The 58,113-nt window shown below is 44.0% G+C and overlaps 2 protein-coding genes across 7 annotated transcripts; one reads left to right on the top strand and one right to left on the bottom strand.

Annotated features, from left to right (window-relative positions):
- Positions 1 to 11,954: 11,954 nt before the first annotated feature.
- LOC143267333 (disks large homolog 5-like) lies at positions 11,955 to 20,848 on the bottom strand. Its single transcript, XM_076544776.1, has 6 exons — positions 20,595 to 20,848; positions 19,388 to 19,547; positions 17,907 to 18,038; positions 15,467 to 15,650; positions 14,364 to 14,479; positions 11,955 to 13,255 (listed from the first exon to the last, which is right to left on the bottom strand). Exons 1-6 carry the CDS (start codon positions 20,725 to 20,727, stop codon positions 13,096 to 13,098), a joined length of 885 nt encoding a protein of 294 aa, XP_076400891.1. The 5' UTR covers positions 20,728 to 20,848; the 3' UTR covers positions 11,955 to 13,095.
- A 4,912-nt stretch (positions 20,849 to 25,760) lies between these two features.
- LOC143267337 (DNA-directed RNA polymerase III subunit RPC1-like) lies at positions 25,761 to 51,772 on the top strand. Of its 6 annotated transcripts, XM_076544791.1 has the most exons (12): positions 25,761 to 32,117; positions 35,436 to 35,532; positions 35,650 to 35,812; positions 39,232 to 39,372; positions 42,596 to 42,665; positions 43,031 to 43,140; positions 43,441 to 43,476; positions 44,036 to 44,154; positions 46,442 to 46,630; positions 47,781 to 47,894; positions 49,454 to 49,559; positions 51,647 to 51,772. In XM_076544791.1, exons 4-7 carry the CDS (start codon positions 39,313 to 39,315, stop codon positions 43,444 to 43,446), a joined length of 246 nt encoding a protein of 81 aa, XP_076400906.1. In that variant the 5' UTR covers positions 25,761 to 32,117; positions 35,436 to 35,532; positions 35,650 to 35,812; positions 39,232 to 39,312; the 3' UTR covers positions 43,447 to 43,476; positions 44,036 to 44,154; positions 46,442 to 46,630; positions 47,781 to 47,894; positions 49,454 to 49,559; positions 51,647 to 51,772. The 6 variants fall into 6 exon arrangements, 4 of the variants coding, with proteins under 4 accessions (XP_076400906.1, XP_076400905.1, XP_076400904.1 ...); XR_013042336.1 differs by having other exon boundaries at positions 46,242 to 46,630; positions 49,454 to 51,759; XM_076544790.1 differs by having other exon boundaries at positions 44,059 to 44,154; positions 49,454 to 51,759.
- Positions 51,773 to 58,113: the final 6,341 nt, after the last annotated feature.

Below are 58,113 nucleotides of genomic sequence, written 5' to 3'. Positions count from 1 at the left end.
TTCTGGGCACGCCCAGTACTATATTAAACCTGCTTTTGCACACTGTCAAAGTTATCAGTAGGACTCCAGTGAGCCAGGACCCAATGAAGTCCTTCTATGAAATGTCAAAGTTGCTTATTACTGCTTGCATGTGACCTAGGAGAGCATCCCCCTACTTATATCTCAGGCTTTCATATGCAGACACCCAGCAACTGTCTCAAAGGCCTTGGCTCTGATGGTTGGCAAGGGAGAGTTCTGCCTGATGCAAGAAATCCAGGCTTGTCTGTCAAACAGAACAGACTTTCACCTCCCCAACTGCTACGACCTCTGGGAGCAAAGACCTGAGAGCACACAGGGCTAAGTCAGGCCATGTTTCCACAGATTGCTCTGTCAACTCTCTCTCCACTGTGAAGACAGGCTCTTCTTCATTTTATTTATATTATTGTCTGAGATAGGGGCTCAGGTAGCCCAGGCTTGCCTCAGACTGGTGATCCTTCTGCCACTACTTCCCTGGAGCTGGGATCAGTGGCATGTCAGCACAACCCCAGGCATGGTATCTCATTGGATGTTCCCTTCAGTGGCACCCCTTCATACCTGGTGACAATTTAGGAACCTCCCATAATTGGCAGCTGAATGACCTGTTAAGGGCAGGTGAAGACATACTGTTAACAGCAAACAGTAATCCAAACAAAATGCAGGAGGTGCTAAATGGTAGTGGAATGTGCCACAGCTGGCAGGGAGTGAAGGGGAAAGACATTGTCTCCCCTCTACTGTCCCATCATTGTCAAATCTACCTCCTTTCTGGTCTCTGTCCATTCAGAAAACATCAGAGATGGGTGGGTCTCTTGTCATACACAGATCCAAGTCTCCCTCCTTCCTTTGTGTGCAATAATCCTGCCTGAACCTCCAAAGTCTTTGATGTCCCCTCCCAAGCATCATTTTGGCCGCCTCTTCTTCTTTCATCCCTTTGTACAGAACTTGGAGGGAAATTTGATTTTCTTTCATCATTTGACTATAAAAGTGTTTGTCATTTTACTATAGAGAGTTGAGAGTTGGCTGGGGTGGAATTATGTTTTCAAAATTTTTATCACATTTATTTTTCTGTGTACTTGTGTGTATGGGCACAAATGTGAAAGAGCATGGTGGTGGATCAGAGGACAACGTGGAGTCATTTAGCTCTCTTCTTCCAACATGTTAATCCCAGGGTCATATTCAGGAGTTCTTACTCTGTGAATCCCTTGTCTCTGGCTGGGATATAGACTGCTCACATCTAAGGGGAATGTGCAAGAGAGCAGAAGGCAGTGTGGGTTACCTGGACCAATTCTGAATCATCCAGAACATGTCATGCTCATTTAGGAGGCTCTTAGCTCCAGTGAAGCAGGAACAAGCCATAGAGACCGTCTAGACTTTCACCAGAAGTTTTGTGCTCTTGGAAATAATAAGGGGAAGACAATAAATAATGGTTACCCAGGCATCTATAGGAGACATTTTGGTTCAGTTTGTGCCTAACAACAGTCTTAACACATTTACAATTTCCAGATGCCCACATTCCCTTAACATGTTTTTCAGGTGATGGTTTGATGTTGGCCTTCTATGTTTCTTTGAATTCTTGCAGCCAAAGTAAGATGACAAAAGTCCCAAATCACGCAAATGGAAGACATAGTAATGTATTTATAGGAGGGCACCAGATGGAGAGATCCTAGTGTAAGTGAGGAATGGGAAACCATATGTCCTAGCTTTATAGTGTGGGGACCTGACACCCCCCACCTATATGCAGCTCAGAGAACAATTTGTGATTTTTCCCCTTTCCATCAATAAGGGAATTCTGATGGAAATAAATGCATGTCTACAAGCTTGTCTGCATCACTTTACCAGATTAGTCACCTTCCAGTCCACTACAACAACCACAGAATTTAATAAGCTAACTATCTATATTCATTATCTCTGTGTATATCTGTCCTTCATTAGAAATTTTCATCCACTAAATGAAGGTTTGCCACAGTTAACTGAGGGCAAGAAACAGAGGTCAGAGTATTTAAGAAGCTTCTATGAAACCTCCAGTTTTCTCTGTGCCACTTCACAGGACATAACAGGGTTAATGTTCCATCCCCTTCAACCCTAGTACTAAGATTGAACCTAGCACATTGCACATTATAGACAAGTAGTCTATCTCTGAGTTCCATTCCTGACCTATAACTCCATTTATCTGCTACAAATACTACAGGAAATACATCAAGATAAGCTTGAATTTCTATTTGGCTAAACCAAGACTGGTCAATGTGAGTAGCTGACAGAATGCTTTCAAAGTTAGGGATGTTTATATGAGAGAGAAGAAGTGCCCAGTTCACTTTGCACAATCTGGACAGTTTAGTCTGAGAAAGACTGATAGTAAAGTGTTATCTCCCTGCACAAACGCAAGGGGGAAAGTCCATACTAATCTGTCTGGTAGCATTTGTCATAAGAGTCAAGTTCTTTGCTGAGGACTTACATGGAAATAAGGATGGCCTCATATAGACTTCTTCCCCATGATGGATAGATGGACAGTGTGACCCATGCCACATGCTAGTGATTGGTAGTGTATGATGAATGTAGTCTCGGCTATTTCCAGTGGGTGCACGGGTATGCTTTATTGTAAAAAGTCAGTTCAGAATGAGAAGGTGACGAATGCCAGGGAGGAACTTAAATCCTTCTCAAGCTTAAAGTTCTTTAAAATGATAGTTTCAAAGAACCAGACTGGAACTTACAAGGATAATTTCTTCATACATTAAATTTCTGACTCATTGTGAGTCTCAGGTCAGATCCATTGCAGGGGGAACTTCTGAAGTATAATGCCCTCATCTGGAAGAAACCTTTCCTCAAAACACAGTGTCATCTGCTGAGGTAAAAGAGTAGCTTCAACCATCCGTCTCCCTTTCATGCCTTGCACAGACATGCTGACTATCAGAGGCATGTGGCTTTTGCTGCAGGCACCATCCACCCAGGCCAATATGAAGCTTCCTCTTGACACTGCTTAGATGCTGCATCAAAAGGGTTTTATTACCCCATCTCCATCTCCAGGAGGATCTTCTCAATTCTTCATTTCATCTGATGGGCCTCTTCTGCACACATAAAAACAGATAAATGAATCTTTAAAAAATTAGTTTGAAATCAATAGTCAAGGCAACAGCACCTAAAACACCATGTCTCAATATGTCTTAGAATGTTTCAGTCTCTATATTGTGGCCATCATTGGTGCTGTAGTTCAAGGAAAACAGAGGCAAATAGCTACAGGATTTTTTTTTATTTTTTTATAATCCTGTATTGAATGTTCTCACTTCTTGAGATGAATTATAAAACATAGGTGCCATTCTCAAAATATGATGTGAATGATCATGTCATGAACATATGTGTATCTATACTGTGGGTTTTGTTTGATTGTTTTTTTGTTTGTTTTTTTGAGCAGCTAAACATTTGATGTCAGGTGTAGAATATGGGTCATTTTTTTAAATCATGAAGTGGATATCTGTTGCAACATACTTTGTTTGTGTTCTGACAAATGAAGCTTGCTTGGAAATCAGAGAGTGGAGCTAGCCACTGGTTAATTATAGAGGCCAGGAGGTCTTGGCACACTTGAATCCCAGCATTTGGGAGGCTCAGGCTTTTGATCTTAGCACTTGGGAAGATCATGCCTTTGATTCCACCACACTGGAGGCTCACACCTTCCATACAAGCACATGACATGTGGAAACAGGATCTCTGCATATGGTCTGAGTATTCATAGGAGTAAGAAGTTTCTAGTGGCTGTTGCTCTGTCTGCTTCAATGATCTTTCAGCTTCTACCCTCAGTATTTGACCCCGTGTTTTTATTGTTAAGACTCCACTTGATTGAGTCCACACAAAAGGCACCATCTCTCTTTGTAGCCCTATCAGGCTGGGAACTCAAAATGTTTCCAAAACTACCTGGAATTTTCAGAGCTCCATCTCTCCCTGCTGAGTCCTAGGGTTAAAGGAGTGTGACACCACACTTGAGCCAAAAAGCTGGATTAAGAATGAACAGTTGCTCTCTTGGCTGAAGAGAATTGCTGAAGAAGGAAGGGTAAGGCTCTTAGCTCTGACCTCTTGGGCTTTTATCTTTACATTGGCTCTGTGTTTCTTATTTACTAAGATTGTTGGTTACATCTACAACAAATAAACAAAACAAACAAACATAAAAAAACAGTTGAAAGTTGCTTTTTAATTATGAAAATGTAGTCATTTGACTCAATGGTGGCTTAAAGGGGCATTCAGTATCTATAGTGTATAGCCTTAGCAAAATATCAAATCAAGGAAAAAACAAAAGAAAGAACCAAAAAAATAAAAAGACAAACAAAACATCAAATCAAAACAAAGAAAACCAAAATCTCAATGCAAGAAAACCCAAGACAAACAAAAATATTTACACAAAGCAGAGTTCTCTTCATGATGATTTAGTGGCATTGTCCTACACTCTGTGGCTGGCTTAGGACATATAGTAGGAATGAAGCCACAGATTGTAATACCCTTTTCAAGACAAGTGTAGCAATGACATTTTGGGGCTTTGTATGTTAAGCCCTTGCCAAGGTTGATCCTATGCTATGTTGGCCACTAGATGATTCTTTAAGGCAACATGTGTCTGTGTTCCTTGCCTATTCAAGACCAAAAGAGGACATGAGGAGCTGCTGCTATCCAAAGATATAAAAGCTCCCGGTGACATCACATCAGAATTCTTTCTCAGGACAGTTCACTTCAGTCAAGGCTGTGACACAGGAAAATCTGCAGTTGATTTCCTAATGGACAAAAGAAATGACTAAGAAGACTAGCAAAGGATTGTTGTTTTACATAAAACAAAACAGTTATCTAGCAAGAATTACAGTTACATTATCTAGTCTATTTGTATTTGGCAAAATAAAACAAATATTCTATCTTATATTTATGAGTCTAAAGTTTCATATCTAAATTATGTTTTATCATAACTAAGGAAAATTGTAACTATCTAGTCTTCCATTACATCAAAAACCTCAGAAGGATACAATATTATCTAAGTAAACAGGAAGTGCATTGTAAGCAACTTCCAAAAATCTAGAATGGCAGAGACAGCTGGCTGCCTGGGCAGTCATCCAAAGTTCTTCTGTAACATTAAGGAATCCATTCTTCAGCCAACAGGCCTACAGTCTCTCAGTTGCTTCTCGCTGTGTCCTGTAGAATATCTGGGAGTTGCTTCTGTGAAGCAGGAACCTAAAAGACTATCTCACCTTGCAAAGTTCAGCAGTCGATATGAGGGTACTTTGTAGCCCAGTGGCTAACTTTTGCCACTATGAAAGATAACTCCATATGCAGGTTGTAGTCCAAAGCTGATCCATGGCTTGGACTTGCCTCTACTGGATGTGCCTCCCTTTGGTAGGCCTTGCATTCTTGTGGAGAGTGATGGGGGAGGGGGTTTGGGGGGATTGGGGGGAGGACTGGGGTGGTGGGGAGAGGGAAGAGGTGATTCTCTGATTGATGTGTAAAATGAAAAAGTTTTCTTAATAAAAAAAATGGAAAAAAAGAAAGTAACACAGGGCTGGTTTTCCAGACACACACAGTGGCAAACACAATAAAGAGGAGCAACTTGTATGGCTCAGCTGAAAAAGAAATTGCCATGAAGCCTGATGACCCAAGTTTGTTCCTGGGAACTCGTGTAAAGTTGGAAGGAGAAGATAGATTCCCTAGAGTTTTCCTCTGATCTCCACATGCAAGCAATGGCATGCACACACCTCTCTCTGTACAGACAAAAATACAATCCAAAGAGACCCTGTCACTAAGTAGAAGGTAAACACAGACACCTGAGACCACCCAATGACCACAACACCCATGCTCACACTCACACAAACACATATGCATACATGTGCACACACACACACACACACACACACACACACACATACACACACACCACAGTTGAAAAAACTGCAACAACAAAATCCCCCATCTAGCCTGCACTGTCTCACAACTCATTCAGACAACTTTAAAATATTACCTGGTAGACTTATGAATTTTCAAGTTTGACACTCAGTCCAGTGGCCCAGTAGAAATGGATGTAGACCAGAATGACCAAGTCTCAAGTTCTAGTCACCACTCTGCATGCCCTGGGAATCATCCAGAGCTGGAAGTCTGTATGTAAGCTTTAGGAAAACACATACTAGCCGCCACTACTCTCTATCAAGTCTTGGTCAATTCTTACCTCATCCCTCTTTCAGGAATTGTCTTGAGCCCTCTGACCATGACTGTAACAATTCCAAGGCCTCACAGAACTGGTGCCATTGTGGGCTGCAGCAGATCTAACCATCTTTAGCCCTTCTGACACTGGAGCCTCCCTCTAAGCTGGGTGTGTTTCATTTTGCTCTCTGAATGTCTCCCCGGGGAGATGTAAGCAATGTGAAGTTTGATTTGTTATGTAGTGCTCATTTTCAATGACAGCACAGGGCCTGTTGGACAGTAAGCACTTCTGGGGATGTTGTGAATGTGTTGCTCTGATTGATTGATAAATAAAATGCTGATTGCCCAGAAGCCAGGTAGGAAGTACAGAATAGGCAGGATAAGCAGAAAAGAGAAATCTGGGAAGAGGAAGACTGAGTCAGGTGTCGACAGCCAGAGACAGAGGAAGCATGATGTGAAAGTACAGGTAACGCACAAACCACATGGCAACTTACAGATCGATAGAAATGGGTTAATTTAAGATATGAGAACTGGATAGAAGGAAGCCTGAGCCATTAGCCCAAACAGTTAAATAATATAAGCATCTGTGTGTGTATTTGGATCTGAGTGGCTGCGGGCCAGGGTAGGACTGGAGTTAACTCCAGCAACAAAGCACTTTAAACATGCAAGCCAGAAGTAGGACATGGTGGCCCTTGCCTTTCATCCCAGCACTCAGAAGGCAGAGGCAGATAGATGTCTATGAGTTTGAGGACGGCTTGGTTTACTGAATGAGTCCAAGACAGCCAGAGCCTCATAGTAAGACACTATCTCCAAAAACAAACAAAGAAAGAAAGAAAAACTGGGTTGGAGAGTTGGATCAGCAGTTAAGAGCACCTGCTCATTGTAGAGAATAAGGGTTCAATTCCCAGCAACCATACAGAGGTTCAAACACACTCTTCCAGCCTTTTCAGGACCAAGAACACATGTGGTGCTCAAACATACCTGCAGGAAAACACTCATATACATAAAAAATAAAATAATTATTTAAAAAGGGAAAAACAAAAAGTTAAAACAACATACATATGCAAGTCAGGGGCTTATGAAAAGGCTTAGCAAGTAAAGGTTAGTTGTACAAACCTGGAGACCTAAGTTCAATCCCCAGAATTTTCTTAAACGTGGAGGAAAATAAAAAATGAGACCAAACAAAGTAGTCTTATACCTCTACATGTTCTCATATACAAAATAATAATTTGTAAAAAGAAAAAAGAGAAAAGAAATTTTCAAAAAGACAGCCAAAGAACTGTCACATCAGTTATGATGGAGATAGGGCTCTGTGATAGAGCACAGGGAAGGGCCTGTTTCCATTCTTAGCACCTAAAAAAAACACACTAAATATGTGGAAGGAAGTGAATTCAAGCTCCATTTTCCTCTGAATTTAGCATGAAGGAGTGAGGGTCTTAGAGCCCAGAAGACCTGCCTGGAATTCCTGCTCCGTGTGACATTGCCCCTCATCTGACCTGGAGCCTGGCTCAGGGGGCCACTTTGCTGAAGAATCCCTCTTTTTAAGGACTACACAAACCAGAGCCAATTGTCCATGAACTTTTTCACAAGGCTCCATTACAATTTGGCCAGACAGGGTGATTCATAGAGCCAGATCCAGGACAATAAGTAACAACACTTCCTCACTTCCTCCCCCATTCCTGCCTGCAAGCCTAGGCCCCATGCCTAACCCCAACACCAAAATGCTTCTAGCATAGACCACTATGGGTTATTTATTTAGGGGTCTCTAAATAATTACTTAAGTGTCACCATGGCTTGGAGAGTGGCCATGGAGACTGGAGCAGAAAATGTCCCCATGGATCCATTACTGACAGGGGTCTGCATCCTCCCTGACAATTGTTTTCACCATGGTCTTTTGAGTGATTTTGAAAAGCTATGGTGAGTGTTAGGATGCATAAGAACACACACATGAAGCTCAGACAACAATATTTGGAAGGTTTGTTCTCTCTATTATGTGGGTCCCAGTTAGAAACGCAGGTGTGTAGGCTTGGCAGCAAGTACCTTTACCTGCTGAGCGATCTCACCAGCTGATCATCTCAATCAAGGAATTTTATAAGGTGTACATCAGTATTAAGTTCTCTGAGTAGATCTCTGTGCTTTATTAGTAAGTGTAGATTACATCCACCGCCCATAAAATGAATGATTGCCTTAGTGAAAGTCCCTCTTCAACAAATGATGGCCATGGAGGAAGCTGTGGAAGATGGTGTTTGGGTGGAAGCTCCACCTCAACCCCTGGCACCCTGGCATCAATATACCCAAAGAGTCTGGAATGTTCTGGTGGAAGAACCACCTCAACTCCTCTCTCCTGTCTATCTCCACAAACCTGCCCCTTCAAAGCCTGTCAAGCACAGCTCCTCCCCACAGAGGCTCAAGACCACTCCCACATGGTATATAAGCTGCATCCCAGAAAACAGACATGTGGTTCTTCTGGTGTCTCTTCCCAGTCTCCTCTCTGAGGGGCTTGAAAATCACCCAGGAATACATTATCCATTAAACTGTGGCTTTTCCAATTCAGCCCCATTCGGTTTGATTTGGATTTAATTTGCTGCATTGGCAGAGAGGCCTTCAGGTTGCAAAGACTTCTCAGTTGGAGGTAGGAGGTTGGAAGACGGGGTCTGGAGGACTTAAAGCCTCTGTGGAGCCTCCCCTTTGGTTGTAAGCTACACTCTGGGTGTCTTTGTGTTCTTAACTTTTCATTCCTTTAGCCACTAGAGCTAGCATTGAACCTAGGACCATGTGCATGCTAAATAACTGCTAGAACATTGAGTTACATCCCAGGTCTGGAACTCCTTTCATCTTTCACAATTACAGAGCAGGCTGAATGAAGAGAGTCGGCTCTCAATTTGTCCACCCCAAGACTGGTCCCTGGAATGGCTGACAGAATGCTCTCAAGACTGGGAATGTAGCTGGACATTGGAAACAGCCAGGCATGGTGACATATGCCTTTAATCCCAGAAAGCGAGCCTTTAATCCCAGGGAGTGATGGCAGAAAGCAGAAAGATCTATATGGCGTCACAGGGCTTTACTCTCAGCATTTGGGAGGCAGAGCCAGGTGGATCTCTGAATTTGAGGCCAGCCTGGTCTACAAAGGGAGTTCCATCCAAGATAGCCAGGACTGTTGGACAGAGAAACCCTATAGCATGAATCTTGAGTCTTTATTAATAAAACAAACCTGGAGCCAGGTATTGGGGTGAAATGCTGGATGGTCAGAGAGACAGAACAAGCCACAGCTAACCTCACCTGGCCAACTTCTCAGCTGATCTTGTTTCTTCAGTCTGGAAACTTCTGTGTCCTCATATCCGAATGGCTCTCAGCTAAACTGTGCTGCTCAAAATCCAAAAGCTTAACCAGGCCAAATGCTTAACCAGGCCAAATGCCTAACCAGCCAAATGCTTCTAGTTTCTGGTCCTCATGCCTTGTAGATCTTTCTGCTTTCTACCATCACTCCCTGGGATTAAAGGCTCACTTTCTGGAATTAAAGGTGTGTGTCACCATGCCTGGCTGTTTCCAATGTGGACTTGAACTCACAGAGATCCAGAGGGATTTCTATCTCTGAAATGCTAGGATTAAAGGTGTTAGTGCCACTATTTTCTAGCCTTTGTATCTAGTGGCTGTTCTATTTCTGACCCCAGATAAGTTTATTAGGATGCACAATATTTTGGGAAACACAATACCACCACAAAACCCTGTCTCAGGAAGATGAAAAACACAAAAGCAAACAAAAAATCCACCTGGGGAGGGGGCTGGAGAGATGGCTCAGAGGTTAAGAGCACTGACTGCTCTTCCAGAGGTCCTGAGTTCAATTCCCAGCACCCACATGGTAGCTCACAACTATCTGTAATGAGATCTGGCGCCCTCCTCTGTGTACATAATAAATAAATCAACCTTTTTTTAAAAAAAATCCATCTGGGATGTTTAGCTATCTGGGAGATCAAAGAGGGGCATAGTCCACACTGGGCATTAAGGACAGTTTAGCCTTCAAAGAGTTGACAGGAAACTACCATCTGCCTACACAAATCCTAATAGAAGAAGCCACATTAATCTACAAATCTGGTATCATTCATCAAACCAGCCAAACATTCTGCTGAGGACCCACATTGAGTAAGGCATAGCTGGTCCCAGGCTGCTTCCAGATACTTAGAAGATGGACAAGGAGACACACTCAATATAGTAGTAACTTGGCATTTTGGCCTAAACAATGTCATACCTTATTTCAAGTGTGTCTATAGAGGACACTTTCTGTCTCAGGCTCAGCTCAGAAAAAGGTGTTCTAGGACAGATAGTCACCAAATCATCTATCAGGCTTTTCTGATTGCTGAGATTGTAAAAGTACCAGTTTGTCAGCACCTGTCTGGGGACCCACAGGATTATTTCCTCCACACTTGAACTCTCTGACTCACAACCAGAATCAAAAGTCAGATCTGATCCAGGGAGCTATAATTATAAAACAGTCACATGAAGAAAGCTTTCCTTAACATACTCTGAGATCTGCCATGGCCAAGGGCAACTTCAACTGTCCCTCTCCTGTCCCAAGCTTGCATGGACATGCTCTCCACCAGAAGCTTGTGTCCTCTGCTGCAGCCTTCATGTCCTGTGTCTGCTCTGGAGTGTCCTCCCAACACTGCTGAGCTGGAGTTTTTCTTGCTATCAAGAATTCCTTACCAGGAACCCAGGCCCAAGGATGGTCATTTCAACTCTGCATTTCATCAGATGTGTCAAATCTACATTGTCATCCTAGATGAGAGGTGATATTCTCCAACTCTGACTACAAATAACACTGGAGCATGATCCTGAACCCTTAGAGATCAGTGGGGACACCAGAGGCCTGCATAGGTCCAGGCTGCCTGAGAAAATTAGCATGCCTACCTTATGTACCCATCCCTACATGTCTCCAGAGACTTCTTTCTTTGATCAGAGGTGATCCAGTTCAACCTATACAGCACATGGGGCTGGAAGGTCAAAAGCCAACTGCAGGAGCTGGAGAGAGAGCTCAAAGCTTAAGAGCATTTGGTGCTCTCTCACATGGTCTAACCAGCTATAATGGGATCTTTTGCCCTCCTCTGTCCTCTTCAGGAACTGCAGTCATTTCTAGCAAAGACGTGCAACAAGAAAAATAACCATTCACATAAAGTAAAAATAAATAAATAAGTCTAAAAAGAAAAAAAGTACATCAAATGCATGGCCAAGGCCAACAGAATCTACAAAAAGCAATTTCCCTATATGACTTGGAAGGTCCTTATCTCTGTTGTGTGGTTGTCAATGATGCTGTATTGCAAAAATAAACAGAGGCAGATAGCTCTGGGTCTCCTGATTTCTTTTAGACTCTCTTAATGAATGGTTTTATTTCCTGAGAGTCTGTAGAGCAGGAAAGGTGTATTTCTCAATCGGTCAGTCCTGATGACCAATTCATGAAAGTGTGTCTATAGAGTAACATATTTTAGGGATAGCTAAGTGCATGACAGCATGGATACTGATTCCACCATAAAGTGTGTATCCAGGGAGAAAACCTGGCAATCCACACAGAAGACACCAATCTGCTGTGTCACCCTGTCGTGTGGGAGGTGGTTATGGGAGAAAACCTGGCAATCCACACCCAAGACACCAATCCTCTGTGTCACCCTGTCAGGTGGGAGGTGATTATGTAGTGCAGGCTTCCTGGAACTTGCAAAGATCCATCTCTGATTATGAGTTCTAGGGTTACAGGAGTGTGACAGCACACATGACAAAACAAACTGGCCCACGTGTGAAGAGTTCGAAATTACTTTTTATTTTAATCATAAAGAATATATTTTTTAAAGGGGGCTTTAAATGGGGAATCAATGGTAGCCTTAGCAAATTTTGAAAATCAATAACAAGAACAAATAACAACAAAATAACAAATCCATAACCAAAACAATTAAGATAAAGAACTTAAACCAATAATCAAACACAAAATTAAACAATACAGAATTCTCTCACTGCAGATTGAGCAGCACAGACCTGGAGCCTGTGACTGGCCTTGGACAGATGGTAGGTAGCAAGGGAGTCAATGATTGCAACAGCCTTTTCAAGAAGAGCATAGCCATGCCTCTTTTGGGCTTTATACATCAGTTTTCACTGGGTTCAAGGATAGAAACGTTACAGACTCTGGCTCAAACACTGTTGAATTCACTTGAGTCATCTTCACTAAAGTATTCTTGATGGTCCATCAGGACGAGCACTGATTTATACACCCTGACTCCTCCTGGGAGCCCAGTAGCTCTGGATATGCTTCAGTGCTTCTTCAAAGCCCTCTACTGCTCATCCTTAGTAAGAGTGGAATCCCAAACACCTCCATGTGCAAACACACCTTAAAGGTCTACCTGAGCCAAAGCTTTTCCTCAGCTGCAATCTTTCCATCCCAAAGAGATAAATCTTCTGATAGTTTATGTTCCAAAGTACATCAATACTTTTGCACCATACAGGTTCTGAGTCTCCCTGGTGGTTTGTTCCTGAACCCCACAGCTTTTTTATTTTCTTAGGCATCCTGCACATAGTCATGCATGTATGGATATAATGTTACTTCCTCAGCTCTGAATTGTATGCTGATCCTCATGCATTTAATGCTTTGTCTATTCCTTTCTCTATATTTTGCTTCATAATAACTCCTGTTCAACAGACACATTGATCAGATTGGGTCTGGATGACCTGGAGGTCAGATGGTTTTTGCCTCACGGTAAGATCAGAGCAAAGATGGGGTTCTATTTCTGAGGAGGCCTTGATCCTAGGGTGAATGATGCCATGTTTCAAGGTGTCTGCCTTCCTTTGGCCTCCTCAGTTTCTCAATCAGTATTGTCAATAAGGAAAGGGAGTCAAGACACAGAAGCAGCCATCCAGGGTAAATGGCTAGGCACAACCAAGGCCTAGTCACACATAGGAAATAAAATAATAGGGAGACAGTGCATCATAATCCAGAATTTCCCGGAGATTGGGCTCAGCAGGTGGCTCCTGGTTTACCAGCTCCTTCTGAAGCAGGCTCTCATCCTGGGCTGTGGCCTGTTCCAGCTCAGGTGTCAGTTTCTCTGACCTAGGAGGAAAAGGCAGTTAGGACACAATCCTGCTGGGCACCTGCCATTGTCAGATGTTAAACTGCTGCCTCCCACTGCCTCAACTGTGCTGGATGCTCAACATGGATCTTTGACTGAAGTCATTGTTTGTACCCCCAAGGAATAAGAGTCACAGAGTAACTGGGCCTAGAATTTTCCTCAACCCTAAACACCTGTCAGAATTTGGCTGATTAATGGTTTTTCTGTTCTACTAGAACGAAAGGGTCTTTCTCTCACAGTCTCGGGACATCATATTGTAAAAGCAACAACTTATTAATAACATAGTCAACAGCATAGGAGTGACACTCATTATGCATGATGAGTTAATGATCAACCACATCATTTTATTGATAGCCTTATTGCAGCCTTGCATTCTGAACACTCAAACAAGGTAGTGAAGATAGCTGAGAACTCATGCCCGAGAGGCACCTTGAACATGACCAACATGCAAGACAGAATCAGTCAGTAATCCTAGAGCAGCATTTCCTGAGATGTGTGCCTGAGAATACTGGCCATGATGGATTCTGGGATCAAACAGAAACTTGTGATTTCCTAACCAGAGCTAGGAATCTGCATCCTGACTTTTTGACAGTCTGTTACAGAACACTCCCAAAAAGGTTTTTATCTTCCTTGAAGCTGAGGCATCTGCCTAGGTTCATTCTGGAAAGTCCTTAACCTATTCAGTCCAGAGAACACTTATCCAAGGAAATGGGAAAAGGCTGCACAGAGCAGTATTCAAAGGTAGGAATCTCTTTTCAACAGAGGATGTTCCTAAGTGATGCATAACTTTGAATTCCATCATGGGGAGGCAGAATCAGGCAGATCTCTGTGACTATAAGGAAAGCCTACTCAGGTCATACCAGAGCACTCAGAAGAGAGAAAGGACACAATTGCTGAGACTCTGAGTATTAAACATATTGATTCCTGGACAGAATTGTTTGTTATTTCAACCTGAACAATACTCTGAAGTGTTCTTGCCCTGCTTGTAGCTGGGAGCCATGCATGTCAGTAGGACCCCATAAATGACAGTGATCCCAGCAACAAGGGACCCACTTGGCTCCACCTGTTCCGCCCAGCCTGGGTTCCTACCTCATTTGGGAAACCTCAAAGTGATGCTGCAGCTTTTCTGCCAAGATCTTTTCCTGGGTGATCATCTCCTTCTGCTTCTGCAGGACCTGCAGGCTTCCCTCCAATCTTTCAAATTCCTGTTCATTAGAACATTATGTTCTTAGTGGAGTGTTGTATACAGGCATGCACACAGTCTAATACACATGAAGCACATACAAAGGATCAAAACAGCTTACTGGTAGGTGAGGCAAGCCAATAGAGCTTATACTACACTCATGGAAAAAAGAAGTGAGCAGAACACAACATCATGCAAGAAGAACAGATGAGTAGACAAAGCACACCAGCACATTGAAGAGTCTCACAACTCTGCCGTCATTCCATAAGGATTAATACTGCTGTGGGGAGTGTGCTCTGTTTGGCCAGACTCTGTTGAGATGGCTAGAGAATTTACTTCAGAAGCAGCAAAGCACCCACCCCAGCCCTCAACTTGTCAAAAGCCCCCATCTGTTCAGCCAATAACATCCAGATTGTATTCTCCACAATGGTAGAGCTCTCAAGGAGCAATCACAGAAAACAGGGCTCATGAGCTGCTACTCAGGCTTATGTCAATGTGAACCAATAGTCGGTCAAAGGGAAGAGAACACATTGGGATTCATGAAGAAAGAAGAAGGCCACATGCCACCCAAATCTATGACTATGAGTAGGACTCGTTTGGCATTTACATGGGATACTCCGGCTTATAAGCTGCTTCCCCTCTGTGATCTCACATGACCCCTGCCAATCACATGAGCCTCAGGACCCACAATTCACTCATTCAAAGCTCTGTGCATAGCATCCTACCTATCATAATGACATGAAGGTTTGATATGTTATTGACCCATTTCCCTCATTGGTCCGCAGTTTCAAGCAGAGCAGCGGGCATGGTGCCCTAATAATTTAGTTTCTCAGAAGAGGCAAACTTCCCAGAAGTACTTGTGCATGGACACTGAAGTGAACACCTCAGATGGCATGAGGTGGGATTGAGTAAGGTGATGGGTGAAAGCACAGGTGAGTGGATGGGCAGACAGAGACTCCAATGGGCAAATGGTGCCAGACCTTAGCCTGACACACCTACCTGCCCTTACCTGTTGTTGCTGGTTTTGGAGGTAACTGGTCTCTTTCTCTTGGTCCTCACACATCAATTTCAATGCCTCCAAGTGGATCTTCAGCAGGACCCAATCCTCTGTCCGATTCTTGTTCTCCTGCCTCAGCATGGCTACCTGGTCCTTAAGCTGAGTATGTTCCATGAGGACCTGGCTGTGCAGACCACTGGAAAAGACACTCTCTATAGTAAGGCCCTGCCAGTCTCCTTCTGCCACCCCTGCCTCCAGGAACCTTCACAACAAATAGCCCCAGGTTCTCAGGAAGACGTAGCCAAGAGCCCAAAATAGCCATGACAGCTACACTCAAAGGCCAAATAAGAGAGTAGTTAATTTAAAAAAATCTAAATACTTCAGAAAACCCAAACACCAATAGAGATCCATGTCCTTTCAAAGGAAAGAGGAGTCCCTCAACTGTCCTGAACATCAGCAAGTAGTGGACAAATGCCCTCTGAGGGAGGACAGGAGACTCAAGGGAAGTTTATTCTATCTACAGTTTCCACAGAAACCAGATCTGTAAAGCCTAGGCCTGAGCTTCCAGATGCCCAGTGCTGCCTGACATTCCCCTCATGTTGCAAATTGCTTTTCTTTTCTTTCTTTTACTTTCCTTTTCCTTTCTTCTTTCTTCCTTTCTCTCTTTCTTTCTTTCTTTCTTTCTTTCTTTCTTTCTTTCTTTCTTTCTTTCTCTCTTTCTTTCTTTTTGTTTCTTTGGTTTTTGAAACAGGGTTTCTCTGCCTAACAGTCCTATCTGCCCTGGAACTCTGTAGACCAGACTGGCCTTCAGATCACAGAGATCTGCCTACTCTGCCTCCAGAGTACTGGAATGGCACCACCACAGCTCAGTTTGCTCTTCTACCTAGAGGCTCCTGAGGCTCCAGGACAATGGTGGGAGGAGTGGATAGTCTCTTTCATACTGAGCAAAACTAAGTGCAAAAGACGCAAGTCAAAGAGATGCTTGCTAAGGTGCAAAAAGGACAGAACCAGAGCTGTGGACTCTCCAGTCTAGAGACAAAGGAAGGCAGAGGTGAGCCACTTGGGAAATCAATATGGTGCTTTCTTAGAAAATTGGGAATCAATCTCCCCCAAGACCTAGCTATACCATTCTTGGGTATATTCCCAAGGAATGCTCAATCATACCACAAGAGCACATGTTCAGCTATGTTCATAGCAGCATTGTTTGTAATAGCCTGAACCTGGAAACAACCTAGATGCCCTTCAACTGAAGAATGTATAAATAAAATTTGGTACATATATACAATGGAGTACTACTCAGAAGAGAAAAACAATGATATCAGGAGGTTTGCAGGCAAATGGATGGATCTAGAAAAAATCATCCTGAGTGAGGTAACCCAGACTCAGAAAAACAAACATGGTATGTACTCACTCATAGGTGGATACTAGATATAAAACAGAGGATGACTAGACTGCTACTAACAACTCCAGGGAGGCTACCTAGTAAAGAGGACCCTAAGAAAGACACAGGGTTCACACAACAACAGAGAAATGGATGAGATCTACATGAGCAAACTGGATGTGAGGCAGGAGTAATGAAGGGCAATGGTTGAGGGAAAGAGAGCTTAGGGGAGCGGAAGATCTCAGCTGGATAAAGAACAGTGAGGGAGAACAATAAAAAAGAGACCATGATAAATGAAGACCCCCATGGGAATAGGAAGAAGCAGAGTGCTAGAGAGGTCCCCAGAAATCCACAAAGATATCTCCACAATAGACTATTAGCAATGGTCGAGAGAAATTGTGAATTGATGTATTCTGGTGTTCAGATGGCCAAACACCATAACTGTCCTAATAGAATTCTCATCCAATGACTGATGGAAGCAGATGCAGAGATCCATGACCAGGCCCCAGGTGGAGCTCAGGGAGTCCAATAGGTGAGAAGGAGGAGGAATTGTATGAGCCAGAACTGTTGAGACCAAGATTGGAAAAAGCACAGGGACAAACAGCCAAACTAGTGGAAACACATGAACTATGAACCAACAGCTGAGGAGCCCCCAACTGGATCAGACCCTCTGGATAAGTGAGACAGTCGATTAGCTTGAACTGTTTCGGAGACCTCCAGGCAGTCAGACCTGGATCTGTCCTAGTGCACGAGCTGGCTTTTTAGAGCCTGGGTCCTATACTGGGACACTTTGCTCAGCCTGGGTGAAGGGAGGAGGGTACTAGACCTGTCTCGAATGAATCTACCACACTGAGCTGAATCCCCAGGATAATCCTTGCCCTCTAGGAGATGGGAATTGGAGGTGTATTGGGGACAGGGGAGGGGCGGAGGATGGGAGGAGGAAGGACATGGGAATCTGTGGCTGATATGTAAAATTAAATTAAACAATAAAATTTAAAAATAATAATAAATAAAAGAAAGGCAGAGATGGCCACTCAACAACTATTGGGGTCCATGCCAACAGGCACTTACCGATAGAAGACTGTCAGGTTGGCAAGCTCATCCACCTTCTCTGAAGCCTCCTTATTCTCATTCTGCAATCTCTGTAGGTCAGTCATGACCTCCTCATGCTCCATCCTCAGATCTTCATACCAAGTATTTGGCCTGTGGGAGGGCATGGCATCAGGAGCAAAGAACTTTATGAATATAGGCCTCAAGGATCATGTGAACACAAGCTGTTGTCCTGATCTACTACAACACAGTGGAGGTCTCAGTCTGGCTACTATGTACTGAAACTTCCTGGTGCTTAATTAACTTGTAATCCTGGCCCAGGCCAACAGAGACTGGGTGTTCAGATGAAGGGTGTCCTTGCTGCATGAGTCCACCCAGCAAGCCTGGAGAGACAGTCTAGCTCTCTGTTCCCAGGAGTCTATGCTACAGGTCTTGGCACACAATAAACCTGTAATGATGTTTCTCTTGTTTCAGGACAAGGATTCTTGAGCCTGGCTCATTACTACCACACAGATGGACAGAGCACATAATTCTGCATATGAGACCCACATCAGGACAGCTATAAAATCTCCCCAAGGGATTCTTATTTGGCATCAAGGTGAACACATAGGACAAGAGCAGAGCTACTTAAAGTGAGGATCACAGATCTCATATCATCACTGGCATCAATTAGAAGTATGACACAAGCATGTCATCAGGCCCACCATAGACGGCTGGCTCCCAGAGTCTGGAGGGAAACACAAACTTGCAAATGCTCGTAAACACACACACACACACACACACACAGACACACACAGACACACACACACACACACACACACACATCATCACGCCATCACACATACTCCATGCATACAGGAGACAGACAGACGGGGGGAGGGAGGGAGGAGAGAGAGAGAGAGAGAGAGAGAGAGAGAGAGAGAGAGAGAGAGAGAGCAAGAAAGAGTGAAGCAGAGGAGAGCACACATGGGATACTGAAGAAATGTGTGGAGCAATATTGTCCAAGAGTATAACTCACAAGAAATAGAAAAACAGTGACAACCCCCTTTCTTTATTATTATTATGAAAAGTCACTCATTGAAATAAATCAAGTCAGATCAGGTCTGACAAGCTGCTACCAGGATCTTCCAGCACACAATTACCTACCAGGCAAGTTCAAAGACTCACAAAAACTCACAGCAGCGAGTATCTCACACAAGCCATGTCATGGTGTTTTCAAGTGCATGCTGGGAATTCAAACAATACTGCACCAGTCCCTGAGTTGATTGACTCAGACTCCAGGCTTGGGTTTTCATTGAAGGAAGCAGAATAGTTAGAATCCCTATCTCCCTCCTGCCCAGGTTTCAAGTTCTGCCTCTCTATTGAGAGGCATCTAGGGACATGAAGTAGGGCACAGGGAAACCCTGAGGGATCAAGCTCCTAGAATCCAAGATGTTAAAATGAAGATGAAGGTGACTTTGCAGATGCAAAATTGATACCAGGAAGGTTGAAACAAGAGATACCTATTATGTACAGGTCCTTTCCTGATGAAGAATAGTTGATCACGCAGCTCATTTCTCTCCCTTGTCACCACCTGCAGCTCCACCTTCAGCCTCTGCATCTCCTTCCTCATCCCTTTCTTGGTGAGGAGGGTTGGGTGGGATGAGGGCTCCATAGCAGCCTCTGTGGGAAGATGAACACAAGTGAACTTGCATAGTGACAAGGCATAGAGGATGGACAGACCACCCTGAGGCCCAAACAGAAAGATAACCTCTGCAGCTCAGTGACAACCCAAATATTTGAGGCCAGGTGAAGATGTACTCTCTGTGTATCTCAGCTTTCCTATCATTCTGTAGAGATGTGACTATGTAAGCAGCCAGGGGTTTCCTCTGTCGCCCTACACATGTTTCAGGGAACACAGAGATGGCTTCTTCGGGCCAATTCACAGCAGCTCAGGATGCAACATGCATGGACCCAGAGCCCTGAAGTCTGCCTGTGCTTTCAGAAGCCAGGAGAAAAATAAAACTGCACAAGCACTCAGGAGCTGTGCACAGTCCAGATCTCCTGCCTGGTCACTCCAGGCCCATGGCTGGGATTGAAATGTCATGCAGAGACACAACATAGTTAACAGACTCACCAAGTCATCCCACTGCCAGCCCAGGACATGCAGAGCTTGTACAAAGGAGCCAATCTCTGCCATGGTCCCACATCTCTACAGTTTTTGACTACACTAGAGATCTACCTGCCATCCTCAGCTGCTGAATCAGGACCCTAAGGGACCACTGTCAGGGAGAGGTGGTCAGAGGAGTCTGATGGAAAGCCTGATGTCATGATGTCTTGGCCAGAAGTACTTGTCTCTCCATGTGACTAGTGTCGACAGCCACTGCATCTAAAGGAAACTCCCGAAGCTGAAGTTCAGTGATGCCTGGCCTCAGCTGGGGACACATTAGTCTCTCTGGTTCCCGCTTGTCTCCTTCTGTCCCCACATTACACCCCCAAGACCGAGGAAATGTAAAAGATAAGCATGCCCAGCATAATAGCCTTGACCTTGACAGATCCTGCCTTGGAGGAGGCACACACTAATGTTCTGGACCCTGGACTTTCAGGAAATATGAGAGGCAGGCAAGTCCATGTGCTTCTCAGAGGTTCCAGCTTCTCTGCCCCATTACTGGAGGGCCCAGTTCTAGCCCACCTCCTCCAGGAAGTCCCCATCTCCTGCCCAGCACTCACTGTGCCTTCCCCAGGAACCCTTTTTGGTTGTTTTCCTCCGAGACTCAAGGCCAGCCTCCTTCCATCTCTCTCTGTTCTCCGGATGTTCTCCATTCTCTCTTCCAAGGAGACCCCTCAGTCTTGCCAGCAGCATGTCTATGCTCTACCCTGTAGGCACTGAAGGATGCCCTGAGGCAGTTGATGTTGCTACAACACTGGTGACATCACGGGATGCCATGAGCTCTCCAGGATACAATAGAATGTCCAGAGAAGGAACTGCTGATGTCATGGGGAACAGCCTTGGCCACCCTGCTAACTGGTTCTCCCTTAACTGATACAGAAGCCAAAGTTCACTTTCGTGGAGCCGCTTTAGGAACATAGAAGCAATTCAGCACCTCCTCTTTCTAAACCCGAGTTCTCTTCCCTTCATTGGAAGCCCCATAGTACATACCATGTCATGAACTTAGCCATACTATCCAAACACTGCCCAGGAATATCTCATTCTTTTTAATATCCCTCTGTTCATCAATATGAGCAATTAAATACTATTACACCACAGATGATACCCCAACTCCTTTCATTCAGAATTCAAATTAGGCTGGAGTTCAGACACTTACATTCCTGATGAGTACCATGGTATACTATCCAAGGCCCAGATTTGTTATAGAACTGGGTGTAGACAAGCAATGTGTTGCTGTCAGTAAGAGGCCCTGCCCAGGACCTCTGACCATAAGAGACTTTAGAGGAATCACCTCTCCTCTTTTCCAAGACTGCTAGTGATGTACAGTCTTCACTTGGGAGCCACAGGCTACAGAGCCCTTCAAAAGGGACTCACATTACTAGGACACTACATGTTTCTGTTTTCTTTGTGTTTAAGGCAGTTAAATTCAAATAGACAGTGCTTAGCCAGGGATCTGCCATGTCATCCTGGACCTCACATCCTAGGTGATTTTCCAGGAATTCATTAAAGCTGGTTTTCTTGGTTCTACAGCTTCTGGTTTCAAAGTAAAATAACAACAAACACTGAATATCTCTCAGACAGAACAAATAAATAACAGTAATGTATTTACATGAGCACATCAGTGGCAAATCAAGCCTGATGAGTGGGAAACCAGGACTGTGTTCTGACCTGTGTGTGCCTAGACAGAGGGGGGATTGGGCGCATATTAGCATCCTCTGCAGAGACAGAGTGAGGTGGAATGAACACTGACCAGGCTGAACAACCATCCTGAGCCCCTGCAGGTATGGTTACAAGCAGACTCCCAGTCAATCTTCCAAGGAGCTCCTGCTGAGGCCATGGTCTTTGTCTGATCCTGTGCACCATTTAAGGTCAAGCAGGCATCTGTCCAAGGGATACAAAATTCTTCCATTCATTAGCTGACAGGACAAGGAGCCATGGTCAGGAATGGTGACCTCCTGCCATAAACTATGTGACAAAAAATTATGTAGAATTCATCGGTGTGAAAAATCAGGGGCCTCCTGTGTGGTTTGGTGTCTGTGTTAGCCTTGTGCAACAGCTTTATGAGTCCAGTTCCTATATTCATTGGGTTTTCCATCATGATGCCCTTTGGTATGCCTGGAACCAAACTGAGCTGAGGTCAGAGAGCTGGATTCACAGAGTGGAGGGTACATTACTGAATTAGGTTTGAAGAATTGGTCCAGCTCCACCACGTACCACCTGGCTGAACTTGGATCATCATTTTCCTTCCCATGTATATACCCTAGGGGAATGGCCAAGGAGCATTGTCTCTGGAATGACAGTGCCTGCCTCAGACCAGCAGGTCACCAGAAGTCAATTCAGCTCAAGCCAGTTCTCTGCAACAGGAGTAAAGATCAGGAGATAGACAGCCTTTAAGAGGCTGCTTAGGCAGCAGGATCCCTGCACATGGTCAGGAGATGGTGACTTTGCCACCTGCCTCCTTAGCTTAGTGCCCAGAAGAAAAGATGCCAATGGGGCTGGAAGTGCTGGGCCAGGGGCATCAGTGTCCTTATCAGACACTGGAAGGCAGGCTGCCACTCACTTCCAGAAGGGATGGGGATTTCGTCCTCTCCTGCCTCCACTTCAAGTCTGTCTGCCATTCTTTTTGTTCGTTCGTTCGTTCGTTCGTTCGTTCGTTCGTTCGTTCGTTCGTTTGTTCGTTCCTTCCTTCCTTCCTTCCTTTCTTCCTTCCTCCCTCCCTCACTTCCTTCCTTCATTCCTTCCTTTCTTCTTTCCTTCATTCCTAATTTCATTCCTTCTTAATTTCCTTCCTTAATTCTTTAATTCCTTGCTTATTTCCTTCCTTCTTTCCTTCCTTCTTTCCTTCCTTCTTTCTTTCTTTCTTTCTTTCTTTCTTTCTTTCTTTCTTTCTTTCTTTCTTTTTTCTCCCTCCCTCCCTCCCTCCCTCCCTCCCTCCCTCCCTCCCTCCTTTCTTTCTTTCTTTCTTTCTTTCTTTCTTTCTTTCTTTCTTTCTTTCTTTCTTTCTTTCTTTCTTTCCAGACTTGCTTTGGAACTCAGAGATGTGTCCACCTATGCCTCCAGTGTTCTGGGACTAAAAGTGTGGTCAGCCACCACCCAGGTAGTTCAAGAGTCTAGGGCTCTATGCTAGGACTCTGATTTGAGAGAAAGGAAGCAGGAGATAGATGCATTCTAGTTTAATGACAAAGACAACTTCAGAACAGAGAGACAAAGAGCCAAACTAACCCCAACACACAGTGAGAGCTGCAACTGGGCTAGAGTGCTCCACACATAGAGACAGGAGACATTTCCAGGTAGGGTGGTGGACAGAGGCTGTACCCAGGCTGCAAAGGTGTCAGTGATGGGTGCTAGGTTTCAATCCTTGTGTGACAGCTGCACTCTGGCTTGTGCATGGGCTTCTCCATTCTAACGCTCCTCACATTTCTTTCACTTCATCTGGAAGTTGTTTTGAAGACAGGGTTTCACGCTGTAAACTTGTCTGACCTGGAACTTGCTATGTAGAAGAGGCTGGCCATCAGCTTACAGAAATCTGCATACCTCTGCCTCCTGAGTCCTGGGATAAAAGGCATCCATCACAAGGCCTGGATTTCTCTCTCTCTCTCTCTCTCTCTCTCTCTCTCTCTCTCTCTCTCTCTCTCTCTCTCTGTGTGTGTGTGTGTGTGTGTGTGTATGCTGGAGATCAAACACAGGGCCCATGCATGCTAAGCAAGCACTCTACCACTGAGCTATACCTATCCCTACTCTCTAGAAATGTTTATAGACACAGCACTAGGAAGGGGTTAGGGAACCATCACCCCAAGTCACTTGGGCATCCTAGTTTTGGTGATGGCCAGATTGGCTGTAGATAAGACTCAGGACATGGACAAAAGTCGTGTTTAAGTTTTTCTCCTCCACAACACTGGTTGTGTTGAAATTCTCACACTGAGAATTTAACAAAACACCTGATCCCATCAGCACACATAGGCCTTTTGGTGGTGACACCTACTTCCTGTCCAGGTCAGTCCTCACAGAAGTGTACTTTCTATGCTGTTTACACTCTCTAGCTGTTTGTCAGACAGAGGATTTCACGACCCCTGACAACCCGGAGCCTCCCTTCTCTCACACATTGTAGGTCATCAGGTCGGAGAGCAGCATCATGTGCCTCCTGTTGATGTTCATGCCATGGTTGACCATCGTGTACTGGATCTTGTTGATGATGGTTGTCCGAACAGCCTCAATGCCCAGAGTTTTCTCCACCTAGGGAGAGCTAGGAGTGAGTGGAGGCAATCCCTTCTGGGAGCTACCTTACTCCTACTTCTTCCCTTTTGACAAGCACAAAGCAAACACTGCTCTATTATCAAAGTAGATTGTTGTGTAATTGTTGGGGAAGCAAATCCCAGGGTCAGAAAACTGCTGGGTATTGGCTGAGGGTCCAGATGTAATGGTACCTCATAGGTGTTATTGGAAGTCATCTGAGTGCCTTTCACACTATTGGTGGCCATGACTGCCCAAAGGTTGTCACCTTCTACCAGAAGCTTGAACTTCTCCTTCCTGCTCTGCTCGTCAATATGGATGACAGCTCTGGACACCCCCAGGTTGCCCTGTGCCACCACCTACATTCAATGCAGAATGCTTAAGATGCTGCAACCCCTAGGTCCCTACTGAGAGCATCATAAATGGGGCTGAAGAATGGGCTGGTAACTAGTTCATGCCATTCTCAGCCCATTTATCACCAGCAGTGTGTGTACTCCAGGGGTGCCTAGGTACTGCTTGGGTTAGGGGAAAGGTGGTTCAGAGGACTGTGCCCCAACCTACAGTCAGCTTGAAGAGAGAGCAGAAAAGAGACTAATGGATAGAGTTGCAGTCTCAGAACTAAGGATAAGAGAAGAAAGGCCTTTGTGCAGCTTGGGCTTTTTGATTGTCTTAGCTCAGGAAACTTCATTGATTGGAAATCTGACATCCTGATGAAATGTTCTCGAATTTTCTATAAATGTAGGATGAAAGGATTGTGATCTGCAAAGCCAGAGCCTGGCTCCTCACAGACTACATATTCTCCTCTCCTCTGTCCCTCCCCCAGGCCCTGTTCCTAAAGGAGCAGTCAGTCATCCAGAACCTCCCTGGCAGTGCCTGCCTCCGAGAGCTGGACCAGAGCAACAGCGCCCTCACCATGGCCCTTTGTGGCTCCAAAGGTGACCTAAGCCCTCAGGGTTGGCTGTCTGTGTGCCCTGCCAGGGGTTTGGCTCTAGAACATGTCTTTGGTCGTAACATCACAGAAGCTCTTCATTTCTTTAAGTGCCTGTCTATAAATCGTGGAGGACTGAGCTTTTGTTTGATTTGGGTGGGGGCAGTTAAGTTTTTTTGAGAAACTGGTGGATAATTTGGCTGAGTTCCTGAGTTTGAATGTGCTTTGATTAAATTTGGCATTTAAAAGTTTAACCTTAGAATTTTCAGTCTAGATTTAGTGAAGTAACAGTCTTTTTTCTTTGGCGTGTTGATTTTGGTTTCCAATGCTCTTTATTAAAAAATATTGATTTTTTTCATTGCTGTTATTTTTTATTTTTGGCCTTGAGATAAAGAAAGTGCAGTACTCCACCCTCCTTTTGAGAAACCCACCAGAAAGAGGATTTTGTTTTTTAGTATTAGCGGGTCCTAGGTGCATTTCATGCAGTAGCCGCCAGGTGGCGATATAGCGAGAGGGCGCAAAGCAGCACGTGAGACGCCTCTCTGGACAGACCCCGTGGCAGAAGAGGAAGCAGCACGTGGGGCGGCGCTCTATGGTGGCCGAGGGACAGCGGCTGCTCTCTGAGCCCTAAATCCAGAAGCGCCCGGGAAGCTGCAGCGACAGTGGTTTCTGTAGTCGCAGCCCCAGAGGGCACCCGGAAGCCGGCACCATGGTGAAGGAGCGGTTCCGGGAGAAGGATGTAGCTAAGAAAATGTAAGACGCGGCCATTGGCGGAGGCTGAGGTCCCGGGTCCCAGAGGGTTCCAGGTGAGGGACAGTTGTGAAGGGAGCGGAGAGAGAAGTTCCAGGATGGGATTTCAGATCTTACCAGGTCCCTGAACTGCGGCAGAGAAAGTGGGATGGCCTAGCAGTGTCAGAACGGGCGTCCTGAGCCAAGATGCCACCTCCCGAAGCCCCGTGCTGACTCCTCTCAGGAACTTTTCCCTGGCACGAGGAGACAGTGTGTGCTGACCCGAGGTTGTCAGCCAGAAAGTGGGTTCACAGCGGCTAGGTGGCAGGCTGAGATCAAGCTGCTGATCTGGGCCTTCTGCTTCAGAGCCTAATTATTAAACGGTAGACCTTCCTTATGAGTTTGCAGGTTTTTTTCCCCCGTAGATCCGTTTATTTTTCAAAGAACACGAGAGAGTTCTGAGGCCGGTGTTGAGCACTAAAGATTCCACGTGAATGTAGCATTTGCTGCTTGGTCTAGTGGAGAGTGGTCAAATCAGCTATGGTTGCGGCAAATGCAACGGCAAACAGAGGGGATCACGGGAGCACATGTAATGAATAAGTCCGGGCTCACCACACACCAGGCCTTTCTCTAAAAGCATATTGGAGGGACAGGGTGGACTGATAGAAGTGAAGCAGGGGACCTACAAGAAGTGTCAGACTCTTGAAGTGTTTGACCATGACAGAGTTTGAGTAAGATTCCTCCTTCTGGGAGGCCATGGCAGGAATCCAGACTGGAAATGATGATGGCCTGAACTGGGGGCGGGGGCCTGAGGATGGGTGTAGGGACATAGAGAGAAGAAGATTCAAAGAGGCTTAGTGTGTAAATTCAAAAAAGAGTAGAGATGGAGGTAAGAGAGAAATGAGATGGACATTGTTATGTGTGTGGTTGACGTTTACTAGAACAGATGTCTGACCTGGGTGACCTCCAGATGTTCTAAGTATCCACCCCTCCCAGTACTTCACACCCACCCTATACACTTAAAATACTTTCTCTCACAGCAGCCCCAGGAAACTGTTAGAATGCAGATGAGGTCAATTGTGATGACACAGGCCCATAATCCCAGCACTCAGGCCAAGGCAGGAGGATCATAAATTTGAGGCTAGTCGGAGCCACATAGCAAGACCCTTCATTTGAAAAGAAAACTAGATCTATGTCACTTGGATCTTCTAGTAGCTCTCTATTACACTGACACTTAACACTCTCCTGATCCCCAAGTCTTGCCCCCCTCCACCCCGCGGGCCTTACTAGAGCCATCCTGTACCCTTAGCTAGCTGTCTGTGCCCCATTGTGCTGCTTGCATGTGGTTGCTTGATGATGCCCAGAGTGTGTGGGCCCAGGGATCTGTCTTCTGCTTCCAATGTTCATTCTTCTAATTGCCTTATGTGAGAGCTCCTTTCCTACTTGGAATTCAGCTGGAAGGTCAGTTTTGTGGAGAAGATTTCTGTGGTGACCCCATTGGGCCCTCAGACGACACCATTCCATGTCATTTTGAATCTCTACATCTTTTATGAAGTCATCACTCCATGGGACATTGGTTCCAACCCCCCAGCACTCACAGACACTAAACTGTGCGGATGTTAACTCCTTTATGCAAAGTGGCATGGTATCTCTAGATAATCTATTTGGCCTTGTAAATTGTTTGTGTTTTTGTCTGTTGGTTGTTTGGTTGGGGTTTTTTAGAAAATAACGAAAGGGAGAAAGCCTGTACCTGTTCCCAGTGCCCCTGGGCAGGCTGTTGTGTCACTCTGGGAGAACTGCTCTTGCTAGTAAGTAGTTTCTAGACTTTGCAGTCCTCTGGCCTTTCAGTTTCCTGGCATGCCAGTGTCCTGTCCAGCTCTGACAGATCCTCAACTGTGGTCTGGCCTCTGTTCTCTTCCTACCATTTCCCAATGCTCTTTAAGATTTCCTACCTTATTTTCTCAGAAGGTAGGGAGCTGTTCATGGCAGGAAGGCGGGAGCTAAGGAAGGTGTTTGGTGAGGGCCTCTACCCCTCTCCCTGGTTTGTGTCATCCCTGCTGCACCACAGATGCCTTCCATGCTCTGGGGTCCTAAGGGCAGTAGCTGTGGAACCAAAATAAGACCAAAATGCTCTCACCCCAAAACTAAAGGCCTAAGACTGCTCCTTTTAGCTACAGGCCATAAGTTACTGGAACAGGCCAGAAGTTACTGAGACCAGTCAGTTCAGATTCCAGAAACCAGGAAGTGTAAAAGTACAGAGCCACAAGATAGTCACGAGGTAATGCCTGCCAGACTATGGAATGTCCTCTCCCTGGTTTCCAGGGTAACTGATCACAGAAATGCCCCCACCTGAGGGCAGCCAATGAGAAATGGTGGCGGGCAACCACTCCCTTAGAAGTAATTTCTAGAAGTCCCTAGAAGCGAGCCAATCAGAATTGTACCTGTACTAGCACCCCTAAATGATGTAATCTTGTGACTTTTCCCTTTAAAAACTGAGCTTGCAGACAGGTGGGCGCTTCCTCCAGCCTCCACTGCGTTGGATGTATTGGACGAAGTCCCTGCCTAGGCTTGTATTGCTTTTGGATATCTAGAATTAAACCTTGCTTTTGCATTCCGGCATGCTCATCTTTGGTGGTCTCTCTGGGGGTCACGATCTGGGCACAACATTTGGGGGCCCGTCCAGGATCCCCAGAGACCCCCCCGCCGGGACCCCTAAGAGCTCCGGAGGTCCATCCGCACCGATCGGTAAGAGCGCTCCGTTTTCTTGTCTTTGCTTTCCTTTTCTTATCCGAAGCCGGCGGTTGAATCTGACAGGCTCACCTTGGCGGACGCGCCTGTAAGGTGACCTGGAGGAGTTGGAAGACGTTCCAACCCCTCATCAGGAGGCAGGGGTCCTCACAGGTCCCTCCGTCATAGGACGCCCGAGAGGGGTCCGTCTGTTTGGATCCATCTGGGGATCGGGAGACTCTGTTGAATTGTCCCTGTCCCATCTGTAGGTCTTTGGCATTATCGAGGCTCCCTCTCCGGACTCTCGTCTGCCTGGACCATCTGTAGGGCCCTTGTTCTTCCTTTTTGTCTGCCTATCTTGTTCGTCAGTGTTATTTGTTATACCTTCATAAATGTATAAATGTGTGAGAACTGTGGCCACATGTGTGAGTGTTTTATGCCTGAGCTTGTGTATGCATTGGGACTTGTGGGCCGGATTGCCAGCCGAAGGGATGGAGACCCCTTCGGTGGTTGAACTGGCACAGACTAACCTAACATTGCTTCCTTGCTCTCTCTGACCAGAGCACAGGCAGCAGGCAGCAGAAAGTTTGCAATGAGTCCGGCAGGCAGCGGCTGCACAGCTGCTACTTTGGGGATCCAGGGCACCGCTAAGAGGGCTAGGCGGCCTGTGAGCATCATGGGGCCTAGATGCAGTGGGTTCAGGGCCCCAGCTCGCTCAAAAAGCTGTGGAGTAGAGGCTTGGCTGCATGGGAAGGCATGGCTTTGTGCTAGAGTGGGCTGTGAGCACTGTGGGGCCCAGATATGGTCGGCAGGTTCTGGCTGGGCTCCTGTGTGGACATGGGGCAGAGCTGGCAGGAGCCAGCAGGAACCTCAAGGAGCTCAGTGTGGGGGCTGGTGGAAAACTAACTGCCCCTCCAGGATCACAGCTGAGGAGTGGCCTACAGGTCTGTGGGCCTAGCCAGGGCGTGGAGTCACTTTCAGTCTGTCATTCTCGTGTGCTTGAAAATCTGAGGTTAACAGCAATCTTTTGTCTCCATGGTGCATGCTTCCCCCCCCCTGCTTTCCCCGTCCTCCTCTTCCAAGCTGTTGGGTGGGGCTCCCAAGACCTGCCCTGGGGCTAAAACCTGATCAAGGTCTGGCTCCAAGAATGGAATGTCACCAACAGTTTCTTGTCTGCGGTACAGTGCTGATGCAAATTATTAAAGAAAAGAAAAAGCGCAATTTGTCTGGAGTAAATGTCTGAGGGATCAAAGGAACGGACTGAGGGTCTTATTGGTTTTCATCTTAAAATGGCTAATGATTCTGCAAACTGCTTATGTGTGTATGTATACAGGTATGTGACTTGAAAATGTAAGCAAGCTTTAACTGTATGTATGTATGTGTGTAACTTGGATCCAACTGTGTGTATGTGTGCAAGTAATTATTGTTTAGAAAAACGAGCTTTAAACAGCAACCACGTGGCTCCCTCCATCTTGGCTGGTGACCTCATGGGCAGCCATGTGGCTGGTAGCCATCTTTTACTAAGGTTATAAAGATCTACTCGGGTTAACACCTAATACTTATGTCTTTACCAAGTGTTCAACAGTAAGTTTCTAGAGAATTTAAATAGATGGCAACATATGTTTAATAAATAAGGTATTTGATTAATATTAAAGCTGCACATCACTGCTTTTATACACAGGAATATACCTTGCTCTGGCAGCTAAACTTTGTAACATAAAGGAATCATAGGAAACAGCTGAGGTTTGCAAATGTATGGCAGGACTAGAGTTCCAAAAAGAGTCTAGTTGCAGTGGTGGAAGACATTTGAGAGATCTCAGTCTTTTAAGAACAGTTTTTATAGTTAAAAACCAATGGCTTAAAAAATGTTTCTTCTTACCCAAGGTACATTCAGAATGTTGTATAATGATATTTTGTTTTGGTTTCTTTACTGAACCTGTATTTGATGCTAGAAGAGCTTCAACTTAAAAGCATTGTTTTTAGGCTACTTTTGTAGACTGTTAGAGAACATAAATCGTCAGTCATAAGTAATCAAGTTTTTTAATTGTAGTCAGGGTAAGTAAATATTGATGTAAGTTTACTCATTTACTCAGTCTCTTGCATATGTTTTTAGGGTTGAGCTTGAAACAATAAGAAACAAAGTTTATCTATTCAGATATACCTGGACAGCCATCATACTTCAGAGATCTGCAGAATATGGCATTTAAATGTTGATCTAAAAGTTTACTATATCAGACAGGCTTCCAGATCCTAGCAGTGATCCAAGGTCTCCAAAGAAGATTACGAACGAGGCACCACAACGTCTCTGCCTGAAATATGACAACGCTGATCACAGGGCAAGATGCCCCAATGCAACGCCTGCCGCCAGGACCCAGCCCAGACTGTGGACAAGCAGTAGGACACTGGAATTGATTGCACCCTTTTGCGTGATCAAGGTCAGTCTTCCATGTCCCGATTCCACAGGAAAAATACTCTGCCTTATGGACCTGATGGCGGAAGAAGATTGATGCTGTTCTGACTGGTGCCTCCAACATATGGAGACCTGGGTAGGGATTGATCCCTGTAACTTATAGGATTGGAAGCTTCTTGGTCTGCACTCAGAGACAGTTTATCCTTCTCAGATCTCTGATAGTACTGATGGCCAGGCTAGCTCTAACTTTGTCAGCATGGCAGCATCAACCAGATCCTTCTGCAAGGCTATAGCTTTCTTGTTAGCTCACTTTTAGGAAAATGTTCTAAGATATAAAAGTTTAAGTAAGTCATAAAAGTTCAGATGTGAGTCTAAAATGAGATATGTTTCAGATTACTCTCCTGTTCTATGGTTCAGAGCTTAACATTTAGGAGCCCTGATGAGCTGTTAGAGCAATGTCTACTTACTATTCAGTCACAAGATCAACATTTTGGATGTCTAAATGTAAACCTAAAAGTGCTTCTCATCAGGTCAAAAATGTCTGTCCAATTTATACCTGGCTTTCTGGACCGAAGGAAAATGCACAAGCTTTTAACACAAATCTGTAGTTCTTGTTGGGACTCAAAGGTATGAGTCCACTTCTGCTGTTTTACAGATACCCATTACCTGCTTTGTTTACAATATGGATTTCAGTGCAGATTGGTAATACTAATGTATCTAAAACTTTTATGTCATTTTGTAAGTAGGCCTCAAAGGATCAAAAGAGCCATAAAAACCTAGACCCATTTCACAGAGGTTGAAAGGACCCCAGATAAGTATTCCTAAAGATGGTATTTTTCCTCTCTCCTGGTCTTGGGACTACTGCTTTTCCCATTACTAAGGGTATGGACCTAAGGGTTCCAAATAAGTTCATAAATTTTAACTTCTGTTCCTAGTTTAAATTTGTCTCAACAGATTTCTACTCAGCTGGCAGTCACCTCCAGGTTTCAGTCGCTGACTCCACTGCTCTAGACGACTGTGAGCTCCAGACTTGCTAAAAGCTGACGTGGACCAGCCCAGGTAACATGGTTCTTCCCTGTCCCTATGGGGTCAGGCAGCTACGTGCTTCTGACCAATTCCCCCTTGCCCAGTCTTTGACTAGCTTTTCAGCCTTTTGTGGCCCCTGAAAGCGGCGCCCCAATGCCAGCTCGAAGCAGTTCCAGAAGAGAATACATCACCCATATTCCCTGTTCAGAAAAGGCTGAAATGCTGGGTCAAAAGAAAACTCCCTGGCATAGAGACAAGATGGCTAACTATACATGGCCATTATTAGAGAGGGATACTTAGGAGCTAACTGTCCAAAACCCATGATTGGGTTCCATTAGGCACATGAGAAGGGGGAAATGTGGAACCAAAATAAGACCAAAATGCTCTCACCCCAAAACTAAAGGCCTAAGACTGCTCCTTTTAGCTACAGGCCATAAGTTACTGGAACAGGCCAGAAGTTACTGAGACCAGTCAGTTCAGATTCCAGAAACCAGGAAGTGTAAAAGTACAGAGCCACAAGATAGTCACGAGGTAATGCCTGCCAGACTATGGAATGTCGTCTCCCTGGTTTCCAGGGTAACTGATCACAGAAATGCCTCCACCTGAGGGCAGCCAATGAGAAATGGTGGCGGGCAACCACTCCCTTAGAAGTAATTTCTAGAAGTCCCTAGAAGTGAGCCAATCAGAATTGTACCTGTACTAGCACCCCTAAATGATGTAATCTTGTGACTTTTCCCTTTAAAAACTGAGCTTGCAGACAGGTGGGCGCTTCCTCCAGCCTCCACTGCGTTGGATGTATTGGACGAAGTCCCTGCCTAGGCTTGTATTGCTTTTGGATATCCAGAATTAAACCTTGCTTTTGCATTCCGGCATGCTCATCTTTGGTGGTCTCTCTGGGGGTCACGATCTGGGCACAACAGTAGCTATTCAGATGCTTTTTTCTAACTTTGTTTCTCTCCTAGATCCCCAGAGAAAATGTTTGTTAAAGTCAACTTAAGTATAACATTTCATTATTGAAAATTAAGATTCAGTTAATAAAATCCCCAGAAAATTTAGTAAGTAGAAACCATGACACATAATGACCATTTTTTATTTGTTTGTTTGTTTTTGAGCCCGAGTCTTTCTATTTCAGTGGTTCTCAGATTGTGAGTCTTGACCCCTAGGGTTCAAACAAACCTTTCACAGGCATCACCTGAGACCATCAGAAAACACAGATATTTACATTTCAATTCCTAGCAGTAGCATAACTACAGTTATGAAGTCGCAACAAAAATAATTTAGTGGTTGGGGGGTCACCACTGTTGTACCCAGATCTTGACCCCCAGAGAGACCACCAAAGACAAGCATGCCGGAATGCAAAAGCAAGGTTTAATTCTGGATATCCAAAAGCAATACAAGCCTAGGCAGGGACTTTGTACAATACATCCAACGCAGAGGAGGCTGGAGGAAGCGCCCACCTGTCTGCAAGCTCAGTTTTTAAAGGGAAAAGTCACAAGGTTACATCATTTAGGGGTGCTAGTATGGATACAATTCTGATTGGATCGCTTCTAGGGACTTCTAGAAATTACTTCTAAGGGAGTGGTTGCCCGCCACCATTTCTCATTGGCTGCCCTCAGGTGGGGGCATTTCTGTGGTCAGTTACCCTGGAAACCAGGGAGAGGACATTCCATAGTCTGGAAGGCATTACCTCGTGACTATCTTGTGACTCTGTACTTTTACACTTCCTGGTTTCTGGAATCTGAACTGACTGGTTTCAGTAACTAATGGCCTATTCCCAAAAGGAGAAATCTTAGGCCTTAATTTTAGGGTGAAAGCATTTTGGTCTTATTTCTAAGATGGCTCATTTTGGTCTCACAACCATAACATGAGGAACTGTATTAAAGGGTCTCAGCATCAAGAAGGTTGAGAAACATTGCTCTACTTAGTCCTGCCTGTCCTGGAGATTACTATATAGACCAGGCTGACCTGCATGCACCTTGAAAAGCAGGATTAAAGATGTGTGACACTTGCCCAGCTCCATTCTTGGGATTTTTAGATCTCTAGTAATTTGCAGAGTTCTTAATAAGTTAGTAATTCATATATAAATATAATATAATATATTTGTCAATCTTTAAGAATTTCATACATACATACAATATATTTTCATCACGTTCACACCTTACTCTTCCCCTAAATCTCCTCAGATCCACTGCCTATCCCTTCCCAACTTCATGTTCTCTCTTTCTTTAAATAACCCACCAAGTCAAATTTATGCTGCCCATCTCTTAAGGGTATGGGGTCATCTGCTGGAACACAGTTAACCCACCAGGAGCCTCTCCCCTCCCTAAAAGCCATAAACTAGCAATGGCTCCTTAGCTAGGGTGGAGTGTTGTGAGCCCTTCCCTCCTCCACAACATGACACTTACACTAATCAACTTAATTCAAAGGTAACATAAACTTATTAAGAAAAATTGATTGTAATAAAAAGAAAACAAACTCAGTAGTTAGGTGCTTGTGAAAGGATTTCAGTTGACTATCCGGAACCCACATGTGGTCAAGGAGCCAGTATGGTGGTGTATGTTTATAACCCCAACTCTGGAGAAGTGGAGACTCGAAGAATCCTAGGGTTCACTGGTCAGCTCGCCCTAGGCAAGTCTCCAGCACATAGCAACTTTGAGGCTGCGTGGGATCCTGTCTTCAGAAAAGCAAACATAGGGAAGGATAGATAACTGTATCTAGAGTTCCTGCAGAGTTCTGCAGCTGGTTTGATTCCAAAGTGTTGGCCCCTGGCTTTGATCTGCCCTTTGTGACTGCTACCTTTTGTGTCCAGTAACTTCTGTTTGAAATATGTAAATCTAATCTGAGAGTTTCCTAAAGATTCAAAGTCTATGTGAAGCTTGGTTATGGGAGGACTCATATGAGATGTCGTGTGGCTGGGAATTGCTATGGCATTTGTCTCTTTGGGGAGCTTCAGATAAGAGGTTTTGGTATGCAGAAATTGACTTGCCAGAGATGTAAATTATACTCCATAAAAAAGCCTTTTGCAAGGCTATGGTGAGTCAGTTTGACACAGGCTGACTCCCCTGCAGCAGCAAAGGCTAAAATTCATCCTAGAGTGCACCTGTTTCTTCCAAGGACAGTGTGGACCCAACACATGACACAACAGATAACTTTACCAACCCTGAGGAAACTAACCTACTATCTGCTTCCTTCCTTCCTACTTCCTATAGGAGAACTTGAATCCCTTAGTTGTTCTGAATTTGTTTAAATGCATCCCCAATGAAGATGTCCTTTTACTTCTGATGAACCCAGAACTGGAAAGCCCTATGATTTGATTCTCACCCGACTTTTGGTGCCTCCCTTGTGTATCAGACCCTCTGTCATGAGTGATTTGAAGTCTGGAACCAATGAAGATGACCCGACAATGAAACTAACAGAGATCCTTTTCCTAAATGATGTTATTAAAAAGGTCAGTGTTTCCCGTTAACTTGTACATTCTGTACCACATGCATCTAGAGATGTTAGCTCACTAGAATGCAAGAAAACTCAGAGAGAAGGTTTGTTTCTGATCTTTCTGAACTCATAGCACCGGATCTCAGGAGCCAAGATGCAGATGATCATGGAGGACTGGGATTTCCTGCAGCTGCAATGTGCCCTCTACATCAACAGTGAGCTCTCTGGCATCCCCCTCAACATGGCCCCCAAGAAGTGGACTCGAGGCTTTGTCCAGTGCCTGAAGGGGAAGCAGGGTAGGTTCCTGACAAGATCTACCATTGTTACCTACTGAGGGAGTATATGTCTGTTCAGATCCCCAGAAACAGCACAGGGCATGTCATGGAACCCTTGGTGGTTTTGATTTATTTAGATTGATTTAGAGGTAATCTGTCAGGGAAGTGGGTGGATTTTTCTGACCAAACAGTCATCTCACCTAACCCCAACCTCTGGATTGATGAAATAGCTGTGCCAGTTCATGTGGCCAAACTTCTAACTTTTCCTGAGAAGGTAAATACCATTCAGCTGCCCAGTTCTTTGTTTCCAATCCAGTGTTTCCATTTTGATAGTTCATGCTATTTATAGAGGCAAGTCCCCAGAAACCCACACAGCTTTGTGAAAATATCTCATTCCACTGTTTTTATGGTTTTAAAAATAGTCCTCTGTCTGCATATACATCTGCATGCCAGACGGGGGCATCGGATCCCATTATAGACAGTTGTGAGCCTTACTGTGGTTCCTGGGAATTGAACTCAGGACCTCCAGAAGATCAGCCAGTGCTCTTAACTGCTGAGCCATCTCTCCAACTCATTCCACTTTGTTAAACACACAACCTCTATAACATCTACACTGGTGCAGTCATAGTTATAGCTGGTGGTTGTTGGATTTTCATTTGTTTGTTTGTTCCAGAGGTGGAGATCCAGCCTGGGACCATGTGTACCAGGCATGTAAACACTGGATCACTGACCTACACCCTGCTCCACACACCATGGGATCTCACTGACTCTAAGGAGACAAATTTTTTTGACAATTCTTATAAAATAGCTATATTCAATAACAAGTTTATTTTTAAGTGGTTTGGGTTTGGGTTTGGTTTTAGTTTGTTTTTTTAAGAGAAGGTTTCACTATGTAGCTGTCTGTCCTGGAAATTACTATGTAGACCATGGTGGCCTTGAACTGACAGAGCTCTGCCTGCCTCTGCCTCCCAAGTGCTGGGATTAAAGGCCTGTGCCACTGTGCCGGTCTCAGCTTTTTAAGTTTTTAAAGGGGTGATGGATAAAGTACTTAAGTTACTGTGTTTGTATTCTGTTCTTATTTTTAGTGTATGTGTGTGCACACATGCATCAGTGTGAGTGCACATTTACACAAGTGTGTATGTGGAGGTCAAAGGACAGATTTCAGGAGTCACTTCTTCCCACAGTGAGTTCCAGTGATGGAGCTTAGGTCCTCAAACCTGCTGGCAAGTGCTTTTACCAAACCAATGAGTCATCTCACCAGCTCTACCATATCACTGTCAGTTAGAGACAGCTGCAGATGAAAAAAGAAAGCATTTTTATATCTGCAAAAGAATCAGCTGTTTGTTTTCATGAATTTTAATTTTCTCTTTTCCCCAGTGCTAGAGAAGAAACTGGGGCATCATAGCCGGGAGGCCAGCTGACCTCATCCTAAGTTCATTCAACAGTGTTTTAAAACCAAAGGGCACGTCCGTCTACCTCAGGCTTTCCCCAAACACCAAACCCACTCAATCCATGATCAGTTCAGTGTCACCCAGCCATTCTGGTTGGCACATTTTGGTGATGGGAGCATTTGAGATGAATGACAGTTGGGGTGTTGTCTTTGGAGTGACTCTTGTATCATGCTTGGTGTTTATGAATGCATCCATTCCACCTTCTATGCCGCAGCTTTTTTTCCCCACTGACAACACTTTCAAAACCTTTGTTAGTTTAATCCTCACATTCTACAGTATTTCAGTGAAAACATTTTCTTAAACAGTGGTATAAAAAATAGGCAATGCTTCCCTTGTGTTTGTACATTTAGTAGTCTAGCCATCCAGAAACTTCTGATCACAAAATTGTCAAAATAATAAAAATAATCAGTTCTTCTTCCTAGTTATTTTTCTCGGTATGGTTGTTAGTTTTTAAACTGTGAAATGATTGAGTCAAAGAGTCTGATCATTTGAAAGCTGTTTCTCTTCACCCAGAAAGCCTGCAGAAGTCTGCATTCAGTGCATACTCTAGTGGATACAATGAGAAAGCTTCTAGCTATCTGGTTCAGTTTATACTCTGAGTATAAGATGGTGGATACAGTGAGAAAGCCTGCAGATGTCTGCATTCAGTTCATACTCTAGTGGATACAATGAGAAGGCTTCCAGCTATCTGGTTCAGTTTATACTCTGAGTATAAAATGGTGGATACAGTGAGAAAGCCTTCAGCAGTCTGCATTCAGTTCATTCTCTGAATATAAGATGGTGGATACAGTGCCCCCCACCCTTACCTCCATATGGAGACTTAGACCACCATGGGGCCTGGTAATAAAAGCTTGCTGATTAGGTGCATGCCTGAGGTTTATAGACAGTCTGAATTATCAATGCTTGTCATAAATCTGTTCCAAGTGTCCTCATTTGAATGAAGAATGATCTAATTCTTCCCCATTAAACCATTGACCATGAAGTTACAGAGCATGGTTGGAGCAGACAACAGCCCATGGTACTGTTGCCATATCTTTCAAGCTTTAGAGCCTGGTGAAAACTGGCAGATGAAGTTGCCACAGATTGCATTCACAGGACTGTATAATACAGTGCACATGGGGAGACTAAAGACCAAAAGAGACTTAGCCAAGCCTCTTTAGATCCAGGCTCCTGTCTGCCAGTTTGCTGTTCTTGCAACTTCAGTCATGACTGGAGGCCACAGCTGCCCTGTGGTAGCTCTCTCCTCTTAGAATCTAACAGTGAACAACTGAGTACTTAGAGAATGGAAAGATTGTCTCACTGTGTTTTTATTTTAATGACAGGTAGCCTCAATTTCTAATTTCTTCCTATTCTCATTATCCAGGCTTCTTTGTTAAAAAATTATTTTTTGTACATGCATTGGTGTTTTGCCTTGGGTGTTGGGTCCCCTGAAACTGGAGTTATAGATAGGTGTGAGCTGCCATGTGGGGTCTGGGATTTGAACCCAGGTCTTCTGGAAGAGCAATCAGTACTCTTAGTCACTGAACCATCTCTCCAGTCCCATCCATACTTCTTTTAATGAAAGTATTTCCTCTGCTGTTAGGGCAGTGGCTCAGCTTGAAGAACAGTTTACAAAGGAAAGACAGTACACATGGCTGGTTCTTTCCCCTTCATTATCAGTCTGGGGAGTTGAGACTCACTGACTTCCGAGTTCCTTACTTGATAGGCTTAGGATTCCTGACTTGTGGCTTCCCCTGTTATAGACTCAGTAGGAAACTTTATTAATACTTGAGGAGTGTGGACTGTACACATTGTCCCCAGTGTGGCCTCATAGTGTGTTAAATTTGGCTTGCTTGACTAAATCTACCAGTGATTTGTGTTAACCACAACAGAAGAAATAGAAGTTACTTCCTTAAAGTGCCTAGTTTCCTAGGCAATGTTTGTTTTTTTCCTTATGGCTTGAAACAAGGAAGCTTTTGGATGCTCATATTTTGTTTTGGTGTTCTACAGGCTAGGGTCAAGCCCTACTGGACCTTCAGATTTAATGAATGTGTCTGCACCCCCTACAATGCAGACTTCGATGGGGATGAAATGAACCTTCACCTTCCCCAGACAGAGGAGGCCAAAGCAGAGGCCCTTGTTCTCATGGGGGTAGGTACTGGGGTATTATTGCCTATGAAAAGGGCCCACATGGAAGAGCCGGGCAGGTACCAATGCCAGAGAAGCCGGGCCTTCCTGTTCTCACAAATGCTACAAGGCTTGTGCTCTTCTGTCCCATTTTCTCATTGGTTCCCTTTGAGCCTTTGAGCAATCTTGAAAATAGTAGCTAAAAGTGAGTTAGTCACAAGTGCTTTTTAGGGTGGAATGACATTTTCTAATCTATACTTTTGATTCTTGGTAGAAAATATATCCATGTATAACAGCTATGAACTAGCTGGGAGGTGATGGCACATGCCTTTAATCCCAGCACTCTGGAGGCAGATGCAGGTGGATCGCTGTATTTGAGTCCAGCCAGGCCTAAAGAATGAATTCCAGGAGACCCAAGGCTACACAGAGAAACTCTGTCTCAAAACAAACAAACACCCAGCCCAACAAAATAATAAACTAAACTAAATAGCCTGAATGGTGGTACATTGCATACCTGTAATCCCAGCAATTAAGAACCTGAGCTGCAAAGTGAGCCCCAGCCCACTGCAGGCAGAGACAAGAACATTATGATTTCAAAGCCAGCATGGACCACATGATTCTGTCTCAAAAAAGAAAAAAAAATTGTGCATTAGTGCCAGTATGGGTATTGTGGGAGAAGATGCCTTACTAAGTGGATTGCCCAGTATATTGTAAATGAAAACTTTCCCAAAGTGTATTATGTGCCACTTTGGCCTCTTAAAGGGCACTAGACTAATTATTTTTGAGACTGCTGTGGCTGCAGAAGTTCTATGCTGGGGGAGTTCATGCTGCCCTTAGGAGTTGGTCTGTGTTAGGGGGGTTCATGCTGCTCTTAGGAGTTGGTCTCTACCTGTTGTTCCATCCACACTGCCCCTACATCCTACTGCACATGGCACTGTTGGGTGTCTACAGTGTAGGGCTTGGCTTCTAGTAATCCCTGACTGTTTACAAGTACAGCTTTGGACTTGGGGGTTTTAATTGAGACCTTGTAGTGTTGCCCATGTTGGCCTTGAATTCAAGAGCTCAAGCGATCCTCCTGCCTCAATCTCTCTAGTAGTCAAGAATACACACTGTAGCTAGAGTTTTCCTGCCTTGCCCACAGTCAGGACAAATCTTTGTCACCTGCCAATCCCACAGCCGCTCAGACCCAACCAAGTAAACACAGAGACTTATATTGCTTAGAAACTGTATGGCTGTGGCAGGCTTCTTGCTAACTGTTCTTATAGCTTAAATTAATCCATTTCTACAAATCTATACCCTGCCACGAGGCTTGTGGCTTACTGGCATCTTTTCATGCTGCTTGTGAAGGTGGCAGCTGGCAGCAGTGAGTCCTTCTGCCTTCCTGTTCTTTTATTTCTCCTCTCTGTTAGTCCCACCTATACTTCCTGCCTAGCCATGGCCAATCAGGTTTTATTTATTGACCAATCAGAGCAACAGACCATCCCCCAGCACAGCCAAGTGCAGACCATCTCAGACACCTGCACTCAGGCCCGTGATCCTAATCATCCTCTATGTGGACCTGCTGGGTAAAGCCAGGGGAACCCAAGAACGGGCTCCCACAGGACATAAAGAACTTCTACAGTGTAGGGCTCGGCTTCTAGTAATCCCTGACTGTTGACAGGTACAGCTTTGGACCTGTGGATTTTAATTGAGACCTTGGAGTGTTGCCCATGTTGGCCTTGAACTCAAGAGCTCAAGCGATCCTCCTGCCTCAGTCTCCCTAGTAGTCAAGAATACACACGTTATACTATATCTGCCTAGAGTATTTTTCCCCTCTGGCCTACATTACTACATTATCAGCTCACCCATGTATGGTTGTAAGTATTCCCTATTGCTACCCACAAAAACCACTTGTAGGGACAGAGTGTGGCTGTAACACTATGGTGGACTCTCCCGAAGCCCTTACTTCATTCCCAGCCCCAGTGAAAGTAAATGAATATATAAAATCCAGTTACTCTTGACAACTAAACCATACTCCCAGCCTTCTCAGTTCCTGGTTGAGATGGGCTTGCTCTGTAGCCTAGGCTAGCCTAGAACTCACTATGATCCTCCTGCATTTGCTCCTAGCCCTAGGATAACAGACATGAGACACCACGCTTAGCCACGGCCTCTATCACGGATGTATTATGTTAGCCTTTTATTGACTGAGGCCTTAGTCCATGGGTTAGTTGTGGGGTTTTGGATTGTCTGTATTTGTAGTTGTTTTTTTTTTGTTTGTTTGTTTGTTTAAGCCAAAAGCACTTGCTGTCTTTGTAATTAGAAATAATATTAAAGTGTTATCAGGAATAAAAGCCACCATTTGGATTCAGTCAGTTAAACTCTGCCTGTCAGGAGCCATACCACTGCTATTTTGATATAAGATCTTATTGATTAAAATAACAACCATAAACTACAGGCTTGAACACTTGGGGTGGAAGAATCCCTTGTTCCATCTGAACACATCTTTGTGAGTTTCACTGGAGACATTTTGACGCAGCAGTTCTCAGTAAGGTCTGTAGGGCCCAGCATGGATGTGGGCCCAGAGAACACAAATTTACAAAATCATGAAACCCTACCCCATGTCCCTACTAATGTGAGGTCACCTGCCATCTTCCCTAAACCTAGCTGAGTGTGTGGCCACTCCAGATGTAGGGTCATTACCCTGTGAGGGCTCACAAATGGGAAGTAAAAGGTCTTTGCCAGACAGGACCTTGGACATGGTAAGGAGGCCCAGAAAACCCACAGGCCCACAGAAGCACCTCCACAGCCTGTCATGAACATTAGAAGATTTCTGCTCTGACAAGGAACTTCTGCTTGCTCTCAACTGTTGTTGGAACTTAACAAGAGAAGTCGCTCAGTTCTGTCATTGTGGAGAAACATGGACTTGGTTGATTTCAGAGATACAGCTCTCAGAAAAGGGAATGTTCTTAGCTAGCTTGTCTACACACTTGTTAATACCAGTGCTCAAGAAGTTGAGGCAGGAGGATCACTTTGCGTTCTGGGCCAGCCTAGGCTACATAGTGAGTTCTAGGCCACCTGGGCTACAGAGTGAGCCCCTACTGGGGACTTTTCTTTTCCCTTGATCAATAAGACAATTGCAAGATAGTAAGAATGCTGGGGTGGAGACCTCTCAGCTCAGCAGTCATGTGATGCCTACAGTCATGTGATACAGAACTTCAGGCTGCACTGTCCAGCCAGAGGGGCTGACTTGTGCTTGTTTCTCTTTCAGACCAAAGCGAACCTTGTGATCTTGAGAAATGGGGAGCCACTTATTGCTGCCATTCAGGACTTCCTAACAGGTGAGTGTTACCTAGAAAGGAGGATTTGGCTTCCCAGGCACAGTGATTCAGACGATGGCCTGAATGCTTGCTTATCTGTACTTAGGAGTCTTCCTACTCTTAGTTTGACACAGGGTGCCCCTGGGTGGCTCAGCTGGTCTGGCCTTGCACTCAGAATCCTTCCCAGCACTCCCAGGTGCCAGGGTTACAGGTGTGCACCACCATGCCCTGTCCTGTATTTAGGTTTGCCATTGACCCTTGAGCTTGCTGCAGGTATTTTTACTGGTTCTTCATTTGATTCTGTGTGTGCTCACTGAGCTCCACAGGCTTGGCAGGTGTTTCTCTTCACAGACTACATTTTCTTCCCTCCCTGCCCTTCCCTCCAGGCCCTGATCCTGAAGGTGCTGTCAGTGATCCAGGACCACCCGCAGTGCATGCCTCTGAGAGCTGGACAAGAGCAACAACTGCCTCACCATGGCCCTGTGTGGCTCCACAGGTGAGCTAAGCCCTCAGGGTTGGCTGTTTGTGCACCCTGCCAGGAGCTTGACACTAGACAGATCTTTGGTGGTCATAACTTCATAGAGGCTCTTCAAACTAAATTAAGTCTAAATCATGGAAGACTGAACTTTGGTTTCATTTGGGTGGGGCATTTAAGTCTTTTGGAGAAACTGGTGGATAATTTGGCTGAGTTCTGAGTTTGAAGGTGCTTTGATCAACTTTGGTATTAAAAAGAAGTAAGCTGGGAATTTTCAGTAATAGAGTTAGTGAAGTAATAATCTTTTTTCTTTTATTGCAGTGCTGAGGATCAAACCCGGGACCTCATGCATCTCAGGCAAGTGCTCTACCACTGAGCTATAGCCCTAGCTTAGATGTGGCAAACTTCTTTAACTTCCTGTTTCCTCAGACTGTCTAGCATTAGGATTCCTAATACCATGCTCAAACTCAGAACCTTGGGGCCTCTATTGCTGTCATTTTGTTCATTATGAAATAAAATCCCCACTCTCTATGTTGGCTACCTTTTCCCATTGTTCTCCTTCCTGCTCCTGTGCACACCTGGGGTCTCCCCTGCTCTGCCTTTGCTTCTCCCTCACTCTTCCACACACATTCAGATTCCTTCTCCCATCCTCCTCTCTCTGCAGACCCCATGTCCAGAGTCCAATCTGACGGTCATCAGAAAGACTCCAGTGGCCTTCCCTCCACCCCACACCTGCACATGCCCCGGAGCCCTTTCCTTGGTTCCAACTGTCACTGTAGTTCTGCCCTTCAGTCCCTTGGACTCCTAGGCTATGAGAGCAAGGGTTGTGCTGTGTCACATTCTATTTTATCCCTCTGGTCTGCCTGGCTTCTGTTATTGTTTCCAGTACAGTTTTCCATTTCTGACCCGTTCCCAGGTTCCTTCATTAACATATCACAGATGATCGCCTGTGTAGGACAGCAAGCCATCAGTGGCTCCCGGGTTCCAGATGGCTTTGAAAACAAATCTTTGCCTCACTTTGAGAAGCATTGGAAGGTAAATGGCAGTGGAAGCTTGAAGGTCTGTTTGTCTAGAATGTCCCCTGAGGAACACAGACTCATCAGGATCTAAAGCCATTGGTTATTTTCACTGGGTGTTTACATAGAATGTGTGGCTGTGGCATTGAGTTGTACTTCATGTCAGTCTTCACCCATGTGAAGTCCTCTTCGGTGACTGTTGGTTTGTCAGAGTTGCCCGCCATCACTACTATCAGTTTTACATTTTCAGTAGCTCTAGCTACAGGTGGATCTGGTTTGGAGGTGGGCAGGCTGGCCCACAGTATGGATGTCTTGAAGACAGTAGGTGCCCAGGGAGTGGGTCGGGTGCCATCTGAGGTCCTTCACACTTCTGGGATAGCAGCTCCGATTCACACATTCCTCTTCTGAGACTCTTACCTGCTCTGGCACCCTAGCAAAGATGGCCTGTCCAAATTATTTCTCCTGTAGGCAAGGGCATAGGGTACCTGCCAGTTCTTGGGTCACTGGCTGGGTATGTGTGTAGCCTCCAGGGGACATTTTCTTCTGTGGATGGATTTTAGAATTTTTAGGCTGCTCTGTGCTTATCTGCATGCGTGTGTGCCTGTGTGGTTTTGTGTTTGTCTCTGTGCTAGTGTGTGTTTTGTACAAGAGCTATGATTTACTCCCACTTTGGTATTGAGAGAACATTTAGACATGTTGGTGTTCTGGAACTAAAGAAAAAAATTACTGAGCTCAGATTATCCTGTGTACTCTGAAAGGTAGAGATGAGGTCAGAGTCCCAAGTGGCTAAGTCCTCTAGAGGGGGATGCTAATCTTGTGGCCTGGACTTACCATTCAGCCTCCCTTAGCTGTTTCCTAGCATGACTTATGCATGGGGTGATAATTGTCTCCTAGTTACTGAGAGGTCTCTGACTCTTACCATGCCACTGGTCAGGTCTCATCATTCATCCTTTCCATGGCTCCCAGTAATTACAGCTTCAAGGTGACAAGGCTGAGTGAGAGGGTTCTTTGCTGCACTTACAAATGGCTGTAAAACTCGACCCTCTGTGTCTCTTTAAAGGTCACAGCAGAGGATTTCTTTCCAGACCCCATGATCATTTCCATTCCCTGATGCATCAGTAGCTCTATGTGTTGCAAGAAAAGAAAATCCATGTGTGTTTCTGTTGCTGGGGATTGACTCAGGCCCTCCCTAATGCTAGACCAGTGCATTAACTGATAAGCTAGCCCCCCAAAATTGTTCATGTTCTTGACTGTTTATGACACTAGTTAAAAGTGACAGGCCACATTGTTGGGTCACATGCTTGATACAGCTTTGTGTCCTGTCTGTCCCTCTGTGGAAGTGAGGACCTTGCAGACTGCAAACCAGGATTTGATGAGCCAGTGAGTCAGATAAAGGTGAAGTGGGTAAGTTAGCAGCCGGAGTCCCTTGTGCAGACAATGCCCCATCTGTACTTGTTTGTTATCCCCTGATGTTGTATACATCTACTGGGAATTGCCCTTTGGCTTTGAGATGAGCTACATTTGTCAAAAGGAACTGTGACTGTCTTTTCCACTCGTGGTGTGAGGAGCTGTGACTTAGGATGTTCACAAGTACAGTATGAATTTCCAAGACCACCAGGATAACCTAGAAGTAGTGGCTTCTGGAAAAAGCAAGTTTGTTTTCTAGGATTTCTCTCATTCTCTAGGCCATAGTCACACTGCTGGCTGGTGGAGGAAGGTTTTCCCAAGCATAGTTGAGAAATGGTTGCTGCCCTTGATTCCTATAGTCTGTAGCCCTGCTTCTTTGTCCTCTGTCCCAAAAGAGGGCTTACATCTGATTCTTTGCACTCAAGTCTGCATGGGCACTGTCTTGAATTTGCATAAAAACCAGTTTGCACCATAGGGACCTGGGTGGGAAGACTAAGCAGCCCAGGAAAGCAGTGTGCAGAGTTCTTGGGGCTGGTGAGGTTTCTGTTGCAGGGAGACTTGACACAGTTAACATGGGAGGTTGGAGCATGAGCTGTCTCTCACTGCACAGGCTAGTGAGGCACTGGTGGCCCTGCTGTTCTCAGGCAAAGGAGGGACTCTTCAGGGATGTCTAATAAAGTGCTTTTGATGTGATTTCAGTACCTGTAACCTCGTGCTGGGGATGTGGCTTGGTGACAGAGTGCTTACCTAGCACACACAAGGACCTGGGTTCTCTAGCGCCATGAAAACAAACAAACAAGAAAACAAATGACCTGAAACTGTGAAATTGAATGGCAAGTCTAATTGTGTGTTATGAAGCAGTCTTCCCTGGGCAGCTGAGTCTCCTTCTCTTCCTGTAGAGAAGGCTGGTCAAATCCCTGGAAGACCTCTGCTCCAGTATGATCTGACAGTGCAGAGCTGCACTGTGACATCATCCGGATCATCTACGGAGATGTCTGAGATCCTGCTGCCTTGGAGTCAAGATGAGCCTCTGGAGTTTAAAAGGGTTCTGGACAACATCAAACTGAGATACATCACTCTGTTAACAGGTACAGTCTTCTGGGGGCTTTGTCATTGGTGTAGATACTGTTTGTAGTACCATGCTTCCCACTTTATCATCTCCAACTCAGTACTAGATTGGTACCTTGCTACTATTAGTTACTCTGTTTGTTTTCATTCCTGAGCCTATTGTTAGCCCAAATCAGATGCTAATGGAAGAGGCTCTGGCTCCTTTCTTCTGCTGGAGTGGACTAGAGACAAGCTTTATAAAGAAAGGGTATTGGACAGAAGGCTCATTTCATATACTGTAGCCAGGAATGTGATTTGTAACCAATCTTTTTGAATAGTAACTGGACAAGATTCATCTGGATTTCAGTCTAGTGCCTTATGACCCAGAACTAGCAGCAGAAGGTGGTTCCACTGAGTTGGTTTTTCAGTTGTTTCTAGTAGTTGGAAGCCAGAAGTTGAGAATGGATCAGAAACCACTAAACTTTGAGTAAACCCGATGAGCTTGAGGATTGTTGACACACTTCCCCTCTGGAGATGTTTAGTTGGCTGGATGGTTTTTGTAGTGCAGAAGTTGAGGCCTGGACCTAGGGAATGCTGGACAAGGGCTCTGTTATGAGCAACACCTTGATCCTTTGTTACTCTTTTACTTTTTATTTTCATGCAAGGTCTTGCTCAGCTGCCCAAACTGGCTTTGAATATGTTCTGCAGCCAGGCAAGCTTTCAAGTAGCTGAGATTACAGAGTGGGCCATGAGACCTGGCTACAGCATTGTTCATTTTTAATACAAATCTGAGCTGGAGTCGAATTGGGAAGTAAAAGACCCATACTCATGAATTAGAGTGGAACTCTTTAAATAAGGTGGGGATTGCTGACTGGGATGATAGTGCATGTCTGTAGTCCTGTGGCTTGAGGGAAAGAGGATCAGGAGTTAAAGGCCAGCTTCACTCCATAGTGAGCTTGAGGCTAGCCTGAGCTACCCAAGACTGTCTCAGACAAACAAACAAAAGGCAGAGTATCAGCTTATCTCATTTTTCACATTCAGATGAAAAGGGGAGTCTAGAGTTTGTTAGCAAAGAGAACCAGAGGGTGCTAAGAGCTCACTGAGTAGTTTTATGTTTGGTAAATTCCTCTGCCTAGTACTCTCCCTCCCTGTCACCAGGCACATGTAATGCCATGTCCTTTCTGTACTCAGGCAGTGTTTCCATGTCAGAGCAAACCTGCTCTCAGTAAGAATGTGCTCACCTTGACCACTGAGGCCATCATGAAGAAGAACGAGTTCCTCTCCTGCCAAGACAGCTTCCTGCAGGTAGGCTCTGCCCTATGGTGGTAAGAATGTGGTCTGTCAAGTGCCTCCCACTGCATTTTGTAAACCTTGGTCTTAGTGTGGTTTTTGTTGTGTCCTGGACAGTATTTCACTAGCCAGCATGAAGAATTAATGTCTTGTCTTCCTATTAGGAGGAAGAACCTAGAGAGCTGGTCTGTGTGAGCCCTGTCACCAGCCCACGTCCACTCTCGTATTCCTTCTGCAGCCATTCTGAACATCTGTCACTAGTGACTGCATGTGTCTCAGATTGCAGCATCTTTTCATCACAGATCAGAAACCTCTTGTGTTGTCTTCCCATTCCTCTTGAGGGCCTTCTACATTGTGTGCCTTGAGGGTTACCTTGGTTTACATTTTGTTTTTGAATCTTTGGTGCTAAGAATTAAACCTGGATCCTCTGAAAGTAAAACCAGTGCTCTTAACTGCTAAGCCATCTCTCCAGCCCTTTCTGAGACTTTAATTCTTACTTTAATAAAGCTCTTTCTTAAATGAAATCATTTCTATCTAGAAAGATGTCTGAACTGCAGCGTTACCCTCCATGTCTCATACCTTCTCATTATAAAGAAAGAGTTGAGCTAGGCATGGTTGTGCACATCTTAAGTCCCAGCAGTTGGTGGTAGAGGTAGGTGGATCTCTGCGAGTTCGAGGCCAGCCTGCTTTATAAAGTGAGTTCCAGGACAACCAGAGCTATTACATAGAGAAACCCTGTCTCAAAAAAACAAAAAAAGAAAGAGTTGACTAGGCCAAGGCACTTTGAGAACCTGTAAGCATAGGACAGAAACAGTGATGTTCACAGTGATTGATAATGCTTCCAAAGAAGCCTTCCCAACACAGGCATGCATACTCTCGAGTGTGGAAATGTGTGCCTAATGGGAAAAGGCAGGGTAGATAATAGGATAATTCCACAGAGTCTATTTGAAGGTCAAAGGAATTTATTCAGGGTTTAACTGACAAAAAGATTAATTGAGTATAAATAATTTTGCGAATCCAGGAGAGGTGGGGCATGGTCCAGTTCGGTTCTCAGGAGAGCTCTGAGAGCATTGATCCACAGCATCAGCATCCAAGACCATGAGGTATCAAAGAGAGAGCAAGCATTTACTCCTCCCAGGTCTTAAGGGGTCCCCGTCTGGGCCACACCCTGGCAGGGGCAGGTACCTTGCAGTTTCCTACTGCCTCACTAGGGGTGGTGCTTCAGGGTAAAGCACAGACAACCACCCCTACATAAGCCTCATAAAATCCCTAGAGCTATGCTGACCTACTTCCCACAGCCCTGTGGCTGAGATATGGTTGAAGATCACTCATGGGTAAAGGTTGTGTAATGAGAGCTAGCTACATCTTAAGCAGAGTGTCAGTTTTTCCCGAGTGGCAGGCTCCTTACAAGCACTGCATAAGAGAACCAATGTCTACCTTTCTGCCTTGATGCTGTGTATTTAGCAGTTGCTAAGATATGGCACACTGTGTCCATTGTTGTTGGAGGTTGTGGAATGATGCTGTCCAAATCATTGAGAATCATACCGTTGATGTGTGTTCTATAATCTTTTCAGGAAATGAAAACATTGATTAAAAGCGTGTCTGAGAAGATCAAGAAAACCAGAGATAAATATGGCATCAACGATAATGGCACAACAGAGATATGGCCTTCCCAGACTGGTGGGACACAGTGTTTCACAGATGCAGCTAGTCTTGACTGTGCACTTGGCTTTGTCCTTCTATTCTCGTGTGCTGTACCAGTTGCACCATATCCCCCCTACCCAAATAGAGAAGTTTCTGGAGACATGTACAGTCAGGATACCCTTCCCTGCTGAGCTGCCCTAGCAGTTCCAGGCCTGAATATCCCGAGCAGTCAGAATACCTTCCCTTCCATACTGAACTGTCTCATTGCAGCTCTAGGTATCCAGGATACCTCGCCCTCCAGGGCTGAGCTGTCTCATCACGGCTCCAGCTGTGAGAGCTGTCTTAGCAGCTCAAGGTGTAGCCTGACTTCCCAAGTAGTCAGGATACCCTTCCCAGAGTTGCAAAACTCACATTTTGGTGTGGAAACCCAGGACCAAATGCACAGAGTAGCAACAGTAACTTACAGACACCACTGCAGAGGTTTGCAAGTCACCTTGCAGTTCTGGGAATTGAACTCAGGACCTCTTGAGCAGCCTGTGCTGTCATCCTCTGAACCACTTCTTAGCCACCTGATTTTTTTTAAGCCTACTGGTTGCTTGAAAGGGAATATATTAAACTAGCTAGCATTCTTGAGCACTAGATGAGTAGACATTTCATCCCTTTGTTGTCATTACTTAGACATGAATAGCCCTGATTGATTTTTTTTATTTGGTTTGTAGCCATTCTCTGTAAACCCCAAGTGATGCAATAATATTTTCAAGAGACCCTAGACTATAAGAACTAGAGATATATCATGTTTTTTGGGATAAAAATTTGCCTATTCTCAAAGTTTTGCAGAAGAATAACATCAAATGAGAAATAGCTGTTTCTGGTTGTAGACCAGCAACTTTGGATATCCAGGGTGGTTGGAGGTCTTCCTGCCTCTGTAGTATACTGAGATTTATTCCAAGACCCTGTGTTGATGGGATACTGTCTCCTGTGCAGAAAAAAGATGGTAGTGGTGGTCGGAGGAGCAGGGGTATTGCTGAAGAGGGCCAGAGTGAGGTGAATTTGATATATCTGGTCACCAAATGAAGCTTTCAGTACTGGCAATGGGTTACATTTAGTCAATTTCTTGGTCAAATGGGTCCAGTGGGACCCCAGACAACCCAAGGTATTATGGTTGCTCTCTATAAACTGACAGGATGGTGCTATTCTTGAAGATGACACCAACATAACTGATTGAACATGAATCAGTCAAGCTGATGTCTCCCTTGATCCCTCACCATATATGGACTAGATTTCCTGGCATTGGAAGGTACTCTGCTCACTATCAAAGAGAAAAGTAAACACCAACCCAGCTACAATGGTGACTGCATCCAAGATATGCTGTTGCTGTAGTGGAACAAAGCTTGTGGGAGAAACCAACCAATATCTGACTTGATTAAGGCCCACTCCATGAGATGGAACTCATAACCACAACTGCATGGGTGGACAAGACCTGAGAACAGATAGGCCAGGGTCCACAGGGAAAACCAAATACTACTGTTCTGCAAAAGGGGCATAGCAATAAAATGACTCCTAACAACATTCTGCTGTACTCATAGATAATGCCTTTCTTAGCCTTCATCAGAGCAGCCTCCTCCTGCAGCAGATGGGAACAAATACAGAGACCCTCAGTAAATTATAGGCAGAGAGGAAGAGATCGTGAACACTCAACTCTAAACAGGACATATACACTTAAGCTCCTTCCCTCAGGACTTAGGGAACCCTGTGGAAGAGGAGGTGAAAAGAATATCACAGAATACTGCAGATGGCAGGACCATGGTCCATCTACTGAGGTGAAGCACAGATGTAGAGTGGAACCAGACTAATCCTGAGAAAAGCTGCACTGCATGTGTTGCACAGGGTATAGCTGGAGAGGGAGAGATGCCCCACCCATTTGGAGCCCAGAAGTTCACATGAGTACCAGATGCTGGACATTGGGCTGTAGGATTTTAATTAATAAGATGGATTTTGGTATTCTTCCCATCTGAAAATTTCTGTGCTTCAGCTCTTCTCTTGTGGAATAAGAAAATATCTAATTTTTTAAATTTTAATTTACCACATCCAACTAATAGACTTTTGTTTTGTTTGTTTTTTAGAGATCTTGGACTTTTGAAGTATTATAATTTTTAAAGATTGTGGGATTTTTAAAACTTACACTGTGTTTTATATTATGATATTAACATAAGAATTTGGGAAACAAGAAATAAATGTTCATGGCATTCAGGTGATGTGTCTGTGTGTCATGCTGACAAGGAATAGAAGTCCTAGTTAACTTTATCTGTCCACTTGAAACAGCATAGCAACAATACAAATGAGAATCTCAATATATAACCTGCATGGATCAGAAGGCACATTAATCACAGAGAAATTTTCTCTCATGGTTTTACATTATTATACTGGATAAACATTTTCTGTATTACAATTAAATTTACAGCATGTATAATTTGTATTTGATAATAACTTTTATGGCCTGACCACTTAGGGTTGGATAACCTATCAAGGGATTTGTTCCTAGGAAAAGTTAATTTTCTCACCTAGATTTTTGAAATGTTGTGGGTTCCACTTCGCTGTCATATATAAAAGAAACTACCTAGGAAATAAGATTAAGTTTACAATTATTGTTGAACCTTATTTCATGTTATTATGTAAAATAGTGTTCTTTAAAGCAAAATTAGTGTAACTCAAAGAGGTGGTTAGCTTTATTGACTGTCTCAATCCATTATCAAGGGTAAACTTCAGAAGTAAATCCATTTATTTAAATTTAAACATTAGCATTAAATTAAGGTTAATAATTAATATGAAGTTAATTTTAGTCCATCGGCAGTTGTTGTAGAATAACATGATATATGAAAATGAGCAAGGCAGAGGAAAGCTTTATACTTTCAAATGTTTGTTAATCTATCAATCCAGATAATTTATTGCAATGATTGTTTGTTGTTATTTCATATCAAACAAGTTGGCTCTTTTGCTGTGGATGATGAGACTTACTGACTGAAGGGAAAATACAACCAGTAAATTTATTTTCATTTCTTCAAAGGAAAAGTTATTGTCCATTGTAGCTAGAGTTTTCCTGCCTGGCCCACAATCAGGACAAATCTCTCTCACCTGCCAGTCCTACAGCCGCTCAGACCCAACCAAGTAAACATAGAGACTTATATTGCTTAGAAACTGTATGGCCATGGCAGACTTCTTGCTAATTGTTCTTATATCATAAATTAACCCATTTCTATAAATCTATACCTTGCCACGTGGCTCATGGCTTACCGGCATCTTCACATGCGGCTTGACATGGTGGCGACTGGCAGTGTCTCTGACTCAGCCTTCTACTTCCCAGAATTCTTCTCCTTGTCCCGCCTATACTTCCTCCTGCCTGACTACTGGCCAATCAGTGTTTTACTAACCAACCAGAGCAACACATTTGCCATACAGAACATCCCAGAGCAGTCCATATAATGGCACATTATAGATTGTGGAAACTGTACATGAATGATTTCCAACAGTTTTTGAACAAATTGTTGGCACAGGGTGGGACTATTCAACATTCTTGGTGGGAGAACCTTCTATTGATATCTCTTATCAGGCTGAGAGTTATTATAAGTTCATCCTTTGGAGGCACACTATTCCCTATTCTTTTCTTGTATAGATATAGTGAAGAAACAGTCTTTTAAGTCAATAGTATAAGAGGCAATTCTTTTTTTTAATAATTTAATTTAATTTTACATATCAGCCCCAGATTCCCCTGTCTTCCCTCCTCTCCCATTCCCCTCAGCCCATCTCCCATTCCCATCTCATCCAGGGCAAGGACTCTTCTGGGGATTTAGCTCAGCCTGGAACATTCAGTCGAGGCGGGTCCAGTCCCCTCCTAACTTTACCCAGGCTGAGCAAAGTGTCCCAGCATAGGCCCCAGGTTCCAAACAGCCAGCGCATACACTAAGTACAGGTCCCAGTCGCACTGCCTGGGGGCCTCTCAAACAGTTCAAGTTAATCAACTGTCTCACTTATCGAGAGGGCCTGATCCAGTTGGCTCCTCAGCTATTGGTTCATAGTTCATATATTTCCACTAGTTTGGCTACTTGTCCCTGTTCTTTTTGCAATCATGGTCTCAACAATTCTCACTCATACAATCCCTCCTCGGTGTCACCTATTGAACTCCCAGAGCTCCACCTGGGGCCTGGCCGTGGATCTCTGCATCCCCTTCCATCAGTCATTGGATGAGAGTTCTACCATGACAGTTAGGGTGTTTGGCCATCTGATCACCAGAGTAGGTCAGTTCGGGCTTTGTCTCAACCATTGACAGAGTCTGTTGTGCAGGTATCTTTGTGGATTTCTGGGGACCTCTCTAGCATTTTGCTTCTTCCTATTCCATGGAGTCTTTATTTATCATGGTCTTTTATTCCTTGTTCTCCCTCTCCGTTCTTGATCCAGCTGGGATCTCCCTCCCCCCTAAGCTTTCTTTCCCCCAACCCTTGCCCTTCACTACGCCCAACCCCCACGAGCAGTCTGCTCATGTAGATCTCATCCATTTCTCTGTCATTGTGTGATCCCTCTGTCTTTCTTAGGGTCCTCTTTTCTAGGTAGCCTCCCTGGAGTTGTGAGAAGCAGTCTAGATTCATCCTTTGTTTTACATCTAGTATCCACCTATGAGTGAGTACATGCCATGTTTGTTTTCTGAGTCTGGGTTACCTCACTCAGGATGATTTTTTTCTAGATCCATCCATTTGCCTGCAAACCTCATGATGTCATTGTTTTTCTCTGCTGAGTAGTAATCCATTGTGTATATGTACCACATTTTATTTATCCATTCTTCAGTTGAAGGGCATCTAGGTTGTTTCCCGGTTCTGGCTATTACAAACAATTTTGTTATGAACATAGCTCAGCATGTGCCCCTGTGATATGATTGAGCATTCCTTGGGTATATGCCCAAGAGTGGTATAGCTGGGTCTTGGGGGAGATTGATTCCCAATTTTCTAAGAAAGCACCATATTGATTTCCAAAGTGGCTGTACAAGGTTGGATGCCCACCAGCAGAGGAGGAGAGTTCCCCTTGCTCCCTATTCTCTCCAGCATAAGTGGTTTTGATCTTACCATTCTGACAGGTGTAAGGTGGTATCTCAGAGTCATTTTGATTTGCATTTCCCTGATGATTAGGGATGTTGAGCAATTCCTTAAATGTCTTTCAGCCATTTGACCTCCTCTGTTGAGAATTCTCTGTTTAGTTCTTTAGCCCATTTCTAAATTGGAGTATTGGGCATTTTGATGTCTAATTTCTTGAGTTTTTTGTATATTCTGGATATCAGCCCTCTGTCAGATGTGGGGTTGGTGAAGACCTTTTCCCATTCTGTGTGCTGTGACTTTGTCTTCTTGACCATTTCCTTTACTTTACAAAAGCTTCTCAGTTTCAAGAGGTCCCATTGATTGATAGTTTCTCTCAGTGTCTGTGCTACTGGTGTTATATTTAGGAAGTGATCTCCTATGCCATTGCATTCAAGACTGCTTCCCACTTTCTCTTCTATCAGGTTCAGAATAACTGGATTTATGTTGAGGTCTTTGATCCACTTGGACTTAAGTTTTGTGCACAGTGACAGATATGGATCTATTTGCAGCCTTCTTCATGTTGACATCCAGTTATGCCAGCACCATTTTTTGAAGATGCTTTCTTTTTTCCATTGTTTAGTTTTGCCTTCTTTGTCAAAAATCATATGTTCATAGATGTGTAGATTAATGCCAGGGTCTTCAATTCCATTCCATTGGTCCACATGTTAGTTTTTATGCCAGTACTAAGCTGTTTTTATTACTGTAGCTCTATGGTAGAGGTTGAGGTCAGCGATCATGATGCCTCTAGAGTTTGTTTTATTGTACAGGATTCTTTTGGCTATCCTGGGTTTTTTGTTTTTCCATATGGAGTTGAGTATTGTTCTTTCTAGTTCTGTGAAGAATTGTGTTGGTATTTTGATGGGGATTGCATTGAATCTGTAGAATGCTTTTGGTAAGATTGCCATTTTTACTATGTTTATCCTGCCTATCCATGAGCATGGGAGATCTTTCCATTTTCTGACATCTTCTTCAATTTCTTTCTTCAGGAACTTAAAGTTCTTGTAATATAGATCCTTCACTTGCTTAGTTAGGGTTACCCCAAGGTATTTTATATCATTTGTGGCTGTTGTAAAGGGTGATGTATCTCTGATTTCCTTCTCAGCTCCATTTTCATTTGTATATAGGTGGGCTACTGATTGATTTTTTCAGTTAATTTTGTATCCTGCCACCTTACTGAATGAGTTTATCAGCTTTAGGAGTTCCCTGGTAGAATTTTTGGGAATAGTATACTTATGTATACTATCATATCATCTGCAAATGATGAAAGTTTGACTTCTTCCTTTCCAATTTTTATTCCCTTAATCTCCTTATGTTGTCTTATTGCTCTAGCTAGAACTTTAAATACTATATTGGAGTCTGTTTACCAGTATTTTATTGAATATTTTACATCAATGTTCATGAGGGAGATTGGTCTGTAGTTCTCTTTCTTTGTTGCATCTTCATTTGGCTTGGTAATCAGGTTAATTATAGCCTCATAAAAGGAGTTTGGTAATGTTCCTTGTGTTTCTATTGTGTGGAACAATTTAAAGAGTATTTGTATTAATTATTCTTTGAAGATCTGGTAGAATTCTGTGCAGAAAACATATGTTCCTGGGCTTTTTTTGTTTGGGAGTCTTAATGACTGATTCTATTTCATTAGGGGTTATTGGACTATGTAAATCATTTACCTGGTCTTGATTTAACTTAGGTATGTGGTACCTATCCAGAAAATTATTCATTTCTTTTAGATTTTTCAGTTTTGTGGAGTAGAGTTTTTTGAAGTATGACATGATGATTTTCTGGATTTCTTCAGTGTTAGTTGTTATGTCTCCTTTTTCATTTTTGATTTTGTTAATTTGAATGCTCTCTCTTTGTCTTTTGGTTAGTTTGGATAAGGGCTTGTCTATCTTGTTGAATTTCTCAAAAAGCAACTCTTTATTTCATTAATTTTTTATATTGTTCTCTTTGTTTCTATTTTATTGATTTCAGCTCTCAATTTGATTATTTCCTGGCATCTATTCTTGCTGGGTGACTTTGCTTCTTCTTGTTCTAGAGCTTTCAGGTGTGCTGTTAAGTCACTGGTGTGAGATTTCTCCAACTTCTTAATGTGGGCATTTAGTGGTATGAATTTCCCTTTTAGCACTGCTTTCATAGTGTCCCATAATTTTGGGTATGTGGTGTATTCATTTTCATTGATCTTTAGGAAGTCTTTAATTTCTTTCTTTATTTCTTCCTTAACCCATGGTGATTCAGTTGAGCATTATTCAGTTTCCATGAGGTTGTAGGTTTTCTGTAGTTTTTGTTGTTGTTGAAATCTAACTTTAAACCATGGTGGTCTGATAGAATGAAGGAGGTTAATCCAATTGTTTTTTTATCTGTTGAGATATACTTTGTGGCCAAGTATGTGGTTGATTTTAGAGAAGGTTCCATGAAGTGCTGAGAAGATGGTATATTCTCTTTTGTTAGGATTGAATGTTCTGTAGGTATCGATTAAGTCCATTTGAGTCATAACATCAGTTAAGTCCTTTATTTCTCTGTAAAGTTTCGATATGGCAGATCTGTCCAGTGGTGAAAGTGGGGTGGTGAAGTCTTCTACTATTAATGTGTGGAGTTTTATATATGATTTAAGCTTTAGTAATATTTCTTTTACATATGTGGGTGCCCTTGTGTTTGAGGCACAAATGATCAAAATTAAAACTTTATCTTGCTGGAATCTTTCCTATGATGAGTATGTAATGCCCTTCTTGATCTCTTTTGATTGATTTTAGTTTGAAGTCCATTTTGCTGGATATTAGGATGGCTACACCAGCTTGCTTCTTAAGACCATTTGATTGGAAAGTCTTTTCCCAGCCTTTTATTCTTAGGTACTGTCTATCTTTAAATCTGAGGTGTGTTTCTAGTATTAGAAAGATGGGTCCTGATTTTGTTTCCATTCTGTGTTGCTTTTTCATTTGTTTTTTCTTTTCAGGATGCATGGAGTCAGGGAAAAGGGATCTGGGGGATTTAAAGTAAAAAACACATGGGCTGATACTCCCCCCCCTTCTGACTGCTGCAGTGTGTTTTCTGTGTTGGGCCTTTCTTCCTTTTTCTTTAAAGACCACCCATTTCTCCCTCCTGGGCCCATTTCCACCACAGTTACTACTGGGAACATCATAATTATTTCATTGTCTAATTTCATATTGTACAGAAACTAGATTTCTGTCAGATTCCCTCCTTCCCAAAAACCAGAGATGGGTATTTACTTCTATTTCATCCATCTATGGCCATAAGGAGGCCAATAAAGTCATCATGACCATGAGATCTGTAGCTGACCAAGATATAACATGATTATTGTTACTCCTTTTCACTCTCTAAGGGAACCATTTACTCAAGAATATTCGTGAAGAGGGGAATACGACTGTGATGGCTATTCTTGGTTGCCAATATGAATACATATGATATTAACTAAAATCAAAATATATAGAGCACATCTATGGGAGATTTCATTTGGA

The sequence above is a fragment of the Peromyscus maniculatus genome, chromosome 9, assembly GCF_049852395.1.
Source record: "Peromyscus maniculatus bairdii isolate BWxNUB_F1_BW_parent chromosome 9, HU_Pman_BW_mat_3.1, whole genome shotgun sequence".
NCBI lineage: Eukaryota > Metazoa > Chordata > Mammalia > Rodentia > Cricetidae > Peromyscus > Peromyscus maniculatus.
This window is presented reverse-complemented; position numbering and strand designations above follow the sequence as displayed.

Coding starts and splice junctions, on each gene's coding strand:
- LOC143267333 (XM_076544776.1), bottom strand. CDS start 20,727: ATGCTGCTGGCAAGACTGAGGGGTCTCCTTGGAAGAGAGAATGGAGAA. Junction 19,548..20,594: donor GGGTTCCTGGGGAAGGCACA/GTGAGTGCTGGG, acceptor ATCTTCCCACAG/AGGCTGCTATGGAGCCCTCA. Junction 13,256..14,363: donor TTTGAGGTTTCCCAAATGAG/GTAGGAACCCAG, acceptor TTTTCCTCCTAG/GTCAGAGAAACTGACACCTG.
- LOC143267337 (XM_076544788.1), top strand. CDS start 43,119: ATGGCCCTGTGTGGCTCCACAG. Junction 43,141..43,440: donor GGCCCTGTGTGGCTCCACAG/GTGAGCTAAGCC, acceptor CTTTTATTGCAG/TGCTGAGGATCAAACCCGGG. Junction 43,477..46,441: donor CGGGACCTCATGCATCTCAG/GCAAGTGCTCTA, acceptor CTCTTCCTGTAG/AGAAGGCTGGTCAAATCCCT.